This window comes from Episyrphus balteatus, chromosome 1 (genome assembly GCF_945859705.1).
Source record: "Episyrphus balteatus chromosome 1, idEpiBalt1.1, whole genome shotgun sequence".
Lineage (NCBI taxonomy): Eukaryota > Metazoa > Arthropoda > Insecta > Diptera > Syrphidae > Episyrphus > Episyrphus balteatus.
Genome location: NC_079134.1, coordinates 157,724,613 through 157,796,701, shown reverse-complemented (window position 1 = coordinate 157,796,701; position 72,089 = coordinate 157,724,613). Strand labels below are relative to the sequence as shown.

The 72,089-nt window shown below is 30.4% G+C and overlaps 2 protein-coding genes across 3 annotated transcripts; both read left to right on the top strand.

Moving 5' to 3' along the window:
- The first annotated feature begins 15,099 nt into the window (after window positions 1-15,099).
- Window positions 15,100-52,577, top strand: LOC129907040 (protein Atossa). 2 transcript variants are annotated; one of them, XM_055983083.1, is made up of 6 exons: window positions 15,100-16,335; window positions 39,987-41,076; window positions 41,146-41,282; window positions 43,077-45,384; window positions 45,444-45,781; window positions 52,356-52,577. In XM_055983083.1, the coding sequence occupies exons 1-6, from the start codon at window positions 16,328-16,330 to the stop codon at window positions 52,549-52,551; spliced, it is 4,077 nt and encodes a 1,358-aa protein (XP_055839058.1). In that variant the 5' UTR covers window positions 15,100-16,327; the 3' UTR covers window positions 52,552-52,577. The 2 variants fall into 2 exon arrangements, with proteins under 2 accessions (XP_055839058.1, XP_055839057.1); XM_055983082.1 differs by lacking the exon at window positions 15,100-16,335 and adding an exon at window positions 16,364-16,858.
- LOC129907041 (sodium/potassium-transporting ATPase subunit alpha-like) lies at window positions 47,758-51,442 on the top strand. Its single transcript, XM_055983084.1, has one exon. The coding sequence runs from the start codon at window positions 47,836-47,838 to the stop codon at window positions 50,830-50,832; it is 2,997 nt and encodes a 998-aa protein (XP_055839059.1). The 5' UTR covers window positions 47,758-47,835; the 3' UTR covers window positions 50,833-51,442.
- Window positions 52,578-72,089: the final 19,512 nt, after the last annotated feature.

Below are 72,089 nucleotides of genomic sequence, written 5' to 3'. Positions count from 1 at the left end.
AAAATAGAAATTTGCCTAAGAGTTATGCATATTTTAAATTATGTATATTTTACTAAAAGAATATGATTCCGAGTCAAATTTTCTCATGTGGGCCACCTAAAACCGACTTCTCGATTTTGATACTATTTTTTGCATATATTGCAAGATTTTTATGTTTAAATAAAAATTTCAATTTTGTTTATAGTAGAGTAACTAAAGCAAATTATTAGGGAACCCGGCCGAACAGCTCTGATTTTGACGATTTTTTTTCAAACGTAGGTAATTAAAAATTCTTTAAAGTCTATAGATTAAAAATTGCCGGTGTTGCCGTATTGTTTTTTAAAATTAAAATTAATTTTTTTTTTTAACAAAACCATTTTTTGCTTAAATTTCATTAAACAAATGATACACAGAGAAAAATATGACCCGCTAAAAACTAACAGATTGCCCTATTGTTTTACCTTCCATACATTTCATAAGGAAATCTTATTAAAATCAACGATTAATAAGGTTTTTTTAAGGAGATTTCTTATTATTTTTATAGAGAAAATCTTATTAAAATTTGACTGAAAAGTTGATTTTTTTTGCAACTTAGCACTAGAACAAAAATCGCGATCAATATTTTCATTGCAGGTTGGTTCAGGTGGTAAGGTGGGCGACTAATGATTTGAAGTCTCCAGTTCGATTCCCAGCCTGGTCATCGTTTTTTTTTATTTTTTTGCAGATTTTAAAACAATAAGGAAAACCCGATTGTTTTAATAAGGTTTCCTTCTTGGATAAAAACCATAGAGAAATCTTATTGTTTTTGTTCTATTTTATGTGGTCTATTTTTCTCTGTGTAGCAAAAGATTCTCTAGGTAATTTAAGGAAAATATATGAAAGGCAGTAAGGGACAATTTTCCATCGTTTAAGCGATAAATGCAATTTTCTAACATTCAGAACTCAAACACAAAAAAAATATTTTGAAAACAACGGCAACACCTACAATATTTTAAAATACATTTTTAAAAAGCCAGAAGCTCATTCTTATCTCTAAAATTTAAATCCACTAAATTTAATCAAGACTTTTTGAAAAAATGGTCCTCAAACTCAGAATTTAAAAAAAAATGTTATTAGAAAAATTTAAAATGACTTTTTTCCAAACTTTTTCTAGTAAAATATGAATTTATTTAAAAAAAATTTTTGGCCATAAATATTATCAGTTGAATTTCGAAGCAAAAAAGGTAAAATATATCACAATTTTGAAAAAAAAAATGAAAAATTTCTTCAATTTCAATGGTTTTTTTTTATTAAAACTGAATTTTTGCATTGAAATAATTAATTTTCTCAAAGACTGTGGTAAATAGGAACTTTAAATTTTTGCTATTTAACTTTCAACAGTAAGGGTTATTAAATGAATACAAAATAATTTTATGTTTAGACGTTGAACTTTAAAAAAAAAATAAGTTACATTTTTTTTCAAAACTTTTATTAAAAAAAGTTCTTCGAAAATGAAATACTTTTTAATTTTTTTTCATAAACCGTAATACATATTGACATTTCCTTTTATAATTTGAAATCATAATAAATGCGGCCAAAAAAATTTGAAAATAAATGCATTTTATATTACGACCAAGTTTAAAAAACGACATGTTAAAATTGTTTCAATAATTTTTTTTTTTCAAAAATCTGAGTTCAATTACCATTCTTTCAAAAGCCGTTCATTCAATTAACTTAATTTTAATTTTACATATATGACTAATCTTCTAGCTTTTAAAAAATGTATATTTGAATATTGTAGGTGTTGCCGTTGTGTTCAAATATTTTTTTTTGTGTTTGAAGTCAATTAATAATTAATAAATAATTAATAATCTATCGCTTGAACTATGGGAGATTGTCCCTCACTCCTATATATTTTTTTTCCTTGAATTTCCTAGACAATCTTTTGGCATCAATTAATTTATAAAATTTTAGAAAAGTTTTTGATAAAAATTTGTTTTTGTTCACAAAAATCTTCAATTAAATTTAAAAAATCAAAACGGCAACACCGGCAATTTTTAATCTATAGACTTTAAAGTATTTTTAATTACCGACGTTTGAAAAAAAAAATCATCAAAATCTAAGCTTTTCGGCCGGGTTCCCTAATATTGCCAATTTTTGAGCTTTAGTTACTCCACTATTAAAGTTATAAACAAATGAAATTTTTCAGGTCTTTTTGTTAAAATGGCTATATCTCAGTAATGAAATGATAAAAACAAATAAAACTTGGTACACATATTACCAATTGTACACACAACAATTAACTTAAAAAAATTAAAATTTTTTCATAAACAATTGCATTTTGTATATTGGTTTTTGATCATATATATTTAACTTTTGATAATTTATAATTGGGCTTGATGATCGATATGAAAAAATGCAATCAATTAAAAAACTAATTCATTCTTTTTCCCAACGTTTCTCCGGTTTTTTCCGGCTTCATCAGGGGGTTTGGATTTATTAGTTTTTTGTTGTTAATAAATTACATTGAAGAATAATTAATATAAAATAAAATTAAAAATAAACTTTTAAAACTTTACAGAAAATAAAACACTTCTTATTGGCAAATGCAAACTTAAAGAATAATTTTTTACTAACTTCTGGAGTATGTAGGAAAACCATTTTTCTTATATTAGATTTGAAATTTTATAAGCTTTCATTATTTGAAAGAAAATTTTAGTGCAATTCATAAGAAAAAAAGTTATGCATGTTTAAACTTTGCCGCATATTTTTTTTTAATAGCACTTGTCAACAAAATTGAACTTTTTTTTTTTGCCACAAGAACCAAAATATACTTTCTAGTAGTTTTTGGGGTGCTGAACTCGAATCCGAAGTCAGAAACATTTGATTGGTCTTCGTTTTTGAAATATTACCGTTATAAAAAGCAAAAAACGTAATTTTGGCTGTTTTCGAGGCTATTTACGGTGTCTATGAGAACATATTTTATTCTTCCAAATTTTTTTTAAATTTTTTTAAGTTAATTGTTGTGTGTACAATTGGTAATATGTGTACAACCAAGTTTTATTTGTTTTTATCATTTCATTACTGAGATATAGCCATTTTAACAAAAAGACCTGACAAATTTCATTTGTTTATAACTTTAAAAATAAAATTGAAATTTTTCAAAAATACTTTGGAATATTATTTTAAACATAGAAATCTTCCAATATATGCAAAAAAAAAGTATTAAAATCGAGAAGTCGGTTTTAGGTGGCCCACGCTGTCAGTAACTACTTCAAGTACGGCCGGAATACAACACTTATGACTTAGCTATTTATGACATGTATAAAACGGATATTTTTATAAAAAATTGGTCCTTCGAAAACGAAATAACGTCATGTTTGATTTATTTGAAAAGTGGCGATTCTGTCTATTCATTTATTTGAAGTTAAAATAAGATTTGGTTTTCTAAATTGTCACTAAAAAATATTCCATTCAAGTTTCATTGTATATTTATTATCCATGATAAAGATCAAACACATTATTTGTTACTTTTTTTTCAATTTAATTTATCAAATAAAAGAATAGAATCAATAAACTTTTTGTTTGATTATATTAAGCAGTATTTTCCAGTATACAGTGATAAAAACATGCTTAAATCATATAAATATCCCTACCCAATTTCAGACGTTATTTATAAAAAATAATTTACAATATTTTTAAGGAGTTATAAGAGGTTTTTTCAGTACTACCTAATTTCTAGGTAGTTTTTGTAATTTCATTGCTAGGCTTCTATAATGAATTTTCTTTAGTATTATTTCTGTAAAAAATTAATTTTATTTTGTAACACTCTTGCAGTACAAACAAAAAAAATGCATGTCAATCAGGTTCGTAAGGTGTAAACTTATCACTTCAATTTATTGATAAGTTACAAACTTCTGAAAAAAAAAAAATCACTCAGAAATCTAGTATACTTGTAAAGTATACTAGATAAAAAGAAAAGATTGTGATTAAATCCGAAGCTCATTTTTTGCTATACATATACTCTACCTTAATTTTATTTGTTATCATCACGCAACAAAAATAAAAATGGGTCATATCTACTTGTGCACGTATTGGGGTCAAAGAATTTGTACTTTTTAATGTTGAAAATGTAGGTTAAAGTTACACAAATTGATTTCTTTAAAAAATTACAGTAGCATTGTTGATTTTCTAGAGAAAAATGATGCCATCACAGATTGGGAAACTGTGATTCTTGAGTGGTTGTTGATAGTATTTGATGATTAAAAAAGTTCCTGACCTTGAGTCAATAAATGAGACTTGTTAATGTGGAGTGAAATGAACATTTTGAATTTCAGAAAAGTATTAAGTATCGCAAATTAAATCAGTTAAATATATTCTTACTACAATAAGCAAATGTATTTATCTTATCTTTCAAGAGAAAAAATAATTAAGTAAAAATGTAACAAAATATATGACACGTGCCATAAAATATAGTGAAATCTAGTTTACTTAACCACCCTTTCCCTTCAAACTCTACTTCAGGTAGCAATATAAATCGTTGTCACATTAAAATTATTATGTATCTATGACTTTTGTTCTATTTTATTGTTTATTGCAACTTTTGCTTTTAGGGCTTGTTTCACGATATCAAAATATCAGTTCGAAGCAACTTGAAAGAAAATCAGATATTTAAAAACTATCCCTTCTTTTAAAGAATAGTTTAATAAGAACATTTCTAAAAAAAAAGTATAAAAAAGGCTTTTTTATTCAAGATTTTAGGTTCAAAATGTTATGGATATGTGAAGTAATAATTCCTTACAATGACACAGTTCTTTGTCAAACTTAGAGTTAAAAGATTGGAATATACTCGTAAATTTAATATTAAAATGAGACAATGAGTAATAATTCTTTCTGTATTATTTTTTTATAGTTTTTCTTTGTTCAAAAAAATTTCTTTTATATGACTCCAGTTAATGATGAATTTTGCTTTTCTTAAATCATGAACATTGTTGATTCATAGATGAGTAATCAACCTTATTATTATTATTGCTTATACAGTCCGATTTGCATCAACTTAAATTGTCATGGATTATTTTTATTCAACTGAGATTCTTTCCTTAGGTTCGTTTGCTCTTGCATGTTCGTCCCATCGCACAGTGGGACGACCCATAGCAATAAATAAAAAAATCGAATATTATTGCGGTACTTTTGAGTGATTGGTATGTCATCCCAAATATATTTAGGTTCTAACTGCATCAAAATTATTTGCGTTGTCCAATTAGTGCAAAAGTTATAGAGTGCTAAACATTGTCTAGTTTAATTTTTTTTTGGTGGTGAAAAATCAGGTTGTAATTTGTCTTACTCCCAAAATTTTTTGTGCGGTAAAAAATTAATTTAATAATGGATAATAACACTCATCAAGGTATATAAATAAATTTTTAACTAAAAAAATTTTTTTGTTTTGTTGAGTTTTGTTTTTATTAGTGATTTTCCAAGTGTTGGTAAAAAAAAATTTTTTTTTGACTTTGAGTAAGATTTTCTTTTTTACACCTAAAAGGCTCTCTGGGGTTTTTATGGTTTTATACTTAGGAAAGTGTCCTCTAAAGGAATCAAGAAAAAAATCTTGCCCCAATTTGCCCCCAAGTACTTATAATCGCGTTTTTTAGGTTCGACCCCTTATATCAAAAATGGCCAAAAATTAAAAACTTGGCTGGATAGTTCAAAAACAGACGATTTGATGGGTTCTGTTTGAAAATTCAAAAACTTCTTGGCTTAGATGATTCAACAGGAGATGTAGAAGCTCAAATACAGGAAGTAACTAAATTTTATTGCCTCAAAGTAAAGTAGAAGAATATAACTAAAGCTATACATGACTGCGTAAGTGATAACATCAATTTAAAACAAAAAAATGCTCTTTAAACCAATATTATTTATAACATTTTACCATTTCAATCAAAAATGATGGGATCAAATTCTATAAAAATGCAAAAACTCTTAGCAGTTGTCAAAATGTTCACATATATCAAATTATGATCGAGATATATACCAATATTCATCAAAAAATTATATAGATCTAAGTTTTCCCCTAGAATTTAACCCGGACGACTTAAGTTTTACCTCCGAAATCGACAATGAATAAAAAGTTTTGTTTCTTCATTTTGTTATTTTCTTTTTTGTTTGAATATTCAAATTATAGTGTTTTATTATCTATACTATTATTAGTTTTATTTTAAATAAATTAAAATTATTTAAAAGAAAAGAAAAAATTATAATAATAAAAAGAAAATCCTAAAAAAAAAGTTCGCTGCTCAACTCTTTTAATTAAATAAAAATGAATTTCCTGGCTAAAACGTTTCCATTTATCTGTTTTTCATGTTTAATTAATAGATTTAGGTGCAAATAGACGTCTTAATGCAACTTTGCGTAGTTTCAGTCACTAAAACACAAGATATTAGAAATGCCGATTTTTCCATACATTCGTCCCACTGTGCATCGTGATCGTTTTAAAAAAGTGTAGGTATTTTATGTTTTCATCAAAAAAAAAAAAAAAAACGAAAATTGGATACAAAACTGACTGGAGTTCTAGACAAAACTTTATAAGAACTCAAAATTTAAATTTTCACTAACAATTTCAAAGTATAATTCATCTAGCTTTGGTATTTTATTGGGCTATCCCTAGTAAAAATGAAATTTAATTCAAATATCTATTCCCTGCTAGGAAAGCCGCATCAGCTTTGCAAACCGAATAGTTAAATAAAAAAAAGTTCACTGTTGCGGTTGGTTATCGGTGCTCTTTTTTAACTTAACTTCCGCTTAGTTTATTTTTGGTAAACGTAGACGAACAATGAAATTTGTATTTATGCATTTCACGAATTAGAATGAAAATTAATTTAAAAAAAACAAGATTATTATTCAGCTCAGCAACTGCGCCCAAACACAAAAGCAACGCTTAAAAAGCTGCTTTTCTCATCTTTAAATATATCTTTCCGCTTAAAGCTTAGCTACACCTCACATTTCATCCCTGTCTTAGAGCCAGTTTTTCAGTGCTGGGATAATTCTCGGAATGAATTTGACTCTATTTAACTCAAAAATGTTTATTTTTGAGGTGCCAATTTTAGAATGGGAAATTTGTCATGTAATTTGGTCAGAAAAAAAAAATGTTTAAAACGCCAAACAGTGAAAAAATTAAAAACAATATTTTAAGGAATGTAAGGTTACAAAAATGGTAACCCTAGTGAAATGAAAAAAAAAAAAAAACAAAACACATCAAAAAAATTTTTTTTTGACAAAAAAAAAGGATGATTACTTACACAATAATAGGCTAAACTGACACTATCTTCGAAAAAATATCGAGTGCAAGTATTGGTAGCCCTACTCAAACGTTTGCAAACCCTTAATACACATATTTTTCAGACATTTTGCCACTTTTAGATGGAAGAAAATCTGATGGAGGCTTAAGATTTTAACTCTATCAAACATATCTATCAGTGTTTTTTTTTTAGCATTTAAGTAGGGTTGCCAAGTACTTGTACTTGTTCCCAAACAGAAGAGCTTTTTTTTCATTTCCAAGTAACTTGAGTTCAATCATTCTAAAAATCTCGACGAAATCTCGAAATAGGATGACAAAAGGAAGGCCTAAATTCGGTCTCAACGAAAGTATTAAGTCCTTCACGGAGCTTAAAACGCGCTTTTCATAGTTATTACCGCTCATGCAACCCTGTAACTCCACTCAGTAGCCAAACAGACACCTATTATAGACTAATGGTCTTTCCCTTGCAAAACAATTCTTTGTACCTACATCTTTTTGTAGTTTCGCAAAAAAAAATCCATGAGGATTATTTCCTTACTTTATAACCACAGGGTCTAACTGACTCGAACAAAATGATATTTGATCTATACGTACATAGTTATAATTTAGTCATTTTAACTTTGTCATTTTTAAGTTATTAACATACAAAATTTAACAGACAATTTCTTTTAGTCCAAAATATTTTTTTTAGTTGTCATTATCTTGCTGAATGCATTTTTATGATAAACTGAACAAAATTTTTTAAAAAGTATTTCCTACCTACATTATCGCATTTATTTTCCTAGAAATATCTACGGAAATTTCTGAAACTACAGACACAAAAGCTGGTTAAATGTGTTATTAACTATCCATGAATATTTTTTTTTTCTAGATATAACCAAATCCGGGGAGGTACTTTTATCTACAAATTTATTTGTCAAGGGCATTTCAAGTATTCTTTGTAAGAAGAAAATAAAACTAAAAAAAAAAAATCATTGTTCATAGAGAAGTACCTATTCCCTTTGTTCTAAAAATTTACCCTTATACAATCAGCTGTTTGTTCAGTTATCACTCATTCTTTCTTTGTCCAGTCTGTCCGACGTTAAAACTTGTTTTTTAAATTATTATTATTATGGGTCTGCTTTATACATAGGTACCTACTTACATATCGCTGGCTGAGAATTATAAGGGTGTATTTCATACAAAATACAAAAAATGAGTTTTATACACCAAAATTTTCGTAATTTCAACGGCTTTTAGATAAAATTTAAAAAAAAATTAGAAAAAAATTAATGGCGACGGCATAGGTAAAAACGACATACAACTTTCATGATTTCACATACATGTGTTAATATAATAAGGTTCTATGTTATTCAAATTGCAACATAGAACCTTTTTACTGATTTTTTCAAACAAAAAAATACATTGATTTAAGTTACATAGAACTTTTTTACGCAAATTTTTCAAAATGAAATCTTATGGAAATGATCTTTTTTCTAACTAAAGTAAAAATTAAAGATCTTTTGATGTTTTTGCTGGTATTGAACAACAGGGATGGAGTCGGCTTACTTGATAGTCAATAAATGACAGTCAAAAACGACAATTTTGCTCCATAATTCGTCGTTTTTGACTATCAACTATCGACTATCAAGTTAGCGGACGGGCTTTTGCTTAACAGCAAAGAATTTTTGTATCTCGTTCTGTACTCTTTAAACCATAAAATTTGTACTATCCAACCTTAACTTTTGCAATAATTCATAACCTAGATATTCTTACATCATATGTAATTAAATTAAAATAATGTTTTTTGTGTGCCAAGAATTGGAAGTGATTTTTTGAAAACTTTTTTTTCATAATCGAGGTTGGGAATTTCATAGTTCGTATTAATAAACTAAAAGTTAAAGAAACACTTAGATTTATTAACTTTAAATAAAAGAAGTCACCTTAGTACCCAAAAAACAAAAAATTAACTAATTTTTAGTGGTATTTGGAAAATTGAGTATTTTTTTTTTTTTCAAAGGTCAAGATTTTACTTTTAACGGTAGTGAACTCTTCGTTATTCATCTTTACAATTATATTAGTTTATTTCTATTAATAGTTTCATCAAATAAAACTTTTTTTTAACTTGAAGCTAATTTACTTACGTTATACTACATGGAGACAAATAAGCAACTTAGAATCAAGATGATCTGACTCTAAAATCAAATCCTCTTAAATTAATAAGATTTCTAATAAAAATAAGTAAAATTTGTTTAAACATTTTTAAAATCAAAGTGAACTTCATTTTAATAAAAATTTTCTTCTTAAGAAAATTTAAGTGTAGATACCTGCTAAGATTGAAATGATTTTTCATTAATTTTATGTACTTATTAAAATAAAAAGATTAAACAAACTTTAAATTTTTTTGGCATACCGTAACATGGGGTTACTTTGCTCCGTTTTTTGCACTATTTTTAGAAAACCTCTTAAAAATGGTAGAGACATTTTTGTATCTATTTGTTTTTTTCTTTTAATTCATTGATAAGACATGAAATAATGCATTAATTCTAAAAAAAACATTCAAATAACAGTAAAAATATTTTGTTTTTTAAGTTGAAAAGTGGGGCAAAGTAGTCCAAGGGACGGGGTTACTTTGCTCCACCTGAAGTTTTTAACTATACTGCCTGTATTTAAAGAGCTTGAGCAAAGTTAGTATTGTATTTTAAAAGCCCTGGATCAAAGCTTCAAATCTGTCAGAAAAAAAATTTGTAGGTACACACACAACTCTTTTTTTACAAAAAAAACAAAACAGTCTCTTTTATTTCATCAATTGATTATAAATAAATACGAGTTTAAAGAAAAAAACAGAAAACTTCATTAATTTAACTAAAATAAGTTTAAAATAAACATGAATAACAATTTACAAACGAAAAAATAGTTCACTTTTAAAAACAATAAAAACATACATAGAATTAAAAACACATTTAATTATAAAAATAAATTGCTCCTGGGGCAAAGTAACCCCAAAACAAACAAAAAACTGCTTAGTCACATAAAAAAAATGCAATAATTATTATTTAATAATTAAACAAACAAATGACAAGCGCAGAGTAATAACAAAATAATATCATAACTAGAATATTTGTTCTTACTTTGTAAATTATCACACAACTGGTTTTACACACCAAATTTTTCACCACAAAAAAAACACGAATTTCCTACCTCAAATTCACAGGTCAACTGCTCCTTAAAAACTGCCGGCAGATGGTCCGTTGCAACACGTGGCAGATGTATATATGTGTGTGTGTATATTACAGTAGCTTCGATATAGAGAATCTAACATTTCTGAGCGTGAATCAAGAAACTAACTTTTTTCGTCAGTGGCGCAAAGTTACTCCCGCCGGGGCAAAGTAACCCCATGTTACGGTACATTTTGTACCGTAGATGATTGTTTTAAGACGACTGTCTTTCTGGCAAAAAAGCATGCAAAAATCCGATTGATTTAATACAAATTCTAAATGTTTTTAGCGTGTCTTTTTTCTGTGTACCTAATTCAACAAAAGTAGGAATTGTTGTTTTCTATAAATGCAACAACGTGATTTGTGGTATTTTGTTTTGTTATTTAAAATAGATTTTGACTGTTTTGTGCAAAACTTGAATTAAATTAAATTAAATCAAAGCCTATTTCACGATGAAGTCATTTTTTTCATATAAAATGCATTTATTACATGTAAGCTCTTTATAACTATAAGGTTCTATGTTACACATAGAACCTTTTTCAAATTTTTTTACAAATTTTTTCATAAAAAGGTTCTATGTCATTTTTTTAAAATGCTCATAGAATCCTTTTTTGTGGTGAAATTAATGTTTTTTTCATGGTTTTATGATTTTTTTAGGGTCCTTTATAAGATTGCATCATTACTTTACTGCTATGTAACTATTTTATCCAAAAACCAGCCTTAAAAAACTTTGAGATCGATTTTCTCAAAACTAAGGTGAGTTAACATACAACCCTATAACTCTCAGCCAGCGATATGTATTTCTGCTTTCACCAAAGTGTAAACTAAAGTAGGTATCAGAATATGGAAAATTGACATTACCAAAATGAAATTAACAAACAAGAACATCCACAGGGGTACCTGCTTACTCATTTACTAGTTTTATAATTATACAGAAACATATTTTGAACTTCGTACCAAGATAAATAGGTACTAACAAACTTTGATTCTTTTGTTCGATTTCTTTACAATCTTTCAACATATAATAAAAAACCATCTATTTTTAGGTCATTAACTCAAATATAGGTATATCAACTTCCTGAATCACAAAAAATTACGATACATTCTCCAATATCTGTTTTAAACACAACATTTTCGACTATTACATCATTTACATGACTTTTCTTTTAGGCATTTTTCATGTTCAACAAAAAATATAAATTTTATTTAAAAAAAAACCACATAAAAGCATCAATAAACAAATTAATCAGTTCATATACATTTATTTTTTGTATCTATACATAAAAATATTGCTTTCATCATAAATGTACCTATACCTACACAAAGTTACACACATTTTCTTTTTTTTTTTTGCGTCTATTTACAATTCTATTTTGGCGCATGCATATGATAAGAGGTAATATAGAAGAAGAAGAAACAAAAAAAGAGAAGCGGGGGGCATAACAAAAAACATATGATTTTGATATGGTTCAGGTTTTTTTTTTTTTTTATTTCCCCTTCTTCCTTTTCCTTTTCCTGGCAACATGTTTCTTGCTATCAGAAAACATATAAAAACTAAACTATACACATACAAATATACATTATTTCTAATCACCTTGTCGTCATATCGTCTTCGTCCGTTGTTGTCGCTCATTTATTATTATGTTGGTTCTCTGGTCTTTGCCTGTTTTTAGCTCTCACTCAGCTGTGGTTGTTTTGCTTTGTTGTTGTCTTTTACTCAATTCGGTATTGTTGTTGGTTTTGGTATCTGGTTTTGGTATGGTGTATGGGGAAAATGGAAAATTTCCACCAATACCATTAGCAAAACTGTTACACACGTGCCAGAGTGTTTGTGATGTAATGAGAAAAATGTCAATCTGTTTTTATTTTTATTACTTGTTATCAGGGATGGAGTGAAGTTTTGAAGAGCCCATTCAATTATTGATATAAATTAGCGACTCACAAAAGCTATATGTGATCCGTACTTTACGCACTATTGACGTTTTCTTGTCAATCTGGCGAAGACACATGAAATTTAAAAAAATTGCACTTCCAATTTCTGATGGCTTTCGAAATCTAAGGACCTTTCAAACATGCGTTTTCTGACGCATAACGCAGATATTTGAATCTACAGAAATCATACACAAGTGCGGTGACGCTGCGTCAATCTACTGATAAATTTATCCATTCGTATGTGTAACGCTGCGGGTAACAAAAACTAGCAGGTTCCCAAAACACCGCTGCGTTACCGCACTTGTATATGATTCCTGTAGAATCAAAAGGTTGCGTCATGTGTCACGCTGGTGACACTAGTACGGTGACGCTACAGGAAAAAGACTTGCAGGATCCCAAAACTCTGCTGCATCACCGCAAGAGAGGCTGCGTCCATAAAAATAATATCTCCTTAATTCGGAGAATACTTGCATTGTGACATATAAAAAAGCTACCAAGATTGCCAATTCTAAGAACCCTTGAAGTATTTACGGTTCTGAAAGTTGGAAAAGACTCTTGACCTAACTTCAATTTTTTTTAGTGATTCGTTCTAAATAACTACCTATGCTAGTTTGTTCTTAATAAATAAACGAACAGAACTGTGAACTCAATCAGTAATTTGATTTTAATGGTCCCATTTATTGGTACTAGTAATTTCGAGAATCCTCAAAACCACATCAACCTCACACTTTTTACTTGCGATATAGGTACTATATATCAAGTTATGCATTCGTAAAAAAAAAAAAAGTTGAGATAACATTTTTCCATGACATTACGATGGTAGACAATGCCAAAAAAGTGGGTCCCGGAAGTCCGTCTGTCTGTCTGTCTGTCTGTCTGTCAGTCTGTCTGTCTGTCTGTATAAGGAGCTACAGCCTAAACGGATGGACCGATTGATGTCAAACCTGGTATGCAGCGTTATTTGGCGACTCTTCAGAGGGGTTTTTGGAATTAATTTTTTTGGACCAAAAATAACGGTACTTGTCATATACCGATTTTAGTAAAATTGAAATATTTCAAAAACGGCTCTAACGATTTTGTTTAAAAAATTCAAATGTTAGTTTAAAGTTAAGGTCTATCTCCTAATGAAAAAAATTTTTTTTGAAAATCATTATTAACGGTACCTGCCATAGAACCGTTTTTTTCAAATCCGATTATCTCCAAAACTGCTTATTCGATTTCAACGAAACTTTTTGTGAAGAAGCATTTATATAATTTAAATATAAGCCAAATATAAAATTTTGAAAAAAATAATTTTTGGATTTTTAAAAAAATTTTGAAAATTTTTTTTTGAAAAATCAAATTTTCGAAAACGGGTCATTTAATTTTTTTGAAATTTTGTTTTTAGATGTTGATTAGTGATTTCTACAAAATGGCATACCCATTTTATTTTTAAACTTTTTTCCAAAAAATTATTTATAAAAAATTAGTTTTTTAAAAAACGGCTCTAACGATTTTGAAAAATTTTTTTCTAAAAATGCATGTTAATATATCAATCAAAACTGCATACTTGTTTTGGAGGGCTATTTAATTTCAGATATTATTTTATTTTTTTTAAAAAACGAATTTTATTTTTTTTTCCAAATTTCTATATAAAAAGTCTTAAAAATTTAAGCAACTTTAACCCTAAGAGCAAGTTCGTGCGACCCCAGTCGTGCATTTTATTTTTGTTATCTACGATGAAAACAGGGTCACTTTGACTTCAATAAGGTGTAACAATACTTAAATTGAAATTCATCAATCATGCTTGATAAGGAATTTGGACAGTGTGAACACGCCTTATACGAACATTTCCAAATTTAACTCAACCAATTTCAATACACCAAAATGGATATATGCAGTGTTTACTTTTATGAAATGTTTGTACCTTAAAATTTTGTTTTCTTAACTTGAACGCTTAAGAGTTTAACACAACGAATCCGTCGCGTCCGTTACGGGTTCGGCAACAGATTCGTTGAAACTAACGAATGTGACGAAAAGCACATTTTGGAACGTTTTGCACAGCACATTTTGGAATGTTTTGCGAGTCCAAAGATTTTAAATGAATTTGAAATTTCCTGTCTCTTTTGGCTTAGAAACCAACGCAGAAATGTCAAAATGAGTCTGCGTAGTATGTCCAATGTTAATACCGACACGGAGAAAAAAGACTACCTAAAAACAAGCGGATTCTTTATTAAACTTCCGTCTTAAATTAAGCGGGCAAAACTTCTTAATTTCTCAAATGTTCTAATTTCCACATAATTTAAGATGAAACTCTTATTGTTTTTATAAGGAGACATTACAAAAAAAAAAAAAAAAACAGTCTGGCAGCCACTGTCCTACAACTGTTGGGTCACTAGGTAAGTGCTTTACCATTGACGATACTGACGATAATTTCTATTTTTAGTCGGTTTTTAAAGACGAAAATTCATACTAAAATTAAAAAAAATTTAAATTAAAATGAATAGAATTTAAGCGGATTCCGCTAATTTCAAGCGGAAATCCTATTGTTTTAATAGGATGGGATTTAATCATCTTATTTTAAGAGAGACCAAATGAGTATAGATCTGAGCTCTAACATCGCATTTATAAAACGTACATCGAACAGAGCTACTATAAACAACTGATGTCAACGGATCTCCTGTGCTGGAAGCCATCTTTATTTTTATGACAGCAAAACATTTCCTTTAATTGGCATGTCATAAAAACTAAGATGGCTCCCATCTCCTCATGACAGTTGACAAATCAAATTAAAATTAAATCAAACTAAACTTCCAAGACATTAGATCTGTTTGCAATGAAATTTTGTTGCGCCCTTCACAAAAACTAAAATCCAGATCCAGCTCTGTTTGTGCCCTGTGTCTGCCTCGCGCTGATTTTCAATGCGCACCCACACCTTGACTCTGTTTATATCCAACACATGTACATTTTATGCTGCTTTTTTAAAGTAGAACTAGTATTAAATTGTTTATATTTTTTGTCATATTACGTATGTATTTGTGTAAGAGTGTGTAGTAGAGTCGATGAAATGAAAATAATTGACACATTTTCTGCTTTAGGATGTTGATGTTGGTTGGGTTGGTTGGTGGTGGTATTGGATTGCTATGGATAGTTAGGTAGTTTTTAATTCTTTATTTTTACTTCTCATTCGTATCTTTTTCTTATATTATCGTTGTTGTTGTTGTTGGGTTTCAAAAAATAATATACGAAATACGAGAGTTGAGAGAGATAAGTCGAGTTGAGGTTGAAGTTTTTTTTTTTGTTGTTGTTGTTGCATTTTTGTCTGGCCAGCCAGAGCAGAGCACAGCACAAGTAGTTCAGTTCAGTTCAATTTCAGTTCGTGTTATTCTGTCGTCGTGTTCAAATCAAACACACACACCACAAACAATTTCGCGCAAAAGAGGCAATGCTCGGGAAAAAACAAAAAGTGAAACATATGATTGTGAAGTTTTCTTATGAAAAACGAGGAAAAACTACAAAGCAATTCAATCGTCGCAAAATGTTTTTGTGCGCTTTAGTTTCTTCATCATCCAATGCCAATGATTATTTTAGTGCAAATTGTATTTTAATTTGAGATTTAGAATTTTCATTTTAAAACAACAACAATTACATAAGTAAAGTGAATTTACTACATTAATTTTCAATTTCAATGTGTTCTTAAATTAAGTTCTGTTCGATTTGACAGAAAAAAAAGTTCTTTTGAACGATCAACAAAGAGATCGAATGGAAAATTAAAGTTAATCCAAAAAAAGAAGAAAAGAAAATAAAGTTCCGTTTGTGTCAAGTGGAGTGAGGGGAATCTTTTATTTCTCTTTTTTTTTGTATGAATTGTGTCATACTCACTCGTGAGTGAAAGAAAATTGTATCTACCTCCTGTGGTGGGGGTAAGAAGCAAAAAAGCAACATCGTTGTCGTTTTCGTCATTGTCGTTATGGATTTGTGAGTTTTTTTTTATTACTACTTACTCGTAGAATCTTGATTTTTACATTAAATTCTATTTCATCAAAAAGTAATCGTTTTAATAATATTTAATTGAGAATAATTAAATGACAGTGCAAGTGTCAAACTTTGGCTGATCTCAGAGTGAATGACAGTTGTGGAATTACTGTTTTATTACTTTTTTTTTTTTAATTTGTATGCAAACCAGTATCTATACATATTTCTTGCTTTTTTGTTTTTGAAAAAAATTGAACTGATAAATTAATTTACCATCCCTGACATTTTGTTTTGTATTTATAAAAAAAGATGAGAGTTTCCTTTGTTTGTCAGCTGGCTCTGTGATGGCCATCAAGTTAATACCGTTATTTTGTGTATTTAACCTTTTATGAAAGATTATTTTTGTGAGGTGAAATAAATAAATACAAAAAGAAAGAAAGAGAAAAATAAAACACTCTGACTGACGTTTAAATATTTTTGAAATTTTATTTTCTGGAATAATGGATTGCGTCATACATACACAAAGGTATGTTGGCTTTAATAAATTTAAGGTTTTAAATGGAAAAAAAAGAGAAAATTTAAATATACAGGAAATGGTTTTCTTGCTATACCTACTTTCCAGAATAAGGTTACTAGGAAATACACATAATTTGACCTTGACATAGTTGTTAATTGATGAATAAACATTTGAGTAGACAGGTAGGTATAGCTACTTACTTCTAGGTAGCTGCACATTTCGAGTGATACAAATTAACTTAATCACTTTTCTAAGAAACTTGTCCGCGTGGAAAATTGAGTATTGAAATTAATTAAAATTTGTAACAAAGATTTTCCAGTGATGTTGGATTTGACATTAATGACATTTTGCATGGACTAAATGCCGTAAAAAGCAATATTAAATAAATAAGTTAACAAGTCCAAAACTTTACTGATTTTTATATAGAATTTGTATTATAAAACCAATCTTCTTCTTCATTCATTAACGACATGAAGATTAGAGAACTGTCAAAAAATGCAGAAATGTCACAAATATAAATATAATTCAACTCTTTTGATTGTCCGTCAGACCATCCGGCTTTGGACATCAAAAATGCGGTCGACCAGACCAGTCTGTCCATTAAAATCACCTTAAAAGATCTTTTAAGCAAATAGCATGTCATATCTTAATATCAAACGTCAAACTGTTAACATTGATGATTTTGACATTTGCTTATATCTGTTAAAGCAAATATTGGGAACTGTGTGAGTAATTTTTTTTTTATCAAACAAATGAGTTTACTACATTTCTTTTGCCAGCCATTATATTCATAATAAAGTTATTAAAAATCAGTATTTTATTAACTTTTTAATATCCGTAAATGTCAGGTTCATCAAAGTATATGTTGTCACATTTGACTTTGACAGATCCACAAACTACTATGTTTTTTTTTTTTGACAGCTTCAGTGTTGAGCAAAGCAGCTTTTTGTTCTGTTCGTTTACTTTATTAAAAAAAATACTGACCAATTTTTCATTATATGAATACTAGATTTACATGCACGATTATGAAAAGTTTTTCCAAAATATTAGCTCTGTTTAAAAAAAAAAAACAAAAACTATAATCATGTAAAGCAATGTGAATACGCTAGTGTTTATTTTTTGTGATTTCAAAACATAAAACTCTTTAAGAACTTTATTTTGAAACTTAAACTGTTCTGTTCTGTGAATCAAATCAAATTAAGCCCTGCACACAGGAAGCAACTTAGCAAAAATACCGTCCAACCTTTAAATAATAATAATTTAATTAATATCCTTCTTAGATTTAACATAATCTAATGATTCACATTTAATTTGTAACCTTAATATTGAAAATAAAAAAGAAAAGACCACTGCAACTCACAAGGCTATAATTTTTCATAGATTTTCTTCAAGATTTAATTTCTCGCGAGAGATAAAACAATTTTCTCAAGAAATTAATAAAATTATGTTGTGTCGTGTTAATCCATGTGACATTTTTATTACGTTGAAAATAAATCAATGTCATTTGGTGGTGATGTACCTACATTTTACACTATTACACGTGTCACAAAGTTGTTTTTAAGGTATACACATAGTTGTTTCTAGGAATTATAAACATGCACATAGGAAGGAAAAACAAAAAATTAAAAATTTTCACCCTGAACACAATGAACATTGATTTATTTTTCTAAATAAATTTCAAGCTAATTATAATTGCGTAAAATACTTTAAAACATTTATTAAATATTTTTAAAAATTTTAAATGACAACTTAAGTCATTTTATGTACACAAATATTTTTGTGTACATAAAATGTACTAGAATAAATTTTATAGAATTAATTCCTTATGTTGACCTTGTTTTTTGTTTGATATTTTGTTCGAGTGTTCGTGTGTACTTAACCTTGGTAAAGAATAAGAAAAAAAAAATGCAAAGTCACCAAGTGTATTTTAAACCTCTTAAATATAATTATAACCTGAATCAGTTTGATAGATATCAATTATATTCTTTCTTATCTCGCAGTTTCTGGTAGAGTGAGAAGAGTTGTAGTAGATGGCCGGATGTGTGGTTATACAAATTAATACTTAGTAGATACTTTGAAGTTGCACTCGTATTTTGTTTATGACTCACCACGTCATCACCCGAGAACTCAAACTCATCGTTTGTCATTCATAATGAAGCCACATTGTGCTTTTGCTTTTTTTGTAATGTGATCAACCCACATCTTAGCCAACAACATCTCATCTCACTGTTTGATTATATTGCTTACTGCTTCTTTTTATTTTGTCTATGTTCTTTGATGTCATTCGTTTAAGATTAATAAAATATGTGTATATATGGTCTGTTTGAATTTTAATACTTTCTCAACTACCCGTACATAAAAAAAGTCGAGTTCACAGTTTATTGAAGTGAGAGAACTTGATTTAACAACTTCAAAAGATATAATATACCCTCTGAATACAACACGGTTCATTAACGTGCATATAGATGGCGATAAATTTTACTTTATTTGTATGGATCATTTTAAGTTATACGAAAAGAAAACGTGATGTGACCAAAAAAAGAGAACGTGCAGAGGTTGCATTAGAGAAGTTGTATTTTAATTAAAATGTCGTAGTTCAGAAGAAAAATCATTCATATGACATTTGTTTGACTTTTGAAACGAATGTCATATTTTTTGAAATTGGTGGTTTATTGAATCTCAACTTAAGCATATGTATGTTTATTAGTGGACCTTAATATACAACATAATACCCGTATTTCCACTAATTTTTATTTAAATCAGATATCTATTCAACACTTTAATGTTTTCACAAACAGATAGACAATTTAACATTTTGTCAGGTTTAGATAATCTAAACAAACAGAACCAAAAGAATACTCAGCGCAGCATTTTAGCTGTCAAACAAACATATCGAAATTTCTGAGTCTGTCAGGATCATCAAACAACGGGCTGTCACATTTTTTGACTTTTATCGATAGGACTATCTTTGACAGCTTAAATACTGCGTTGAGAATCTGTTTGCTTCCTGTTTACAAAGTTAGGAAAAGATTTTATTTAATTTCTGTATGAATTTTCAAATTTAATAGGTTAAGGTAACTTCACAGTTCCCATAGTTGCTTTCACAGAAAAAAAAAAACAAATATCAGAGTGATCAAATAACCCAGTTTGACGTTTTATAGAGAGATATAGTGCTGTTTGCTTAAAAGCCCTATTAAAGTTTTCACGCAACTATCTCTGTCAATTTTAATGCTTAGTTAAAATAAAACAATCTTGCATTTTTATTTTTTCAATGTAAATCTAATTATTTTGGCTTCTATTTGTCAAATCAGCTTCAGAGTAGTTCTAAATCTGACAGCTAAAATTGGTGTCAGATTATAAGTGTCATTTCATATTTAAAAAAGTGGAATCAAGATTCAATGAATCTAATGTCGTTTTCGACTGGCTCTCCGGAAGCGTCCGGAATCATTCAGAAGCCTTCTGAAAGCGTTTTATTCGACGAATATGACAGGCAGAACGCTTCTCAGAAGAGAAATTCTCTTCTCGATTTAAAATCGGAATTCACTCGAGAAGCACTAATACACGAATATTTAAAAGTCAAATTAATCACTCAATCAATATTTTTTTATTTTTGAAATAAATTAATTTTTTTCCGAAACAAATTTTTTAATTCGTTTTCAAACTTACTTAAAATATTTTGGAAACCAATTTCCCTATTAATTTCTTGAACATTACCAATTTTTTAAAAATTTAAAACATTTTATTTGAAAGAAAAATAAATTAATGTCGTTTTCGATTGGCTCTCCGGAAGAGTCCGGAATCATTCAGAAACCTTCTGAAAGTGTTTTATTCGCACAAATATGACAGACAGAACGCTTTTCAGAATAAAAATTATCTTCTTGATTTCAAAACAGAATTCACTCAAAATCACTAATATTGAAATAATTAATGTCGTTTTCGATTGGTTTCACTCGAGGATTCACTCGTTCTGAAATCCAATAAAACGGTTTGAAACGCTTCCACTCAATTCTGTTATTTTGCGTTTGTGTAAAATTTTAAATGTCAAAAATTTGAATTAATTTTTTTTTCTGGCAAACTAGTGACAGGGTATTAAAGTTGTAAAACTATAATTATGAGGACGACGACGAAGGTGATGATGGTAATAAATTATTCCATCGCTTTAATGGATTCATTTCTATTTTTTAATGAATTTCAATTTCAGAAAACAATTAATTCTTGAATTAAAAAAAAACACACTGATTGAGTTTTTTTTTGGCATTTGAATATTTATGTATTAGTAGTTTTTGAGTGGATTCTGATTTGAAATCGAGAAGAGAATTTCTCTTCTCAGAATCGTTCTAGCTGTCATTTTTATGCCAATAAAATGGTTTCAGAAGCCTTCTGAATGCTTCCGGACGCTTCTGGACGTCCAATCGAAAACGACATAAATGTCAAACCAAATTTCCTAGTAGAAAAACAAATAATTTTATTTGACTATACACCAATACAGATATAAAATTTCAGGATTGAGTGGAAGCGATTCAAACTGTTTTATTGGATTTCAGAATGAGTGAATCCTTGAGTGAAACCAATCGAAAACGACATAATATAAATATTTGACATTTGAAATTTAAAAGAATAACACACAAACAATAAAATAAAACAGAATTGAATGGAAGCGATTTGACCTGTTCCATTCGATTTTAGAATGAGTGAATCTTTGAGTGAAACCAATCGAAAACGACATAACTGAATTTTCTTGGTTCTGTTTGTTTACTTTATTGTGAAAACTGGCATAATTTGTTATAAAATATTTAAACGGTAAATGTTTTCAGAAAATGGTTGAGTTTTTGTATTTTTAATTAGAGAAATTACGCGTTTTCAGAAGAGATTTCGAAAAATTTTTCAAACATTGTGTTATTATTAAAATTATTAAGTGGATGCCAAAAATTTTGTTAAATCACCTAGAAATAAGTTCAAAATATTCGTAAGTTTATATATGAAAACGAAAAACCTTAAAAAATCATCATGAACAAGAACATTCATATTTGCATTTGCAGTAGTCTCAATTTATTCAAACAAAAATGACACATAAATAAATTTTCAATATAATTATAGCTGTAAAAATACACACTATATAATTTTCATTTTTAATTTTCCACACAAAAGTACATGCTTTACATGCCGCTCCGCACACTAATAAATAATTATGCGCATCAATTTTGTATTTCTGTCCATCAATTTACAATATTTTTTGTAGTTTGCGTATTTAATGTGCTACATGTTCTTTATACATGTAACTTGTACGTACATAATTCTCGTTGACCATTATTTTGCTCTTTGAAACGCAAAAAAATGTGACAGCATTTTTAAAACAAAACGATAATTTTAATAATAATAATAACTATATTAGTGTAATACTCTATTCTATTTGTAAGTAGCACTCGTGTGGTATCAAAGTTCACTTTTGTATGTTTTATATTTTTACATTGGTTTCGTTTACAGGGGTGGCTGGTAGTATTTAAGAGCGCCTTACTTTAAGCTCAAGTTAGCGAAATATCAATTATATGTATCAAAACGATAAGCAAGTAACTAATCATTATTTAGCTGAGTTAAAAAAAAAAAACAAAAACAAAAAAATGCTAAAATAAAATTTCTCCCGGGCGCCATTTTTAGTATTAAAATTTTTGTAATTGTTTGATTGATAGGATTCGAAGCAATTTTAAATATCTACAAAGTTTGGTTTGATGAATAGATTTTACTTAAAAAAATCACTTACCAAAAAAAAAACTACACTGAGGGAAAAAATAAATTGCAGTTGAAACGTCGTTGTTTCAAAGTTGAACTACTTTGATTTATGTGACTTTAAGATACGAAACCACCAAAAATTAACCTATTTTTCACGTTGATTTTAAAATGTCCATCTTCAACGCAAAATCATTCCGAATAATAGTTAAATCAATGTGGTTTTCCTTGATTTTACGTTGTTTTATGGTGGCTTTTCCTTCAGTGTACCGGGCGCCATTTAGGTAGATTTAGATAATTAAACAACTTCTCAGCTTCTTACGTGAAACAATTCCTGAATTCATTTCAATCTGCAAAAATTTCGTTTAACATTGAAAAAAAAAAAATAGAAAAACTAAATAAAAAAAATATCTCCCGGGCGCCATTTAACCCGATGTTATTCATTGTATGAGAACTCAACAATTTGGCGCTTGAGCACAATTTTTTTTGGGTTGAAAGAATTCAGAGCATTATGTATTTTTAATGTTAAGTTGGATAAATCGATTATAACCTAAGAAAAAAAAAAATAGAAATTAAAATTAGCCCCCGGGCGCCATTTAACTTAGACCATGCATGCAGATTTTTTGTTATATTTTGAAATTAACAAATCAATTTACATCCTGAGAAAATTTCACTTAAATTGCAAAATATAGAAAACAAAAAAAATATCTCCCGGGCGCCATTTAATTTCCAAACCCACCCCCGAATTCGGCCGTCTTCATATTGCAACGCCTTTGTTCGCCTTAATTAGAAATTCACTAAATAGGTGCGGTATTATGCCGTGTGTCTTCTCCTCTTCTCCTTTCTTCTGTCATAATAATTCGGTCTTTCAACTTATTATCTCCCGACACATTACAAATCAAATGCCACACCGACTACGACTATTAACAAACTTGAAAAACTGCCACATCAGCTTGTAAAAATATTTACAATCTCTGATGTGTCGATTTATTTTATTGCAAACAGCTGATTTACAAAAGCAAAACAAGTATACACAATTCCAATACTCGTGTCAAATTAATTTTTTTTTTTTTTTTTGTAAATTTATTTATTTTTTTTTTATATTTTCAAGACAAGGGGGCCTGCTGCACTATGCTCCTCTTCTATTCAAGCTTAGTTGCTGTGTGAAGCGAGTGTGGCGTGTGGCTTTTGCTGTGTGACCTTGTATCTCTCTCTCAGCTGTGCATGCAACTATTTTTTTTTTCTTGTTGTATATGCATTTTTTTTGTATTTCTCTTTCCATTTTCTACTCATAGAAAATATAAAAACTAAAAAAAGTGGGACGTGAGGTGGTTGTGGATAGTACTAGATTTTATAAAAAGAGACGTAACCATCCGTCGAGTAGTAGATACTTGTTTTTTTTCTACTTTTTTTTGATTAACTTTATCGGTTGTGTGGTTATATAGACATAACAAACCATATACCCACTTAAAGTGTAAAAGATACAAAATTGTATTCACGTAATTTATTAATGTTTTTTTTTTTTTATTTTTTTACTTTCTGATTTTTTTCGTTTTTTTGTTGTGTAAATTGTAAGTTTTTCTGTGTCGCGGGGGGGAAAAAATTAGAGTTGAATTACTATTTTACATTATGTTGTTTTGAGTGGTTTGTGGTTGGATTGGTTTTTGTTGGGGAAGTGTGGTTTTTCGGTTAGAGAAACCGACGACCAACAACCACACCACACGGACTATACAACATACATAGTAATGACATTTTAAGGTCAAGAGATTATTTTTTTTATTTCACGTGTGTAAATATATATGTATTTTACCACACGTGGGTTGTGTGCTTTTTTTTGGGGGAATATTTTAGATCTTTTAGAAAAAATTCTTAAATTGAGCTTTGGTATACAAAAAAGAATTTAAGATAAGCTCTTATAACAAACATGATGAAGGTGTACACGTAGCAGGTAATTTTATAAAGTTTTCAAAGTTCAAACTTTGTGTGTTTTGATTGGATTTTTTTCCCTTGATGATAATATTACGTGGAGTCAGATGAGTTTCGTAGAGTCGATGAATTAAAAAGTTTTCAAACATGAAATAGAAATAGCCTTGATGTCTTTTGTTCGAATTTCTGATTGAACATAGAATTGAAAAGAATAAAACTCTAAATTGGTTTTACTTTGAGACTTTTAAATGTTTAGTGCTAGATTTTGTTTTATGTTTGCTTATTTGTTTCTCTGTGCTAGTAGGAAGCTATTAAATTAACTATAGGTTAGTTAGTTTGATAGTTTGCTTAAGTCTTGAAAGTTCAAACTTATCTGATACATAATTGGATGGCAATACAATTAGTTTTAAGTTGAAAGTTGCTTGCAATCGATTTAGAACAAACTTTTAAAGTAGTTGAAACTAATTTGCAATCGATTTAAAACTAATTTGCAACGGATTTAGAACTTTTTTAAAATCGATAAAATTAATTTTCAAACGATTTCATAGATACTGATTTCCAATCTTTGTATGAAGTTTTTTTCGTTTTTGCTTAAAATATTGGATGCAGAAAAAAATCATTCGATAAATTGAAGTTTCTCAACTTTCTCACTTAAATTCTTAAATTGACCTTAGCAACAAAACGGATTTTGTGTGTTAAATTTGTATAAGTCACATTTTGTGTTAAATTTCCAGAAAGGCAAAGATATTTAATTGCTCATTTATTTTGTTTCAGTTATTGGGGTACTTTGCTAAGTTTATTTAGAAAAAAAAAATATATCCGAAACCCAAAATGTAAACCTAGTTTCGCTAACTTAGCATGAACTCAGCGAAATTTTCCCGAAAACACAAGAAACATAAGGAAATATATAACATTTCAACAAATAGTATCTAAGAAAAATTTATCACACAAAATTCATAATTCGCTAATTTCCATGGTCATTAGGGTGGGTCAAAAAAATCGAAATTCTTTTTTTTTTATTTGGTACTCCGAAAAATCGATTTTTAGACATCTCTAGAATATACACACGAAATTTTCCATTTTTACATCAAGCTTCTACAAAAAATTTTTTAGCAAATTTCTTTACATATTCTTGTAGGAAATTGAACACTCTACAAAAAAGGCCTTGTACACTTTTTTTGTTAATATAACCGTTTAATAGATATTTGAGGTCCAAAAGCGAGAAAATCTTTAAAAGTTCGTTTTTTGTTCTTAATTTTGTAACAACTTGAAAAATTATAATAATCAAACGTGCAAGACATATTCTTGCAGGAAAAAGATTGTTCCACAAAAAATGTCTTATTAACTTTTTTCATTAATCAAACCATTCTAAAGATATTCGAGGTCAAAGTTAAAAAAAATTATAAAAACATTTTTTACTTTTCAAAATTTTCTAATTCACTGGAAATTCAGCTTTACCCACCCTAATGGTCATTGAAATTGTATAATCTCATGTCAAAATATGTCATATTGGAACCAAAAAGTAACTTTCGATTACAAAATAAACAATTGATAATAATAAAAAAATTCATGCACAAAAATACAATTTGTTATGTATAAACCATTCTACGATGTGGCATTGAACTTAAATGTTTTTTTTTATCAACTTTTTTTCTGTTTCTTCTTGTTCATTCTATTGTTTTTGAAGCCAAATAATAATTTAAAAAAAAAATACAAAACAAAAATTCTCTGAATATACAAGGTAAAAAGTTATATCGCTTTATGCTAAAGCTATTATGCTGAGGAACGATTACTTTAAATCGAAAAAAAGTCTCCCATAGTGCATCGATTGACGTCTATATAAAGAATATAGCCTTAGATAGAATTTGTCCCTCTTTAAACATTTGATGAAGGTACTAATGGGAAAATTAATGGATTTGCAAAAAAAAACAAGTTCGAAAAAGTGAATTTCGAGTTCGAATGTCATTTGTATTTCGAAAATAAGACAGTGCACATTTTTAACATGAGGAATGTCACTTACATAGGTGACTTTCATATTGAGTAATTGGCTTTAACGAAAATGGAACTCGATTCCTCTTTTTAAAGCAACTTCTTGCGACTTCTCATGGACTTCACAATTATTACACTGACTTCGAGCTATGTTTCGGAAAACAGATACTATAGAATCTACGAAATGGCGAATGCATCTTTTTTGTTTGTTTCGTTTCATTCAATTGCAATGCATATTTATAGAATTGAAAATGTATAAAAATAGGCACACATTGGCGTGTGTGCAGTATGCAATGCAAATATATGCAATGCAACCATTTTCAATTTCGAAAAAAAATAAAAAAAAAATAAAACAAAAACAAATAAAATACGATTCACCCAAAAGATAAGGAGCATTCGTTCTATAATATGTAGGTAATACTACAATGATCATTTATAGGAGTACTATACAAGTACTCCATACCTCGATAACTGGTATTTTCAAGAGTAGCTATATAAATTTAAATTATGAAAATTTTATACGATATCGATGAATTTTTTAGCAGACTTCTATAGAGAATATCCATTTGAGTACTATATGATTATCAGAATTATCTGTATAAGACCTGAACAATACCAATGTTTGTTTTGATTTTTAATTTAAATATAAAGCAATATAATCTGCATGTATGCGGGGAACATCATATTTGGTGGCCGATATATACGAGTAAAGATGGACAGAGGCCGAATTAGGTTATAGAAACACACCAAAAACCATTTGAAAATTTTTATTTATAACTTTTTCGAAATTTATAGTTTTAGATTTATAGTTTTGTTTATAGAAACGATGCATTGTGTTTATTATGAATATACGTAGAAATTGAGATAGAGGAAATGGAATTTTAAATATAGTAGTTGTTTGAAAGAGTAAAAATGCTTGAAGTGTTTTAATTTTTTTTTTTTGAGTTGATTGATGTTTGTGATAATTTGATTTTGTGAAACTACTCGTATATTTCTTACAAATTGTTCGATTTAGTTTTGAAATAAATACAAGAAGTCGAAAACCAGATTTTTGACAATGAGCAAAATACTATATTTTCAACAGAACTTTAAATTCATAATTATTATTTACTGTTCCCTTTCCAATCAGGATTTACAAAACATTATAGCTATGTTTTTATGATATTGTAGATCACATAAATTCTAATTCAAGTTCGAATTCTGCAGTTAAACTACTGTATTCCGATTTCGATTGGGCGTTTTGACATTAGAAGTGTAGGTACCACAAGGCTCGATACTTGGACCACTTTTATTCTCACTACATGTGAATGAAATTCTTGTAGAAGTATTTTCTCCTCTTCACCTTGTACGCTGACGATGTTCAAGTTTATAGAAGCTGTTCTCTGGGTCATATTAAACATATTGAAGACTGCAAATTTCTTAAATGCTGATCTTTTTGAAGTGAAAACTTCTTTAGTATCGTAGTGATTTGAAACAAGATGAAACGAAAAAGCGAGACGAAAAATCAATTGATCATAACTTTTGTGTTTTTATAGATAGATGAATGAAATTTATCTATCAATTAATTACATATTCAAAATTCTGAGATAACGGTGAAAAGATATTCTTTTTCTAAACACGTTATATCTTTTGATCTAGAACACATAACAAATTTATTTAACTTTAATACACATGCTGATAATATTACCTTTCATTTAATATATCACACATAACGGTACGTGCTCTACAAGTTATATAATCTTTAATTGAAAAACTTAAAAAATACCTCAAAACACCTGTGAAGACTTGTTGCCGATGACCAGCCAGCAGTAGAGCAGGTACCGTAATCTCAGTTTCAAATTTCGACATGGTTGGCTTTAAAAAATTCATACTTTTTTTGTAGGCATGGTAGAAATATGATTGAAGCGTCATATAAAAAGTGAAATAATAATGATATAAAATTTATTATAGGTTGTCTTTTAAAAAATGAATGTAATGGCGTTAGAAGAGAAAAGAGATTGATTGTTTTGCTTTTTTTATGAAAACTAATTTTTTTTTATATAATAAGCGCGCACTAAAGGCATTAGTCTACCCTTAATATGTTGAACACAGTACGAGCATTACGAAAAAAGAAAGGGGTTTGAAAGGAGATGCCGATGAACATGAACAGTTTTGAAGTACTGAGTTTTGAAATGCGATGGAAAAACAGAGGCGGGTAATGCGTTCCACATTCGTGTAGTGCGGCTGAAGAAAGAGTCTCTGTATTTAATGGTACGTCCGAAATTGGACTCTAGGGTAAACTGATGAGCATTCCTTGAAGCGCGAGTATTACGGTTGAATTGTTTCAGGGGAGAAATGCAACTAGCTATTTCTTCTGAAATAGTTAAAAAAAATTCTAGCTCTTTTTGTAGATGTTGTATAGATATGGTCGATATATGTAAATATTTTGAGCTGAAACAATAAGCTTTCAGATGGTATAAAATTTATAGTAGGTTGTTATATAAAAAAAGTGATGGAATAAAAAAAAGTTATATTTTATCGATTTTTTTAAAATGATTTTGAAGGTTTCACTTCAACCACGTGTGAATTGCACACATGATTTTTTTTTTTTTTTTAATTTACGTATATGAGATCTACGGTTGCTTTCGTTAGGAACTGAGATAAAACACTAGACTAAATTAATCAATAATTTGCTACATTTACTGACGAAAACTATCAAATTTTATTAATTGGACAATTTTAACAAAAGTAATTAACCATTACGTTAGTAAAACTTGATAGAAGCACAAAATTTATTATTATCCATTTCCATGACTATTACGTAACCGAAAAAAAAAAAAAAAAACATAATTCCTTGCAATAATTCCATATGTGTGCATAATCTCGTGGCAATAATTTATTATAATCATTATTGTTTAAACACAATGGTGTGATAAAATGCCACATTTTCACTTCAAACTTGCGTAGTTTAGTTAGGTACCTCCATAATATATTTTCTGTGAGTTGTGTGCAGCAATGGTAATGTTACCTGGCCGGCATGAATTAAAAACAAAAAAATTACCCACGTTACTTTCAATTTTGGTTTGGTTTCTCTCTTTTTTTGTTTGGTTTCTTACCAATTTCGAAACTTCCATATAATCTAGTTGTAAAATAAGGTCACTGCCGCCAACTGTTAACTTAAACAAAAAAAAAAAAAAGATAAATAAAGTGCCCACCAAAAAAAATGATATCAAGAATAAAATCCAATTGAAACTTTTACATCAAAAAGTAACGAAAAAATAACCTCAACCAAAAAACCACGATTCAAACAAGTTTTATTTTTTTTTTTTGTTTTTAATTTTGTTGATTAAAAAAAAAACACTAACAACAACAATAATACAACCAGAAATGGTGGAAAATTGTTAACGAATTAGCCTCGGGCAAACAAAATTGGTTTGGATGGAGCCAAACCTCTTATTTAATCAACCAAAACATGTTGCAACTTTACCTCCAATATAAGTTTTTTTTTTTTTTGTTGTTGTTTCTGTTTTTGTTGCAAGCGAGGAGCACAACGAGGACAATAATAATTACTGTGCCAAATGACCATATACACAATCAGCCAAACCGTCGTTCATTGCAGTCCAGTATACAATTTTAATTTAGCGATAGGTGACTGTGACTAGTGAATTTTTAAGTTGACCAGTTCAGCACAAATTTTGGCGAAATATTGCGAGCAACAAAAAAAAAACCAAGAAGGGAGCTTCTAATGTTCATTTAGGCCAGGGACTTTAACGTGTCTCTGTATATTCTTGCAAATTCTGCTAAAGGCGAATGAGTTCAGCAACAATTAAAAAAAAAAAAAAATGAAGACAACAAAACAATATCGTGATTAGTTGTTGTTGTTGTTGTTTTATTTGCATGCAACACAAAGTAACAGAGATGAAGGACACATAATACAAAAAAAAAAGGGGGCAGGTTACTGAAGCACACTTTACTCTTATTCTTGTTCTACATGTCTCTACTATAACTAAAAGCAAAAACAACAACAAAATAAAACTATGGTAAAGAAGGCAACCAGAAAGAACCAGAGGCCTCATTTGGGGGAAATTTTTTAGTTCAGCACAGTTTTCTTGTTTCGTATTCGTTGGCATGAATTTTTATTTTATTTTGAGTTCAAAGCAAATGAGAGAGGTCGAAAAAGAACGATGGCACAATAACAGTGGGAAACAATAGCATTAAAATTGGCCAACTTTGAAAAAAAATTCGGATCACTTTCTGAAGGGTGGGAGCATTCTTAGCCGTGGGCGTGTAAAATTGAGTCTGAAACAATTTTGAATTAGTAAAAAAAAAGCTTTTTGCTTGCACCAATTTGAAACCTAAGAATATTAACCCTCTGTAGACACACCTCTTTTTTGTGACGTGATAGGCGCACGGGTGCGAATTTGGCTTCTACTTTTTCATGTCGCTAGAACTTTTTTATGTCTCATATTTTATAGAGAAAACTCATATGAAATTGATGTAGAATTTTCGGAGGAATTCGAATATCGTTTTCACAATTTAAAAAAAATGTATTTACACCATAATAAAGAGACTTTTTTGCACCCACTTTTTTGAAAAATTGTAATTTTTTCATTTTTGTCGTGCCAAATTCGCACCCGTGTGCGGACAGAGGTATAATACAAAAAGAGTTTTTGGGAAAAGCTTTTGCTTTGCTTTCTTATCATTGTCATAAAAACACGTAAGGTTAAAGTTTTTTACGATAGGTAATAATTCGCAGACCTTTTCGCAACTCAAGTCTTGCTAAAAAAAATTTTTTCATCCTTTGTACTACTTGACAGATTCTTACTGACAACTTGAAATCTTTTCAAAACATTGCTACTTGTGATTTGGTTTTTGCTCATTTTTTTCTATCAATTTTGTCCCACTGTTTGATAATTTTGACTACACCAGCTATTGAAAGTTGTTGTGGGGATTTCTGAAACGGGTTGGGGTCAAAATTCTGCCGGGGTCAAAATTCTTTTGTCAAAATTCTGCTTTACAAAATTCTGCTTTTAAAATTCTGATTTTCAAAATTCTGTTTTTCAAAATTCTGTTTTTCAAAATTCTGCTTTTCATAATTCTGTTTTTCAAAATTCTGCAAAAAATTAAAAAAGGGTTTGGAAAATGTTCAAAAGCGCGCGCTTTTTAACATTTTCCAAACCCTTTTTTAATTTTTTGCAAAACTCTGTAAAATCATCTTCTTGAAAAATTATCTGTTTATTTGATTACTTAGGTACCTACATAATTTGCATTCTTTGAATGTATATTAATTTTTGTTTTATAAATGAATAGATTTGAAAATATTAAGAAAAGGTTTTGAATACTAAATATTTCCGAAAATATTTCAAAATTTTTAATTTGTCAAATAAAGATGAATATTCAAAAATTTGAATAAGAAAAGGAATATCTTGTATCAAACAACATCGGTTCCAATAAGTTATAGATTTTATTTGAAAGAAAGTCAGTCTATGCATTTAAAAAAATATTTGCGACACTTAAACAACAAAATTTAGGAAAGTGCCAATGTTGAATTACATTAATAAGGTGTATTTTTCTTTAGTCAGCGCATATGCTATAAAAAAAAAAAAACAGAATTGGCAGAATTTTTTTGTTCAAGTATAATGCTGGCAGAATTTTGAAAAGCAGAATTTTAAAAAGCAGAATTTTGAAAAGCAGAATAGAAAAAAAGCAGAATTTTGAAAAACAGAATTTTCTTTAAAAAAGCAGAATTTTGAAAAGCAGAATTTTGAAGCCAGAATTTTGACCCGATCCCTTCTGAAACTTTTACTGTTTTGCTTTTAGTTTAAAAATTTAAGTTTGGAGTTTTTCTTGTTTGACCATTAACAGAAGAAAAAAAAAAAAAAACAAAAATAAATCCTGTTTATGATAAAAAATGATAAAAGCTGCTTAAAATGTTGGCTTAAGTAAACGAGCATTTTTAAGAGAATCCAAAAAAGTGCATGATGTAGGTAGGTATTTTCCATAACATGAAGACTTATTTTTTTTTTTTTTAATTTGACAAAATGAATTTTTTGATTTTTAATTACATATTAAATTTTGAACTTACCGCTACAATTGCTTACGACCTTAATACAAAATGCATTTAATAGAAATATTGAAAACATATTTTAACAAAAAAAAAAAAAAATTTAGCAGTTTTCTTTAGAAAGTGATTTGAATAAGACGTGACTTATAAAATATTTTGTCATTAAGTTGGTAACTTCGTAAAAAATCTAAAATTAGATCAAAATAAAGTGGACCACGCCACCTGAATAGAAAATCTAAATTTTTAAAATGTGTTCACTGTTTAAATTACCAGCGCTACCGTTCTACTAAGTTACGAGACTCTAATTCTAATTCAGAGAAGTTTTTTTTTGGACAAAATTAAAACCAAAATAGGAAGTTCTAAAAATATTTCAGCATTTTTTTTTTTTATCAATCAACTATACTTAACTTAACATAATGCATCTATGTATTATTTTAAAGTGACAAATGATATAAATTGTTTTATTTTTTTTTTATATTTTTTTTATTTTTATCATGCCCATGTGAGGAAAAAAAAACCCATTATGGATGATTGGTCACAATCAGCTGTTACCAGTCCATGAGTCTTTACAAATTCATCACTAGGGGTGGTCTTGTAAAAAAATCTATTTATTTTTATCTTCTACCCTTTAACGTAAACGTACCTACTCAGGCATCAATGTTTGTATGTATTTGACTACAGTGGAATGTCAATGCATAATGTTTTGATAGGTACACTACCGATAAATTAAATAGATTCAGTTGTGTTTTGTGAATTAATTGATCTTACTCATTTAATTAAAAACATTTTCTATCAATGGTATACACGGCTGTTCTGATTTCCGTTCGAATTCTATTTTCTCCCGTTTTCAAATTTTAGCTGCTATAAATTCTGTATTCGAACACATTTTGCGAATTCATAGGTGTTTCAAAAAATGAACGGACCTACAATCCGACAAATTTTTGCCGTTTTCAATCCGGGTAATATTTTGCTCCCGGAAAACAATATTAGTCAACAAAAAAGTCGAATGGAAATCAGAACTCGTTTTCAATCCGTACGGATTTCATATTTCTAGGAACAAAACCCGGGACAGAAAAAAATTTTTTTTGGATCGTTCTGAAAATATTGATTTTTCAAAAAAAAAAAAACTAAATTTTTTAAAATGAGTTTTAATTTTTCCTTAATTTTGATATCATGATTTCTTAAACGATTTTATTTGAAAGTTTGTTGAAATCATTTAAGTCGTTTACGAGGAAAATCAAGAAAACTGTTTAAAAAAATATATCAAAATCGGGAGAGCTGCTTTTTTTTATTTTAAATGATTTTGAAACTGTCTAATGTTTAATTCAACATTTAACATGTCCTTAAAAGTTTTGAAATTTAGCTGAGTTCGTTACTCTTCTACATGTTGTTCATTATTCGAAGAACTTTCTCTGATGTAGCTTTTCAAGCTGGCTGAAACGAAATAACTGACGAAAAATTTTAAAAACTTATATTTTCATCCGTAAAATTAGAAAAACTTTTATTTCTCAACCACAGTTTTCTTGTTTTTCGTAAAAAGTGTTTAAAATTTTGATTAAAATCATCAGAAAATGTGCAAATACGGGGAAATCACGGGACAAATTACAAAATACGGGACACTTGTAGGTCCCGGGTTTCTTCAATAAAAACCCGGGACAAGCTATTGAAATACGGGACAGTCCCGGGTAAACCCGGACGGATGGTCACCGTTCTTAAAAGGGAGGAGGTGGGGTATTTAATTTACCATAAGTTAAACTCCCTCCAACAGCATAAATTTAGAGTGGCTTTTTTAAAAGGGTATAAATCACGTTTTGTCATTACTAACAAAATCGAAAGAATACCAAACCGAAATTTTCATATAATTTTGTATTTTCAGGTGTTTTTATAGTTCGACTTTAATGTATTGTTTTCACAACTGGAGCTTTTTACATTGCATTATGTATTAAATAATGTATGAACTAAATAGACTCTCAAAGTTCTTTAGATCCAAGATTATATCTCTTTTCGTTTAAAGTAAAATCTAAAGACGAAAATGACTTTTCCACTGTGATTTGAGTCGCTGGGGCGACAAGTACAACCAATGCAATTTCGAATATTTCAGGAGACCGAAGTTCTAATATCTAGGTCAAAGCGATCAGCTTCCAGAAGCGTTTTCGCCCGCCCAACTTCAAACGGCTATATCTCGGAATTTTGAAAAAAAAAGATACAAATTTTTTGATGCCAAAAGGTAGCGGGGACTCTAACCTACATTTGGGTACCACTCCCGTGCACGCGTTCTCAAACCGGGAGAACTTAAAGGTAAAAAAAAGTTAAGCCCGATTCTGAAAAAATAGGCATGATGTGGCGGTTTAACATGGAAGATGATTTTTTAAAAATCTGACAATGTGCAAAGCGTAGGCCCATGACACAAGCTATCATTTGGCATCTCTCCCAAAAATTGCTCTCAAGTGGTTTAGCTTCCAGGAGCGATCAAAGATTCGGGAATTTTTTGAAAAAAAAATTACCCCAACTTTCAAACACGATTTTCTCGGAATTTTGAAAAAAATCCAAAAACCCGATTATACCACTGTCGGGTAGCTGAGAATATAAGCTTTCATACGGCACCACTCCCCTGTCTCTAAGAATTGATACATTTGCAGATGAGATTTATTTTTTTCTCTCATCGATAAATCTCACTGGTTGACCGAAACATAAAAAAAATACAAAATAAAGGTTTCTCTCAGACCTTGACCGAAATTTTTCTTTTTTAAAAATAAAGGTTATTTTATGACCTTTATTGAAAATGGCGACAAATAAGAGTTATTAAGGAACCTTTCAAAAGGTTGAGATTTATTTCTGATCTCTGCTTCTGACATTTTTGTGCGAAAACTTGGGATGTTCATTGCGCCATAGCCATAAACGGTCCACAGAACCGCACTATTTAGCGTAATAAAGATTTCTGTCAATTGTTTACTTAAAAGACGATTAAAATTGAATTGTTTCTACCTTAAATTTCAGATGATTATGAATATTGACTTGTGTTTCATACCTTTAAGAGCTTGATGTTCAGAAGTTGAATTTGTTTACTTTATATTTTTTATTAACATTTTATTTAATCTATACCTTATTACGTGATAAAATATTTGTTGAAACGCAGTACATTTAAAATTTCTTGTCATATCTCATAGCTTATAACCTGCAGACAATCAAGACGCTTCCAACGATACCTTATTTGTCAAACTATGATGAGTAGTTTAGGAGTTTTGAGGGAATATGTGAACATATTGTTAAAATGGGTCTTTTTCGCACTGTATATACATATGTTTTGTTCATTAAATAAAACTAAACCTTTTCATTTGACACAGAGTGTATCTACATGCTTTCTCCCTTCATGCATAATGTACTTACATAGAACAAATCCACTCAACCAAAATGAATAGGCATGTATGTTTCTTTACCTATTCAACTGCTAGAAATGTCATTTTTAAACTGGACATGAAAATAACGATAAACTGTGTCAATTTAAACTTAAAATGGCCACGCCATATTGTTTGGTTTAAGAGTAAAAAAAATATATCAAAATCAAAACCAGATGTTTAAACCTTGGGATTAAATATTGTATGCACATTCTCGCTATAAACAACACTGTTACTTAATGTTTCTGATATGATAGTGCAAATGTATCTACCAGTATGTATGTAATAGGTACTATAAATGATTGTTTTGTAAAATGAATTAAATTTGTATCTATATTTATAAAACATACCTATCTACCTGCCTACAACATTCTTTATACGGGTTCGTTACCACACCTTTTAGAATAAACTACCGTTACGCAATAAATTTTTAAACAATAAAATCCCATATTTTTGCATAAATTTCGCTCAAGGCTCTTTAATAAAGAACAATGCCATATAAAAATATACAGCACAACAGCAACAAAACATAAAACAATCAATCCATTCTCCACCTCCAGCATTAAAATTAAAACAAATCCATTAGAAGAAGAAAAAGAAAACAATAGAAATGTTATTTCTCAACATTCATCTCTCACATCCTCATTTTTTTTTTTCATGTTCTTTTGAAAACCTTTTTTTTTTTCTTTCTTTTGCTTGCAAACAAAAATCAGCTGTTAAAAGATAACAGCAACGAAAAATAGTTCAAGTTTTTTTTTTGTCATGTCTTTACTTTCTTTCCACTTTGTAATTCTTATTTCTCACCTTATTTCTCAGAGAGAGAAAGAGAGAGAGAGAAAAATAATACTTTGAAAGCTTTCCCTTTTTACGTTTGTTACTTTTTTTTACAAAATATATTCCTTTCTTTTTCTTTCTCCAAGGAACTCATAACCACTTTGCATTTGTTTTGGTTTCTTTCTCTTTCTAACTTCAGCACTGTCTGTCAACAGAGAGTTGCTAGAGTCAGCTGGTCTAGCTGCTGATGATGATGGTTGTTGCCATTTTCACTTCCCTTTTTCGTCACCAATTCTTGTTGTATAATTATATTGTTGTTGAGGTTGTTGAGAGAGAGAGAGAGAGAGAGGAGAGAGAGAGAGAGAGAGAGAGAGAGAGAGAAAAAAGTTCATCTTCGAAAAAGTCGAACATATAATAATAATTTCGAAATAGCAAAGAGCACGTGCACTTGATGTTTATGTTGAGTTTGTTCGTATTGGTATAGTTGTATTGTATTGTGTGTATCTCGCGAACATATGATTTTTTTGAGGGTGTGTTATGTTATGGTGATTTTTTTTTTATTTTGGTTTATAATTTGTGTGTGTGGTGTGGGGATGTTGTTGCGTTTGGTAATATCTTTGTATATGAACTCTAGTGCATTGATACATACAAAGTTATGATGCAGGTCATGAATTATTTTATAATGCACACATGTTGCTGGGAATGTGTATCTTTGTTTGTATCTAGCAACATTTGGTATTTTTGTTTGCAATAAAGTAATGGAAATCATGTAATGGGGGTGAGATTTTTTTTCTTCTTGTTTTATGGAAATTTAATTGGGTAATTGAGCACTTCCTTGAGGTTTTGACATTTTAAAAAAATGCATACAAAAATTGCTGAGTAAAGTTATTAGTAAGCAGAATGTAATTTTCAGTTCTGGAAATATTTCAATGCAATAATAACCACCAGCATCATACTAACAAGGTGCTGAGTTAATTTGTATTTAAATATGCTGTAAACAGACTCATAATAAAAAAGATAAATCAAAACGTGTGAGCTATTTATTGCTAGATGAATCACAATATGCTGAATACAGCTAATTTGTTTAATTTCCAAAAAATACATATGAAAATGCCTTTGCTTACAAACTGCTGACTAAATTTTGATTGAAAGTTTGTAAAAGTGCTCAAGTCAAACAATCATAACAGAAACAATGATATAGACTTATTTTATCTACCTACTTTTATTTCATTACAGTTCAAAATTTTTGATAGCTTACAATACGCTGAATGTGACAATCCAAGAATTTTTTTTATCCAAGATACTTTTTATAGTTCATAAACTATAATTATAATTCGTATAAAATAGTTCCTTATAACCTGCTGAATGATATTTTTTTTATAACTCCTGAATTTCAGTTTTTGTTTCTATAACTCCTGAATTTCACTTATTTGCACTATCAAATCATTCTTATATACAAAATAAATCTATATAAACTTAGATGTTCTATATATGTAAGTGCTAAGAAAATGTTGAAAGAACATGTCATTATCCTTTTCTAAAATTCAGAAACAAAATGTTGAAGCGCATAAAAGTTTCCTATTTTTGACAATGATCGGATTGGTTCCAGTAAAATAGCTTTAGCATTTCAAATTTCAATCAATTTGTAACTGGCAGATCCTCAGCACATTTGAAAAATAACGTACAAAAATTCATATCAAGTTGATCTAGGACGTTAAATCAAATTGCTTATAATATGATCAATGGGGTAGTAAGGAATAAATTTTGTAAGCAAAAAGTAATTTACATTTCTTCTTAAACCTAGTTCAATTTAAAACCGAGAAATTTTCATACTTCCATAACACATTCTCAAGGGCTTAAATTTTTGTCATATATTTGTGGTTAAATGTGAATCAAATATACTTTATGGTCGTAAAAACAAACGATTAACCATTTCAACTTTACAAAAGATGTATATTGTAATTGCCAGCAAGCTGCTGAATAAAGTTATTTGAAAGAAAATATTGTTAGCCAACTATGATTCCAGTTTTTCGATAGCTTATATATGCACACAGTCAATTTAAAAGGGAAAAGAAATTGTTTGTGTTTCGAATAATAAATGAAATTGCTTAAAATCTGCTGAATTAAGTTCTGGTATTTAAATTTTCTGATACTTTGCATTCTAAGGAGCAAATATGAAAGAAATGCAACCTTGAGCTCTTGCAAAATAGAATCAAATATTTAAAATTAACTTTTAACGTTTAATCTAACAGCTTACACATTGCTGAATAAAAGCATTTAAAAGAATATATTGTAAGCACGTGAATATTCTCATTCCTTCGACAATCTGGGTCAATATTGTTTTATAGGTTTATTAAAATCCCCTTTTTTTTTAAACAATTTTTGCCTAAATTGACCAACAAAACACTTTTCTTTTTCATCTAACATTAATTGGTTTCTATTGTTCAACCCTTTTATGCTAACATAGAAGTACATAATACTTTTTTCTCTCTTCACTCTATTCCCAATTTAGTTTTTTTTTCCACACCGCACACTTTATTTAGACAGATAACCTTACCTCCAAAACCAACCAACAACAACAAAAAACATAACACAAAAACTAAACCCTACATAAAAATAAACTATAAATAGAAAACATTAAATATAGCTTTACTGCACATTCGCCTAAAATAACTCCCCATCACCCTTTTTTTCAATTCCAATAGTCGTCGGATAGTTGCCATGCAGAAAATTCAACTCTTTGCACCTATTTTTTCTTTCCACAATACATAACAACAGTGTGAAGCCAACATCGACCCAAAACCTCCTCCTCCTCTATCTCTTCTTCCGCTTGTGTTAGTTTTTTTTTTTTCAATTTGAATACTCTGACCTAGTTTCCGCCGCCGATAAGAGTGGCAAAGAAGAGAGCTTTTATGCTTGAAAAAAAAAAGTGTGAGATCTGCCTGGTGCATATACAAAATTTATTTTCATACTTTTTTACCCCACACACATTGGAATGGATTTTGGTCTTTGGTTTCATGATGCTCGTGTGTACCTCCTCCCTCCTTTTTAACTCTCCTCTCGCTATATGCAATGATGGCGGACCATGACCTAGATCCAATGAACAAAATTTTCCTTTCTCATATGCAATAGGCAAAAAGCAGCATCATTTCCTTGAAAACAGCCATCGAATACGCAACACATTTCTTCAAACATGTTGCTGCTCCGTATTTTTTTAACCAAATCAAATGTTACGTGATAACAACTGCAGTACTAAATCATTGTTCCTTTCCTGTTTCGCCCTCAGATCGTCGTGGTCAACGTGCAGCACCTCATTAACATCAACTGCAACTGCAACACCAACATCAACAACATCACCAACGCCATCTGCCAGAATGATTCCAACAACAGCTTCGAATACACCAACCAGCCAAACCACATCAGCCGTGGTAATTGGCATTGGTTCACTCGTCTTGGAAGGACGTGCATTGTCCGAAGATGAGTTTGCCATACCATTGGGCCTGGCCAAAACACTGGCGGCCAGACGACGATCACAAGTGGCTGCAATGACAACGGCAAGTCAGCATCAGGATACTCCACGCTCATCACACGTGGTGAATATTACAATGAATCCGAATGCCATGTCAATGCCGTTAATGTCGGCTAGAACAAATAGCATGCAGCCAGATACGATTCAGCAACGTTGGACACAAAAAATCTGCCAACTGCGACAATCATCGCCAACAGTTAGCCGCGAGATGGCATTGGAGGCGGCGGCGATTGCCGTTGGGGTCGATGATGACCAATCGTCGGATATGGATCGTAGGATGACACTTGTTTATCATCACCGTCCGGTGCCTTCGCCAATAGCTGAGAAGCTACACACCTTACAGTCACTTGCCACCACATGCTTGAGGGCATCACCAGACAATACACCCAATTATGGGTATACGATGTTGGCATCGTCGCCAACGTCGCCTCTAGTGCCAGCTGCCGCTACAACATCGCCCAAATATACGTCATATTTCACATCGCCTCCGCGCTTGGCCAATCCGTTTGCCTTGAACTCGTCCTCCTCGCCGGCATCATCGACATCGTCTTCGTCGGCAACAAGCAATAGTTGTTGCAGTGGCGATGGAAGTCCAAATGGATGCAATAGTAGCAATAATAGTGAATTGCCATCGTCGAGTTCAAGTACAAATAAGAAGCAACAATCTGGAGGAGGAGGAGGAGGATGTAGTGGAGGAAGCAATAGTAGCAGCAGTAATGGTTGTAGCAGTACGAGTCCAAAGCAGGGCCCACATTGTGATCAATTCCTCAGAAAACTGGGCTTGGCCAAGGGCGAAGCCGCCGATGCTGAGGATCATATCTGTGATATATCATATGGTATTAAAATTGTAAGTATTACATATTTGAATCTTTTTGTTGTTATTCTTTTTGTTTAAAAATAATTTTTATATTTTAAGTGCATACGTTGGCGCACATATTGTCAAGAAATGGAAGCAATAATGGCCCGCGGGGAACCAATTTGTATAGAAGTTTATCTAGGACCAGCTACACAAAAGATTTTGCTGGAACAATGGATTATCGCACAGAAAGAAAGGTATGTATAGTTTGGAAATTATAAAAGAACAAATATTTCAATGTTAAAATGAGCATCAGCACTATGCTTACAAGGTGCTGAATTCATTTTTGGTTTGAATAGGCTTGTAAGCACACTCATAGTAGAAAATATAAATAGAAACCTGAGAGCTATTTATTGCTTATATGGCTCACAATATGATAAATACAGCTAATTTGTTGAATTGACAACTTAGAATCTCGAAAACATTGATTAGGTTCACATTAAAATATACATACATATGTATAAAATTTACTTTGCTTACAAACTGCTGAATTCATCTGGATTGAAAACTTGTAAGAGCTCAATAAAAATAATCCTAACAGAAACAATAAACAGATCTGATGATAGAGGATAAAGTTATATTCACTTTCATTTAGTATCAGCTGAAAATGCTTGCTGGCTAACGCGACTATTTTAAGACTTTTATAATCCAAGATACTTTGTACACATTTGTTCATTCAATAATTCAATAATGCGTATAAAATAGTTGCTTACAAGCTGCTAAATTAATTTATTTGAAATATTTTTTTAAACACTCAAAAAAGTAGTCACCAAACAATAAATATAAGGTTCAATTAATACCTACTTAAATTTCATCTAACCTAATTCTGCTTTTGATGCTGTTAACGTTGCTTACAAGCTTACATGTTGCTAAATAAATTTCTATTGGTATTTTGGATAGCAATCGAAAAAAGTGTTTTGAATAGAAAACATACAAATCTCTTTATATTTAGAAATCATACAAAAATAGTGCTTAGCTAAATTTTACTTAAGCTGAATATGCTGAATGCGCTGAATATAAAATGTCATTCATCATCATTATTTAATTTCTTAGTTCAAACACTTTTCAAAACATGCTTACAAGCTGCTGAATTTATTTACTTGAGTATAAAGTTTTAGTAATCAATAAAAAAAATCTCCATAAAATGGATTGTAATCTTGAAGTAATCAAGTTATATTTGCTAACATTTTCATCTAACCAAAATCTGCTTACTTAATAAAATTGTATTAAAGTTAAACTGCTGAAATAATTTTATTTGAAATAATTGTTCCTATGGAAAAAAGTCCTGACTGAGTAAAATATTCTGTAAAAGAGCTTATAACAGCCAGCTTACAAGCGTCTGAATTAATTTTGACGAATTTTTTTGTAAGCATTCAATTGAGACAATCACGATAGATAAGTACATATAACAATAATGATCCTAGTTGTATTCTCTGCTGCTGTAGCTGAATATGTTTGTAAGATTACTACCATCCCAAGAAATTTTTTTAAATGTGAAAACATAGATTATGTTACATATAGTTAGCAATATACCAATAAATTTTATATAAAACCCTTCCGCTTACAAGCTGCTGAATACATACAAAAAGATAGAATCGTCTGAATTAATTTTGACAGAAATTGTTGTAAGAGTTCTTTTGAGACAGTCACAATAGCGAAGATAAGCTCATCTAACGATAGTGATCCTAGTTGTATTTTCTGATTTTTAAGCTAAATATACCTGTAAGCTTAAAATTAGCTGAATACAGCTGTTTACCATCCCAGGAACATTATTTAAAAGTAAAAACATAGTTAAAGTTATATACATATGTATAGTTAGCAATATATTAAAAAAAACCTTCCGTTTACAAGTAGCTGAATGCAGCAAATATAGATGCAAAATTGTAAGCGATGCCATATAACAAAAGCAAAACAACACTTTTTCTATTTTTTCCTATTAAACTTCATCTTTCATTCTTTTTAACCTCTCTCTTTTCTTTAATTTCCTTTAGAACACCCGGACCAACAATGACTCTTCCATCACTGTGCAGTGCCATCCGTAGTCAGCTGTATTTTTCACAAATCTATGCCTGGTGCGATCTAATTAAAAAATCCGATCAAGCCGTATTTGACACCGGACGTATACTCTTTCCATCTAAAGCAGGAATAAGTGCTGGTAATGGTAATGGTAATGGTAATGGCGGCTCTTCGTCATCGCCCTCGGGCGGCCAACGACCACGTCTAAATATATTCTACAGAATAAAAACATACGATTCAACTGCCAGCTTTAATTCCAAACCGAATGTGCATAATTTCCCAAATGTTGTCATCTCAGAGGGAACATGCTTATCGGTTTGTGTCAAAAGTCTTCCACGCATACACAGCGGCATCCCACGTGTTGGGGAGTGTTCAGCTGCTGCTGTAGCTGCTACCGCACCAGTAGCAGGTATTGGTGCCTTGTTTAGTGTTACACCCATTAACAGCAGTAACAATAGTAACGTTTGTGGTGGTGGTGGCGGCGAATGTAATAATGAAAAATCAACTAAAGTGGTGCGAAGGGCTTCAATGAGTCAACTTCCATCGACTTCAGTTACATCAACCAATAGTATAAGTAGCCATGATGAGTCTATGGACAAAAACAAACACAGCAATTGTAGTATGTATGATGAAGATGAAGGAAGCTCAGATGCCACATTGTCCCACCGCGAACGTCAACTAATGAAGTACAAGAAACGAATGCTCAAGCGCGATAAAAAGACTTGCAAACCATTTGGCTCAGAGAATGGTGGTTGCCAACCAATGAAGCAAGACTCTTCTCAAGAATCGACCAAATATCAACACATGCAGCTAGACGAAAAAATCCATGGTGTCCATGTGGACGAGTCGTTTGCTGCTGATGTGCCCAATAATGGCCAACAGCAAACGCTACCCGAATATGGTTCCATAAACTCAATCCGCCCACCGTTATATCGGCCATCGCCACCGAGCAGTTTAGCCGAAAGCGTTCAAACTCAAATTGTCGAAATGATCTCAACAGGCACCCAAACGGCAAATTTCTACCAATCGGCTGCCTACCCCAGCTGTGATTTGTGTGGCAATGAAATGTCCATTGTGTGTATGAACTGTGATGAAAATTTTGCAGAAATAACTCCAATGAATAAGGCCGATTTGTTGTTGCAAGCTATTCAGCGGACTCCGAAAGTGGCACGAAATCGAAATAATAACAATTCGCCGGCAATGGTACATCAGGCGGCACGAAGTAGTAACATAAGCGATTGTCAGGTTTGCAAGCGTCAGAAGACGCAACATCATTTTCGTGGTGGCAAAGATGTAGATATGGAGGCTCAACACCAAAACAATAATAACAATTGTAGTAATGGAAACAAAAATGGAATCTGTGCCAATGGAGATGGTCCTCCATGCGATTGTGGAATGACAGCTTTTCGAATGGAAGAAGACGGTGGTGAGAACCAACAACTGGGATGGAATCCAGTTAAAAACCACAACACTGCCATCAAGGAGGACACTTCGCCCCCACCACCGATTTTTATTTCAAATTTTGGTAATGGTGGTGGTGACCAGTCGATACCACATTTCAAAACCCCAACCTCACAAGCAACTACTACAAATGGTGTAGGAGCAAATTCAGCTCAATCCAGCGCAAAGCCAAATCTTCTACAGCTTCTCAATGGTGGTGGTGGTGATAGCAAGAAGATGCGTAACCTGCCAAAGGTTAATCTAACACAAATCTTTTGCTCCTCGGCGAATTCATCATCATCGCCAATACCTATTAGCTGCTGTCCATCATCGCCAGAAGTCTCAACATTTACATTTGATGTAAATGGTGGAGGTGCAATGACGACGACGACGACAATAAACCTTCCATCCCCGGAGGCGAGTATCCGGGTGCAGAAATCCTATTCGGCACCAACACTGCCAAATTCGCCTTCACTATCGCCGCGATTTGCTAAACAAGCTGCCTTTTACAAGAGACGATCGCGTCATTTGTCCGATCGTTCGGATCGATCGTCATTGGGTTCGGATGAACAATTCTCTGATGAGGAATTAGAGGCGGGTGTTTATAGCCCGGCATCGTCACCAATTAAATTTCGTTCGCGAATCTCAGCTTTTGGCCGCAGAGCATTGCTGGGTAATTTGGAAGAGAGTCTGTTGCAGAGACGTTTTGCGCCAAAGATGGAAGTTGCTGGATTCCGAGTGTTGTTGGGTGCATCGGGTGCATTTTGTCCCACACAATTGACAATACCAGCAGCAGCATATTTCTATGAGCTGCGTGGTGAGGCTTTAAGTACACCTTATGTGGTAATAAATCATTTTTTGTATATAGACCTTTTCTTTGTTAACACTTTCTATATTTTTAGTGCGAAATACGTTTGTCAAGAAAAGGCTATTTAATACCTAGCACTGGAACTGTACAAGCAACACTTTTGAATCCAATGGGCACGGTTGTGCGTATGTTTGTGATACCTTATGATTTTAGAGATATGCCACCGTGGCATCAGACTTTTATTCGTCAGCGTATATTAGCTGAGGAGTCATCATCAGTACAGCAGCAGCAGGATGGCGAAAGACCTAATGAAGTATCTGGATGTAGAGGTGCCGCTATGTCTATGATGTCTCGAATGCATGGAGGAAGCAGTTTGGGACACATGATTTCTAGCGAAAATATGAAACGATTGAGATATTCAATTCATTTGAGGTGAGATTTTTTTGATTTTTGTGTGTGGTGGTGAATTAATGAATGAAACCGTAGCCGGAGCTTGGTGAGATTGCTCATTCAGTTTGTCTTCCTCCATATTAGTTTCTTTGAAAAACGTTAGTATATGAATTATTTTCGCTGAAACTTCAGGGTAACCTCTCATAAGTCCAGAAGCAAACTTTTTTTCTAGTCTTTCATACGAAAAGTGACAATGGGTCACCCTACTACTGTCTAAATGAGTGACAGTGAACTCACATCGACAAAATCTTGTTGCGATGTTTTTCTGACCATTTTATTTTGCAGTTGCTTCTGCCATTTTTCTAATCCCTTTTGGCAATCTGGAGAGTCATTCCGTAGCTCGACTATCGAAAATTCGTATCGGTTCGAAGATTGTTTGATTTCCGTAACTTCAATAATCACTATTGTTGCAAACAAAAACCTTTTTTTTTGCTTTCCGTAACTCTAAATGTTTTCGGTTATCGTTTTTGCGAAAATAGTTTTGATAATTACGGAATGCCCTCCTGATTATAATAATAGGTAAACAATTCTCATGAAATTACTGACTGATAATGACCTTAAAAATTCATACCTATTCTATTCTCTATGGCGTAAGATATGGAAAATCCTTCGCTTCATTTAATTTGTGTGAGCACCTGGGCGTATACGTACTATTTTTTTCTCAAACAAAGATGAATTTTAATAAAAAGGTATGCTGAACTGCGACCTATAAGGTCAAGGTGCTCCTAATTTTGCTGCAAGCTTTTCTCTTAACTAATATCTCCAAATTTATAACTTTGAGGTATTTGTTAAATAATAAAGTTTATTCTAATATTTTAGTTAAAAGTGAGAAAGAATAAAAAAAAGCCATGTTTCTGCAATATTTATATTAGCTCAAAAAGAATTCTAACATTTGGTAATTAATATCATTGATATTTTCAACTTTCATCCATAAATGTTACTATATTATTAATGTTAACAAAGACTTCTTGACTTAAGTCCTTAGGATCAAGCTAATTTTTACAGGTTATTTGGCTCCATATAATCCGAAGGAGTTAAGTCAACAGAATTTTTTCAAGAACTTCCAATTTCTAGTCAAGAGTCTAGGGATAGTAAGAAAGACTTGATGATTGATGATGTTTTTACATCATATTTCTGAAATAAAAACAATTTCGCTTAGCTACCTTTTCTTACTTAACCCCTTAGTACCCGACACCAAAGAAATGTAAATCTTCATCTGATTACTAACTAAGCATGTATTTAGAATCATATTGTTATGGCTTGTGATTAAATTTATAAGACATACTTTATTTAATTAAATGTTGCATGTGCATCAGGGCGTATACGCAATATTTTTTTTTTTAACTCTTGACAATCTAATTCCAAGTAAAGCGGGGACAAATAATGTAAAATTGAGAATATTACAAATAAAAAAAACTGTTGCTTTAGCTTCATCTGAGATAAGCCGGATTTCATTTCTTAATATCCTTTATTTGTTCAATTCTTCTGCTGATCTGTGGAATTGAAGCTATTGAATATTATCTCCCAGGAGTATCTAAACGTTATTCGTTGTTGTACTCTAGAGTCATCTTTTTCTTCAGCAGCAAAATAGTGGAATTTAAATTCGCTATTCACGGACTCTCAAGATTTTTTTTCAATGATTGCAAATCCCAATCTTCTCTACTGATTCCTCAGATATTTCTTTTGTCCCTACTTTTTGGAAAGACAATTCAGATTTCACAGTTCCTCGACGTGATAGATTCCACGTTCTTGCTAGTTTCCCTTTCGTTTATCCAATTAAACAACAAAGAGGCTAAAATATGCATTTTGCACATAATTTTAATTTTCTAAGTGACTTGGTTGTGATTATTAAAATTATTATTAAAATTGAATCCAAAAGCTACTTTTGTAAATTTACCTGTACCTGTGCTCAAAAAAATAATCTGGATTTTCTGTCTCAAAAAAAGAATAATTTTAATTAAAGTTTTAAAATCATAGAAAAAAAACTATTTTCTCTGACTAAAAAATTTAACAAACAATAGATTTTTTAAAAAGCAATGGACGACCCAGATAATCTTGATAATCTTAAAAAAGAATTGGAAACTGATTTTCATAAAATTTCTCTCCACGAAATCTGTCAACGTTTTCAAACCGATCCAATCCAGGGTCTTTCCCAAGCTAGAGCACTAGAACTGCTTGAACGTGATGGCCCAAATGCCTTGACACCACCCAAACCTATTCCTGAATGGAAGAAATTCATAAAACATATGTGTGGTGGATTTGCTGTTGTCTTATGGATAGGTGCTACTTTATGTGTTTTAGCCTATTTCATCCAAGCTCATCAAACAAACGATCCAGATGAAGATAATCTTGTTCTAGCTGCGGCATTAGTAATAGTCGTTTCCGTCACTGGTATCTTCTCTTATATCCAAGAATCAAAAAGTTCAAAAATTATGGATTCCTTCAAAAAACTCATTCCACCAGCTGCTATTGTCATTCGTGAAGGTAAAAAATCTGTTGTTCATGTTTCAGATGTAGTTTTGGGCGATGTGGTTGAGGTGAAATTTGGCGATCGAATTCCAGCTGATATTCGAATAATCGAAGCTAGTAATTTCAAAGTCGATAACTCTTCGTTAACTGGTGAATCTGAACCAGTTACACGATCAGCTGAATTAACACATGAAAATCCCTTGGAAACAAAGAATTTGGCATTCTTTTCTACAAATGCTGTCGAAGGAACTGCCAAAGGTATTGTCATTAATCGTGGTAATCAGACTGTCGTTGGTCGGATTGCTGGATTGGCTTCTAAGTTGACTGTGGGAGCATCTCCTATTGCCAAAGAAATTGAACATTTTACATTTTTGATAACCATTGTCGCTATGACTTTGGGAATTTTATTTTTTGTCATAACAATTGCTATTGGCTATCGATTTTTGGAATCTGTTGTCGTCATGATGACCATTATTATTGCAAATGTTCCCGAAGGTCTTTTGGCCACCGTGACTGTTTGTCTAACTTTGACTGCAAAACGATTGGCTGCGAAGAATTGTTTGGTCAAGAATTTGGAAGCTGTTGAAACTCTAGGCTCCACTTCGACTATTTGTTCGGATAAAACCGGTACTCTGACTCAGAATCGAATGACAGTCTCTCACATGTGGTATGACAATGAGATTATCAATGCCGATACTACAGAAGATCAAACTGGAGATCAGTATGATAAGAAGCAGGCTTCATTTAAAGCTTTGTCAAGAGTGGCAGTTCTTTGTAATCGAGCTGAGTTTGCTATAAATCAAGATGATATCCCAGTTATGCGAAGAAAAGTCAATGGAGATGCTTCCGAGGCGGCTTTGTTGAAGTGTATGGAGTTGGAATTGGGTAATATCATGGATATCCGCAGGAGGAATCCAAAAGTTGGTGAGATTCCCTTTAATTCGACTAACAAATACCAAGTATCGATTCATGAAACTGAAGATCCTAATGATTTGAGGTTTTTATTGGTCATGAAGGGTGCCCCAGAGCAGATTTTGAAACGTTGTTCGACAATTTTGTTGCATGACGAAGAGCAACCACTTGACGAAGAAATAACGAAGGCTTTTAATGAAGCATATTTCGAATTGGGAAGCATGGGTGAACGTGTTTTGGGTTTTTGTGATTTAATGCTTCCATCTGGGGAGTATCCTCCTGAATATACCTTCAATACAGAAAATATAAATTTCCCAGTGGAGAATCTTCGATTTGTTGGTCTGATTTCGATGATTGATCCTCCTCGAGCTACTGTACCTTATGCCGTAGAACAATGTCGTTGTGCTGGAATCAAAGTTATCATGGTCACAGGTGATCACCCGATCACTGCTAAAGCTATTGCTCGAGATGTTGGGATAATCTCGAGAGATAGTGAAACAGTTGAAGATATAGCTCTTCGATTGAACATTGCTGTCCATGAAGTCAATCCATTGGATGCTAAAGCTGCTGTTGTACATGGTTCCGATTTGAAACATCTCTCTTCCCAGCAGATTGATGATATCTTGAGATATCACTCGGAAATAGTTTTTGCCAGAACCTCGCCTCAACAAAAACTTATCATTGTTGAAGGCTGCCAACGAATGGGTGCAATAGTGGCAGTAACTGGTGATGGGGTGAATGATTCTCCAGCTTTGAAAAAAGCCGATATAGGAATTGCTATGGGAATAACTGGTTCGGATGTCTCGAAAGATGCAGCTGATATGATTTTACTTGATGACAATTTTGCATCGATTGTCACCGGAGTCGAAGAGGGTCGATTGATATTTGATAATTTGAAAAAATCCATTGCCTACACTTTGACATCAAACATTCCTGAGATGTCTCCATTTTTGATTTATATTCTGGGAGGGATTCCCCTTCCATTGACAACAATTTCAATTCTTTGTATTGATTTGGGAACAGATTTACTCCCGGCAATTTCATTGGCTTATGAAAAAGCTGAAACTGATATTATGAATCGAAAGCCTAGAAATGCTTTAACTGATAAATTAGTCAACTCAAGGTTGATTCTTATGGCTTATGGTCAAGTTGGATCTATTCAAGCTGCTGCTGGATTTTGTTCTTACTTTATTGTCATGGCTGAGAATGGATTTCTACCATCCAGACTTTTTGGTATTCGTGCCAAATGGAATTCAAAAGCTATTAATGATTTGCCAGACTCTTATGGTCAAGAATGGACTTATTGTGAGAGGAAAATTCTTGAAAATAATTGTAATACTGCATTTTTTGTGGCAATTGTTGTTGTGCAATGGTTTGATTTGATTATTTGTAAAACACGTCGATTATCTATTGTTCAGCAGGGGATGAGAAATTGTGTTTTGAATTTTTCTCTTATCTTGGAAACTGCAATAACATTGTTTTTATGCTATGGTCCTGGAATGCAGGATAGTTTGAAAATGTATCCAATCAAGTTGAGATGGTGGCTGCCTGGAATTCCATTTAGTTTGTTGTTATTTTTCTATGACGAAGGAAGGAGGTATTTGTTGAGAAGAAATCCAGGTGGATGGGTTGAAAGGGAGACATATTATTAAAGACATTTTTAAATATTTATTGATTGTAACATAAAAGTTTATAATTTTTTGTTTGTTGCAATTTTGTTTTAAATTAAATTAAAAAATTAAATCGGAAAAGTTCTTTTTTTTATGCTATTTATTTCAGATCGCTTTTCAAACTTTCTTTGGTTAGACTTCTGGTGTCTGGGTTTTCTTCCGAATAAAAAGTTTGAATCATTTTGCTGTGCCAAACCATAGTGAGAGCAATTTCCTACGAAATTTATATATTTTCTTAATTAAATTAATGCTATCAACATTATTTTAGCTTATAGTTCTCTAAACAAGACCTTCTAGTTAGTTCAGTACGAGAACACTTATTCCTATTTGTCGTTCAGTTATCCCAGTAGGAGAAACTGACTGTTTGGGGGAACAGACCCTTTATTGACGTTTCGAAACTGCCAGCTTGAATATAAAACTCTATATAGAAACTTTTCTTTTCCTTCGCCATTCTGCAATTCACTTAAGGAAAACGACTGTACTCTACTATTGTACTCTTTCTTCGGGTTTCGATACCCCGATTTGAAACTGTTCTAATCGGTCGAATTTTTGGGAATTTCTAATCTGGATTATGTAGAACTAAAGGTTTTCATATTTAACTTTGAGATAAACTAATTTTGAAACTTATTTCGAAATCAGTACACCGAAATGAAGCTTAGGAGATATTACAAGGCAAGCCAGGGGGTACATTCTATAAAAAACGAAACGAAAACGATCGTTAGTTTTTGAAAAACGAAAGAAAATTTGTGACAGATACAGAACAAATTCTTTCGTTTTTCAAGTTGTATGAATCAAACCTTTCGCACACACGAAAACGTTTGTTCGTTTTCGCCATACAGAATCTCACCCCAGGCCTTGAACTTTGGCAGTAGCACGGAAGAAAGATCTTTTCTAAGAAGTAGTTTTGAAAATGTTTTGTCGACTGGAGACTCTTTTCATAGAATTAAAGGTGTTTTTCGGAAATCTAGTTTTTCAAATCCAAGTATTTTTGCTCCTATGGGAAGGATTTTGAATATCAGTGGCCTCGTTATATTCAACACTTTCGACTATTATTGACCAATAATGTCGATTTTCTTTTTACTTGCGATGTATGTAGCTATTAAAGAGCAATTTTAGGATTCGGTAAAAAAAATCGAACTCGAGAAAAGTGGTTCCCGCAGTTCTGTCGGTTTTCTTTTTAAAATTTCGCTTTTAAGTGTTTAAACTTTTTTTTAAATGGCATAGGTATAGGTACCTTCCAACTTTATTTTTTTTAAAGATTCGAAAGATTTTCAAAGTACAATTTTAAAAGTTCAAATGACCTTAACTCCAATTTTCAATATTTTGTTTCTTGTTGTTGATTTTCAAAGTTCTTTTCTAAAAATTCCTTTTTTTTTTGTAGTCAAAATCATTTAAAATGGTGTTTATGTAATTATAAAAGGATATTTTCATAGTTTTACCCCATTTATATTTGCATTTTATTTGAAAATCATATGTAATGTAATTTTTTGTTTTTACCTTTCCAGATTTCAAACATCACGCTCTGGCCGATTAACCCTTCATACAGATATACGTCTATTGATCTCACGTCGCACCGATTGCGATACGGCAGCGGCCCACGCCAAAGGGGTACTTGAAGCACCCAACGATCTGACCACCGACACAGTGATGCCCAATCACCCGAAATACAGCGCCCGTCAGGAGAATCCAAATAAAATTTAGTAGTTGCTAAATTTAATTAAAATGCATTCGCAGCATTATTTATTTATTATTTATAACAGTCTTAAAGTGCGTATGAATCACTTGCGTAGGTTTAGTTAGTGCAAATTTTTTGTTTGTTTTTTTTTTATAATTATTATTATTATTTTTTTCAATTTCTCTATACTCATTTTTTTTTTAATTTTAATTTTTTTTTAAATTTTAAAAATCTTTGCTAAACAAAAATTAATTTTGTTTAGATTTCTAAATTTATTTTATTTAATTATTCTTTTTTTTTATTTTCATCCATTTGACAAGAAATAATCAAAAAATATTTTATTACGTTGAAGAGTCTACTCTCCAACTTACATTTTTGGATTTAATGTTTTTCTTTTTTTTTTGATTATTTTGATTTTTACATTTTTTTTATATATTTTAATATTATAATTTATTTTATTTGTTTAAACAAAATTTGGTATATTAATATTTTATATCAGTCAAAAAATTAGCCACACTTTTGTATGAAAAAGAAACAACTTGTGGTGGTAACAAAAAATATCTAAGCTCACATCTCGGTGTAATCATTTTTTTGTTTTGTTTGAAAATTAGCACATTATCAAGAAGAAGGAGAAGGAATTGTTAGAAAGTGATAGTAGGCGAGCTCATATCGATCATTTTTTTTTTATTTTGAATTTGTTTGAGTGATGTTGTATTTTTTTAGCCAACTTATATTTAGTTTGAAAGAAAAAACAAAAAAATTATGTATTTTTGTTTATCATTTTTTTGTTAAATAATTTTCAAATTCGAATAGATCTTAATTTGTTTGTTGGCTATATAAATAATAATTGATTAAATTGAAAAAAAAAATCGAGAAGTGTGTTCAAATGAGCAAAGTATGTGTGATAATATTTAGAAAGCTTTTATTGTAATATTTTTTTTTTTATTTAAGTAATATTTTAGAATTAAAAAAAATCATATACCTATATAATATATATATTTTTAAGAAGAGAAATTATTATTATTGAAAAAAAAAACAAAAATAAGATTACAAACAAATTATTGTGATTAAATTTCCACATTATAGAAAAAAAAGCAAATATTTAAGTTAGTTTTATTTAAAAAAAAAAAATAATAATCATTATAAGACATTATTTCTTTTTAAACAACATTAGAATCTATTTTTTTTTTTTCATTTGTTAATTTTTGGGCAATGCAAATATTATAGAATTTTTTTTCTTCCATTTGTCTCCCTAATTCTAAAATATATGTATAAAATTTTAACAGAAAATTCTTAGTATCGAATAGAATCATCGATTACTGTGACAAAAATAATAAATTTGTTGATAGAAAACAAACACTATTTTTTTGTGGAAATAAATATTTGCTAATATATTCAAAACCTATACATATTTGTTTTGTAATTTGTAGAGAAACTCTAATTCAAGAAAGTAAATTTAAAAAAAAATTGCATAATAGGATCTTTTTAATTTAAAAAAACAAAGAAGTTGTTCTTGGTAGTCCATACTGTAAAAGTTTAAAAGAATGAGAGTAGAATGAATAAGTGTATTATAGCTGTAGCAAAAGAAAACCACTTATAGTTTTTTTTTGGATGATGCCTTTAACAAAAATCCCATATTAGTGTACCCTAGCAATTTTTAAAACACTTATTTAGAATAGGGGTTAAAGTTTAGGATTTTTTTTCTGCAAAGTATAAATCACAAAAATGGTCCAAAAAATATTCATTATTAATGAATAAACTGAAGAAGAAAACTGAAAGGACTTACTTAAATCAGAAAAGTTCAGTTTGGACAGGGTTGGCAGTAATTTTATATCGGTCCAATTTTACTTCATTAAGCATTACTGAATTTTCTGTATCCATAAGAAATTTCAATTAAGGTATTATAAGGGTTCTTTAAACATACCTGAAGTCAGACAATTTTTGAATGAAATCAAAAAATTAATTTCAGCTACTGTTTTAGTTAAATGACGAAAACTTATGGTTTTGTGTACAAGTACATACAACTCTTTGACGACTCAAGTTTTTACAACGTAGTTTTTATACGATTTTAACTTCGTTATAAAAAAAACATTGACATTTTTCTTTAGGAGTATATTAAAAATGGGAAAAGTAAACATAAAGAATTATTCTTAAATAGCGTGTACAATTGATGTGGTTCACCTTTTACAAAATAACAGGAAAATTGATTGCTGGGTCTATTTTGTTAAAAAAAAAAATGAGAACGAGACAAAAAAAAATCCCAAAACTTGACGATAAAAATCACTTTTGTCAGTAGTTTGTTTCCGTTCAAAGATTTAATCGCTAAGGTGAATTCCTTATATTTTGGAAAATTGCATTAAATAAATTTTTATGGGTCAACAAATGGCCGTATATAATCAACCGTGAAATAATTTGTCTGTCCTGAACTTTTCACAGTTAGAGACAACAAAATGAAACCGCTGATCGATTGGAAATAAAAAAAAATAAATTTCAAAATTTAATTGCCTGATAAAAAAATTGATATGTCAATCATATCTAAAAATCAATTGTAGAAAATTATTGAGAATTGAAAAATTTGATAAATTGAAAAAGTGGATTGGACATCAAATTGAAAGTAGTTTGTTCTATTCATTTTGAATTTTCAAATCCAAAACATAAGCTCTCATTGAACAGCATAATTAATTTTGCTAAAACTTCACTTTTCGATTGGTCTCAAAGTTACATTACATATGTATGTATATTAAAAATACAAAATAAACCACTTAAGGTTTCAGAAAAATTTTTGGAATTTCTAAACAAACTGTATAGCTTTGTACATTTATTTAGGCCTTTATGCAAAATTTAATGCAGCTTGAAAATATATCTAAAAATTAAGTGAAAACTATCTATTAGGGAACAGAAGAGATCAAATTAGAATGATTACATTTTATTGATTTCAAATAAATTTTTAATTGAAATATAAAAAAATTACATTATCAACACTAGCTGCAATTAATTTGCTACAGTAATATGTCTAGTTAAGTTAAAAATACATAACAATTGAAAAAATGAACCCAACTGGAGTTCATAAAAATTGTACACAAATAACCTTTATTCCCTTCTAATGACTTTTTTAATACAATTGACATCGGATCTTATTCGTTAAATGGGATTTTATTAAATAATAGAGTTTAATGTAAAAAATGATTTTCTGTCCCTAATTTGACGTCGAATGGCAATGCATCCTTAAAGATTTCTGATTTGAAATTAATTTGAAAAATACAACTACATTTGTTTTATAGATTTTTAATTATTTTGATTTTATTTTACCCACTTTACCCTCGTTAGGCTACCAAAAAGTATGAAAAAATAATAAAATTAATTATGTATCTCTACAAAAACTAAATAAAAAACAAATTAACATTAAAAAATAAGCAATAAAATGTAGTATGATTCTAAGAGTATAATGGCAAAATGATAATGATGTGGAGCATGTCTGTGATACGATATGAGCGTCGCTTGCTAGTGATTATAATTTTATTTAATTTTTTTCTTTTCATATATCCAAACTGATTATAACAAATAATAAAAAAAAAAAACTATTCTCTATACTATTGATTCAAAACAAAAAGAAATAGAAAAAATTTTCTGTTAACCCACACCAAAATATTTCTCTCTGTAAGAAAAACAATATAAAATAAAATAATTAAAATATACAACAAATTCAACTTAAACATAAATAAATTCCTCGTTGTCTTTTCTTTAAAACAAAAAATAAAAAATCAAGTAAACTTTAGATTTAAGGTTTCAGTTTTGTTTCGGATTTTAAACAAACACACAAAAAAGAAGAACAAAATAAAAATATATAAACACACTATTTTGTGCAAATAAAGAAGAAAAAATAATAATAATAATAATAATAAAAATAAAGAAAAACGAAATAAAACAATCAATGTATCTTGTGATTAAACGAAAATGAAAAACATTTTCAGAAAACAAAAATAAAAAACATATTAATTATAATTAAAATTAAAAAAAAAAAAAATAAAATACAAAACAAAATATCTCTTAAAATATTAACAAAAAACAAAATAGCTATAATTATTAAGAATAATATTATATAAAAATATATATATTTTATCACAAAACAAAATGTGAAAAGAAAAAAATTACAAACCACAAAAAAAAAAACAAAAAATTAAAAAATGTAATGTACTCAATTTTTTTTTTTGTCATGGTTTTTGTAGATTTAATGATTTTAATTTGTGAAAAAAATTAAACAAAACAAAAATTAAAACATACTAATCAAGAAAATACGATTGCGAACGAATCAATTATTTTTAAACAAAAATATTGAAACAGAAACAAAATTGAGAAAAAATAACATCAAAACTATATACAAATACACGTTACAGATTTTATTTTATTTCAAAAAAAAATTACAATTTGGAGTTTTTATTTATTTTGGTTGAATTTATTTTTCAGTTTTTGCTTTTCAGTTTGTAGTAAAATTTATGTTGACTTGTTGACGGAAGAACATTCTTCTCTGCAGTGTTGCCAGAGCCGGCTATTTATCGCCAAACAGGCTCATTGAACTTTTAACTCGCTCCTTAAAATTTTGATTTTCGATTTATCGGATTTTGGCTATTTTAATTTTGAACTTGGCGACATAAGGCTCCTTTAAAATCAAAGCATTTTACAGCAAAAATCCACCAAAAAGTGGACAGACAACCAAACATTTTTCATTTGATTTTCATTCAATTTAATTTTACGCCCGTAAATGAGCATGAAAACCAGAATACCTATATAAAAAAAAAATGAAAAAATAAATTATACTTGAAGTCTGACAAACAAAAGTTATTTGAAAATTTAAAAAAAAAAAAATATTTTAAATCTCATGCCACAAAATTTGTTTTGGGTTTTTTTGGACCATTTTTGAAAGCGGCTATTTTTGGGTCCAAGATTTTTCAAAATCGGCTCCTTGCCTCGAAAATATTCTGGCAACACTGCTTCTCTGCTCAAAAACTAAAAAAAAATTTCAAATAATTGGAATTACCGATAAAATTTTGCTATTGTATTGGTCGGAAATTACTACATCAACAGTATGTGTGAAAATTATGTATAGGCGAAAAAAGGCCTCAACGAATATTGAAAGATCTCAATATATGAAATGAAAAAGTCTTGCACAATGAAAAAAAAAAATAGAAGGAAGTTAAGTATTTTTAATATGGCTTATTGTTTTTGATAACCAGTGCAAGAGTTTTGTTGTTAGAGTCAAGAAGATCGAAGAAATTTTTACACAGTTCTGAAGGATTGTGTGAAATTTTTTTATTTCTTTTTAAGGATTCGTAAAAAAATATGAGTAAACGAAGTGTTATCATCCGGCAGTTCTTAGCTCAAACCTAAGTAAAAAAAATACACAAAAATTTGGAAAACGTATTTCGCCGTGTAGACTTTGCTTTACGATGAGTATTACTCCCATATTGCATTATCATCAAATGAGTTTTGATACAATATAATTTCAGGAACAGAGTTTACTCGATTATATCAAAGCAATTTTTTCTGGATCCCAGTTATACTATTTAGAACTCTTACTGGTCAGTAAGTTGCCCAAAAACAAATCTTAACCAACAGAAAAAAAAGCTTGGAAAAAATATTACGCATTCGCCACAGTGACCGTTTATAATATAACTAAAGATTGATACCACTGTAAGACAAATAAAGTGTTATGAGATGATTACTAGTTTACGTTTAAATGTTTCTGTTTTTATTCATACCTGCCTCATTTCATATTACTTGTAAGAAGAGGTTAGGAAGAAAAAATCAAATGAACTAGACATTTGTTTTAATGGATTTAATGAAAGGGTTAAATAATGAAAAATAAATTAATAATGTAAGGCTTAAGGGGTAATAATACCTCAATTGAATTTTATTTGACATTTTTTTTTTTTTGTTGAGTAAATCTAAGAAAAGCCAGTTTTAAGGTTCATTTTTATGATCAAAACTTTAAACGCGTTTTTTATCAAAACTATTTTTTTTTATTGAGCGAACAACTCCTACGTTTTGATGCCGATCGGGCTGAAATTTTGTGTGAAGTTTATTTAACAATATTATTCTCGACATTTTTTCGATATATTATTAGATTTTAAGATTTTATGGCACTTTTTCAACGACTTTTTCAAACAATGAAAAAAAGGAGTTTAAGATCAAACAAAATCATGCCATCATATTATCATTAAACATTTCAGGGAGGGGTTCAGGTTTTGCGGCAATATATTAAATATTTCTCGGTTTAAGTGTTCACTTAATTAGGATGTTTGTATGTAGGTATCTATATAGGAGAACAAATAGTATCTTGGTATGAAGAAGGGGGGCTGGTAACTATTTATTTATCTGACGGTTTTAAGTTTTAATCGCGGAGTTTTATTGCGGACGTTTCTTTTGAGATGAGCTTAAGTTCTAAAAATCAGTGTTTCCTCAAGCTCATTGAATCTGCTATGAATAATTCACTTCATTCTTCTTTATTGAAATTAAAAATAAACACAAATTCAATATTCAAATTGACTTCAAATGTATTAAATAACCATATCATTTTTTATGTAATTCCTGCAACAGAGTTTAATATTTCACTACGGTATTCTGTAACCGATTTCTAAACTTAGTTTGGTTATTTATTTATGAATAAATCTATTCGTCACGCGTTTAATTTCGGTTTTGTAGGTACAAGGAAAATTTGAAAACTCAAAGCAACTTTCACCAACAAATTGCTTCTTTTCAACAAAAAAAAAAGATAGGGACTGTTCTATGATTTCTTTAAATCATGCATTTTAGAGATTTCATCATCAAAACTTAAGTTTTTGACTTAAAACAAAGACAGTAAGATCTTACAAAAAAGATATATCTCATGTACTAGTTTCCTGCTGTACAAAAAATACATAAAATTGATGTATAACATTAAAAAAACATATTTGTTTAAAAAAAAATAATTGCGAGTATTAACAAACTCGTTGCAACGAACCAAAACAAACTAAACTTATACTAAAATTAAAATAAAAATTAATATAAAAAAAACTATAAGTGATACTGAACATTTAAAAACAAAAAATTAATTTCATTATTATATAACAACAAAATAAAATAAGTAAATTTAAGTAATAACATACAGTTTATTGTTAAATTTTAATTAGTTACTGTATAGTTATCACTGCCATCGAATAAATAACAAATAATACATTTAAATTTTAAAAAAATCCATTTAATATACATATTTAATAATAATTATACATCCCAATTCTAATATTTAAATTAATTGTTGTTGGTAAATATGTAAAATCAGTTTAGTTTTTATTTTTTTTTTCTTTATTGACTTTAATTTAAAATATAAGTAAAAAATATTATGTAGTTACTCTTAATTCATTACATCCAAAATAAATCAAATCATGTACATTTTTGTGTAAAAGGAAAACATAATTTATTTTCTTAAAATAAAACTCATAAACAACAAAAAACACACACAAAAACTGGATATTTGTGCGTAAATTTAAAATTGAATGTGATATTAAAAAAGAAAAAAAAAATATAAAACTAATTTAAATACTTTAAGAATAACAAGTAAAAAACAACAAAAAAAAGATATATAAAACAAATTTTAAAATACACCAAATCAATTAATATTTGATCAAAACAAACATTTTAAAAAACAACAAAATTAAAAACAAAATAAGAAATAAATGTTAACTGAAAAGAAAATCCACAAGAGAAATACTATTACTAAAATACGAGTATAACCAAAACTTCATATCTAAAAATGGGAATGCATAAAATCCTTGAAATAAAATTTTGAAAAACAAAAAAAAAAAAACATGAATTAATCTAATATTTATCTACTAAATTCAAAAATTAAAAAAAAAAATATGGTTTAAAAACAAAATTTCATTCGTAGTTCTTAGAGTCAAACTTATATATTTGAATGTGTGATATATTTTAGATGAAAAGCAATTTGTAAATAGGCTTTTTGAATTGTTGTTAAGTATAAATACAAAAAAAAAAGTATCGATAGTAGAATGAACAATGGATAAATCAGGTTAAACTGAAATAAATACAATTATTTTAAAAATATACATTTTGTTAAGTTTTATTTCAAAGATCAAACAAGTTACTTATGGACTTCCATGTTTATGGAATTTAGCTGTTAATAATACTTTTTGAACGTTGAAATGTTTATAAGTTTCAAAAATATCGTACATTTCTACTCCAAAATTGTTTCTACTTTCTCTTTTTGAAAACTAAAAAAAAATATACTTCTTCATTGATTTTTAAGTTTTTGTGTTTTTTTATTTTCATTGAGAAAACTAATACATGTCATATCGGCAAAATTAATTTTGAAAACTCTTCTTAAAAAAATATTATTATGGACAAAAATAATTTATCGACATCTTCGGACGAATTGAAAATGATGAAGAATTCTATTAAATTCAACGATGAAGTAGAAATATTTCATGTATCGGATACATGGAAAGTTAGTACGGTGCGGGGAAAGTTGAAAAGTGAAAATGAAAAGGTAATTTTTACTATCTTTATTTTTTAATGTAAAGTACATAATTCCTTATTTATTTTTGTTTTGGTTTTAGACAAATCAATTCAATTTAAGTTTATTGAGACTTTCTTTTTTTTTTAACATTTGATTTATAAAAGTAGTAAAACTTATACTAGGTTTTGTTGCTGACTTTGAATTGGTCTAGCTCATACATACAAATTTTTATAAAAAGATTTACATTATCTTTTGAAAAAATAGTAAATAACTTGACTAGTTACATATGTGTTTAAGTGTTGCTCAGGGCACTTTTCAGAATGTACATATTGTGATTGAGTACTTAAAACTAGATAAAAAAAAATTAACAAATTAACAAGAGGCAGATATCGACTCGTGCCAAAAAGGACACAAAAGTCCCCTCATTGACACGAGTCGATAAATGCATCATACCACAAAAGGTATTACATAAGTTTTTCATTATACATGGTATAGAGTTTAGTTTCATAAAATTTGTACATTGTTCATTTAGTTAAATAAAGCAAATAATTTAGAATTTTCATAAAGTTTAAAATTTGTACATTATTTAGAAAAAATTTTTGAGATCTGGAATTGTTCAAGTGTGTTAACATTTTAATTTAAAAAAAAAGCCACAAAAAGTGTTTGAATGAGTTGAGTTCCATCTATTAGCCTCTATATACATTTGGATTGCCCCTCCCATAGAAGTCAGAGAGGAATTCGTTGTCATGAAGTTGAAATAATTGGGAAGACGAGGGGTTCGCCAAGCTAATTGGAGATGCATAATACCTATCTTCAATGGCAAATTCAATATTAGCTGTATATACATTTCTAATCAGGGGGTTGTCATGATAACTAAAAGAACGAATTCTTTTCGTAACCAGGTCGAAAAGGTATGAGAGTAAAGGTATCGTATTTGACTCGCCATATATGATAGCATTTTTATACCATTTTCCACCTGGTCGTCTATGTTTGTTTATACAGAATCTTAAGACATATCTTTCGAATATTTGAAGTTCTTTAGCTACAGTTGGAGAAATTTTAAACCATGAAATGAAGCCGTATGAGAGGATAGGTCTGATAAGTGTTTTATATAGGAGGAGTTTGGTGCTTTTGTCCACAAAGGAAGATCTGAAGAGAAATTTAAGCTGGGCTGCTGCAGCTTTACTTTTATTAAGAGCAATACGAGCGTGGGGGTTCATTCTTAGTCTCTCATGGAAGTTAATTCCAAGATATTTTATCTGTTTTTTAAGTGGGATCAGATTTCCATTAATAAAAAGTTTGATTTGCTTGCTTTCTCTCACTGCTAAGTGATGACCACGAGGGGAAGCGTTTCTAAAACAAATCAACTCGCTTTTTTGATAATTGATGGATATGCCCCAGTGGTTAAAGTAGTCGACAAGTCTTTCGACATGACTTTTAATAAAATTCAGGGCATCGTGAGGTCTTTCAGAAGAGGCAAAAATAACCGTATCGTCTGCGTATTGTATGCTTTGTGAATGTCCGAGTGAAGAGGGTAAATCATGAATGAAGATATTGTATAAAAAGGGGCCCAAGAAGGAACCTTGAGGGATCCCGGCGAAAATTTGAATAGCTTCTGAAAAGGCCGAACCAATTTTGACTTTAAAAGATCTGTTTGATAGGAAATTAGAAATGATTTTTATTGAGTTAGTTGGAAAATTCAGGGAAATCATTTTGGAAATAAGGCCATCATGCCACACTGAATCGAATGCTTTTTTTAAGTCCAATGAGCAAGTGACAGTGCACTCTCTTTTTCGAAGGTTTTCAAGTATTATATTTTCGAGGTACATGATGGCGTGTTCCGTAGAGTGAAATTTCTTAAACCCAAATTGGGTGTTTGGAATGATGTTATTATCTTGGCAAAAGGTTTCGATTTGTCTGTATATAGCCCTCTCAAGAATTTTCCCTAAGTTGGAAAGAAGTGAAATTGGTCTAAAATTTTCAATATCATTGGAAGAACCTTTTTTCTTGATTGGCAGAAGGATAGCCTCTTTCCACATATTTGGGAAGTAGAAATTATTTAGGCAATTGTTAATGATAATAGTCAAAAATTTTAAAATTGAATTACAACATTTTTTTAAAAAGAAATTTGAAATTTTGTCAGGACCAGAAGATTTTTTATTGTTTAAACTCATGATTGTTGATTTGATAAAGTCAGTAGAAACAAATTCACTGGAAGATTGAAGATCAGACTTGTTAGTTATTGAAAAGAAAGAGATGGTTGGATTATTATTCCAAGCTAAAAATGCATTTTTTGAAGTAGCTATTTCAACAGCAGTGACCGGATTGATACGAAGATTTTGATTTGAATACAGATCAGTGAAAAAATTTTGAAAAGCGATTACTTTTTCGGAATCAGTGGAAAGAGTGCTGTTTCTGAATACAATTGGAATTTCAGATGGATTAGATTTATTTTTACGGCCAGTTATTTGATTTATTTCTTTAAAAACCATAGGTGAGGGTTTAAGGTTTCGAAGTCTGGTTTTAAGGTTTTCGTTGAGATCAATTCGAATTTTATCTTTAATGATTTTACTTAAGCATGAAATACGAGCAGAGAGTTCTAGGTAGTTAGAGTTTAAACGGTTTCCATTGCTATGGAAAATGCGTTTCAACTGCCTTTTCCAAATCTTTCTAGTTTTCATAAAGTTTAAGGTGTCTGAACTAATGTTTTTGTAAGAGCTTCTGATTTTTTGAATAGAAGAGTGGTTAATCATACAGGTGTTAAGGGCGTTTTTGAGAAATTCAATTTGATTATCTATTTCAAAATTTGAGAGATTAACGTCATTTGGGATGGAATGACTATTGGTAATAGTTACTAATTCTCTATTACAGTGGTTCCAATTAGTGTTTTTAAATGAAATAGGGTGCTCTTGTATATCAGGAATGGGGTTGAAATTGATGATGTTTAAAGCTAAAAGAACCGAAAAATGATCAGAGATGGCGTCTAGAGTGACGCAAGAATAATTTTGTTGCTGGACAGAGCTAGAAGTAAGACTTGGAGAGGTTAAAAAAAAATCAATATGTGATGATGACCTTGGAAAAGTTGGTTCGCCCGGCGAAGTGATGTCTGTGCGAAAGAGGTTATTCTGATACCAATCAAAGAGGTTGTGGCCGTTTACGTTGGTGACATTATCTCCCCAAAAAGGGTGACGGGAATTAAAGTCACCACCAATAATAAAGTGACTGTAACCTGTTAACGCATCAAACAGATCATCCAGGGCTTGTTGTAAACATTGCCCAGAATTACCTGGAATATAAATCGAAACTAAAGCAATTTTATCTAACTGACCATGGGAATCATAAGATTGAATGCTAATAATTGTGGCTGAAATAACATTATTGTTAAAGGGTATGATTGAGTGTTGAATAGAGTCTTTAATTAAAACTCCAGTCCCAACACCTGAATCATTTCTAATGAATTTATAGTTATCAAAATATCTTCTATGAAAAGTTTTTAAATGAGTTTCTTGTATAAGAACCACAGTGGGTCTAATGTCTTCAATTAGAAGGCGCAGGTCGGAACATTTTTCTGTAGAGATTAGCGAGTTAATGTTGATAGAGAGGGCTTTCATGTTCATGGTGAAAGAGAGGCAATGAAACCGAGATACGCCCCCGGTTTGTCTTGTTCATTGAGTTGTTTATACTCTGGCCAAAAGGATTTAACCTTACCAATCAGAATGTTAATAGGGACACCGAAAAGTTTGATTGATTCGTTTAAGAAGTCCCCAAAAATAGAGGATTCTCCAACACCAGCAGAAGATTTACGAGGCAAAGATATTCTAGGCTGAAGAACTTTTTTTGCTGTAGCAGCATATGAGTTGTTTGATGTAATAAAAGGTGTTGCTGAAGAGTTAACTTCAGCGAAACGTGTAATTTTTATAGTATTACTAGATTCAGCTTTAATTTCTTGATTTTTAATGTGTAGTAATCTTTTCGGACACTGGCTAAAGCTAGCTGGGTGACCTGCTTGCTCACAGTTAATACAGAAGACTTGTGAGGGAGAACCCTCATCATTTGCTTTATTTGTGCAATCCTCGGTTTGATTAGCTTCGTGATTTTTCCCACATTTAACGCAACGAGACTCGTAGGCACAGTATCTGCTACCATGTCCGAATCTTTGACAATTAAAGCATTGAATCGGGCCCTCCCTTTTAATAGAGTCCCACCAAATTCTGTGGTGTAAAACAATTTTGATTTTTCTGAGTTTAACGATGTCTTCATTGCTGTTAACTGTACATAGGAAAATATCTAAGTCATATTTATTATCTTTCGACCACTTGGTGGTGAAGGGTTTAATTTGAATAATATTTAGTGAATTGTCTATTCTAAGTAATTCCTCTCTGACATCTGAAGGAGGGAAACAACCTGCAAGGCCTTTGAGAAGAATGGATGGATTACGTAAGGATTTGGGAGTGAAGGAGTGGCCTTCCACATTTTTTGACTTTTTAAAATTGTTAAAAAGGACGGAATGTAAATCAGGGTTTTTGACACGGACTTGAACTCTACCATACCCGTCAGTTCTTAATACTACTTTATTATTATTAATTTCACTAGCAAAATCGGATAAAATAAAGTTACGTATAACACTAGATTTTAAACCTGTGATGTAGATGTAGGGGCACCATTTTTGATTTTCAACTACGGCTGCGGGTTGGGCATCTTGACTGCTGGTCTGCTCTTCAGTCTCCATGTTACTATCGTCTTTGTCTTGATCTTGAAGAATCTTATATCTGTTGCTGTTGTTTATAATGTTGTCTCGTTCTTGATTCAAGTTCAATCGGTTATTCATCATGTTGTCTTTTGCGTTCATTGGTTTTTTAGAAGAGGATGGCGAGTTGTTTGCACCAGCTCTCTTTCTCCTTTCTAATACTTTGATGAAACAGTTGCTGTCATTTTGTAATATTTGTTGAAGTTTGCTTGATGACGCTGCTAAATTTGAGTCGGTTGAAATGGCTTTAGGGACGCCATTTGTAAAATCTCCAGAGACGCCATTTGTATTGTCTCCGTGGACGCCATTGTTATTATTGCTATTCAGAAATTCATCTGAGACTCCATTATTTTGCGACATCTCTGCACACATTTTATCAACATTTTCGTAAATCTTGGAATAGTCGCTATTGTTTAATAGCTTTGAAGGCACATTTATTTGTTGATTATTGTCAATATTATGAATAGGATGATTAGGTTCAGGTTTTAGACATCTTATCAGAAATTTGACAAATTCAAGACTCGCCTACAAAAACAATGTTGAGTGTAAAACAAAATTGTGTTCGATTTAATAATGTATTAAATACATAAAACTGTGATAAATTACGAAAGTGTGTTTTTAATTACTATAGATTTTCTATGTCTTATATTGGCTTATAAAAAAATCGGGGTAAAAGAAGGAAAACAACATAATTCCCATGGGTATTTTTGTTTTGGATTTTCGAATAAAATTTTAGGTTAACCCCTTGCAGAAAAATTGATTTAAAAAAATTCATCTAAATCCAAAAATTAATTTTTTATTTTTGAAGGTAATCCTTGTGTAAAAAATACGTTTTAAAAAAATTTCCTCAAAATTCTTCGAGTGGAACAGCAAAAGTAAGTTCGATGTAAACTCTATTCAAGAATGAAACCCAAAAGTTTCTTTGAGATTTAATGGTTGCTGACAGGGGTGGATCCAGGATTTTTTTTCTGGGGGGGGGGGGGGGGGGGGGGGCACAAGGGACGGATCGGTAAAAAAAAATCAGCAATAACAGTTAGAAATAAAGTGAAGTATCATACGACAGACTGACAAGCAGCGAATTTTAACGACGCACAGTGCGGTATTTTGGTCTAAAACCTGGCCAAAAATATTTTTGCACATTTTCCACATCAAATAGGTAACAAATGACAAAAAAAGATATTCGGAAGGAAAAATTTTCATTTTCTTGCAACAGTAAAAGCCACTTAAGTGCTTACCCACTTACCTCCCGATTAGGCGGGAGAAAAAAAAATATAAAAATCATAAAATGCATGTACAATCCTGTGCTATATTAAAGTTAGTACCTAATCTAATCCTTGTTTTATTTTTTGACCTAAGTTGTTTCATTAAATAGTTTTTGAGAAATTGAGTTTTAAAGATGAAATGTAGAAAAAAAATGTTTACGTTTTTTAATTGATTTTGTATAAAATTTTGCAATATTATGGACATATTTATACCATAATTTAATGACCTAGTAGTTTTTAGTCAAATACTTAAGTTCTAAAATACACTGATCTGCAAGGAAATCCTCCTTTAAATAAAACTATACTTTTCTAAAGGATTTTTGTATGCTGATTCCGAATTCGAAGTCAGAATTGACCTAGTATGTCACGTTTTTAAAATATTCTCGTTAGAAAATCTCAAAAACCCATTTTTTGTATGTTTTCGAAGAAATATTTTGGCATAATGTAATAGACCGAGAGCCGGGAGCAGATTTCTTGCGTGAGAGGTAACCGATTCATATGAATATCAGAGGTAGCGTGGGTCATGGTGATGACGAATACTTTAGTCTGCCTGCATTTCTTTGGGGCGTTGTCGAGAAAAAGCGCATCAAAAGTACCATTTTTCAGAAAATCGATTTAGTGAGGGTAACCACTTAAAATTTATTGATAACCAACGCCACATACTCACTGATAACAAATATAACAATGGCAGACATTTTAAGTGCGGCCAAACCCCCGGCAGACTGTCCCGAAAATGCGTTTTTTTTTTGGGGTTTTTAGACTTTGGGGTAACCACCTAAAATTAATCGCATCCTGTAGCGGTGGACTCCCTGATAACAAAAATACCCATGGCAGACATTTTGAGTGCGGCCAAACCCTCGGCAGACGGTTTTGAAAATGCAGTTTTTCTGAAAATTGATTCATTTAGGGTAACCACTTGAAATTAGTCGCATCCTGTAGCGGTGGACTCCCTGATAACAAAAACACCCATGGCAGACATTGTAAGTGCGGCCAAACCCCCGGCAGACGGTCCCGAAAATGCAGTTTTTCTGGAAACTGATTTATTTAGGGTAACCACTTAAAACTAGTCGCATCCTGTAGCGGTGGACTCCCTGATGACAAAAATACCCATGGCAGACATTTTAAGTGCGGCCAAACCCCCGGCAGACGCTCCCGAAAATGCAGTTTTTCTGAAAATTTATTTATTTTACTTTTTCACATAACTCGCGTATTATTGGACCTAGCAGAAAAAATTGTATAGCAATCTTAAAGATAATTGAATTTCCTACAGAATATGTTAAATAAGTTTTTTCGATTAAACCTTCGGTTTAAGAGTTAGGGTGGTTTTTTTGAAGCAAGTCAAAGGGTGATTATCTTATTTTAGTCATATCTCTTTTATTTGAGCTTTTTTAAAAATTAATTTGAAGTAAAAGTTGTAGATCTTTTTATTACCTTTATTTATTACATTAACGGTTTTTCGATTTGACAGACCGTTTTCGATCTGTAGGAAAAAAACTTCAAAAAGTTTGCAATTTTTTATATAGCTTTTTCCTATATAAAAAATTGCAATCTTTTTGCCCCTCCCCGCCTAAAACTATACGATTTTTTTCTTGCATGAGTGCAACCTACACGCCTAAGTTTTTTGTTACATCTATTGCAAATTACCCTGTACTATGTAGAACCTTTTTCCTATATAAAAATTTGCAAACTTTTTGAAGTTTTTTTCCTACAGATCGAAAACGGTGTCAATCGGTAGGTCATATTATGAAGAATAAGTCCTCCAAATTTGAGCTCAATGTGACAAATAGTTTTAATTATATACAAGTTCAAATGAATCTAAAAGAGGGATTTTTTAGAAACTACTCACATTTTTCAAAAATCATTTTTACAAAAATGGTACCTGATAGAATTTTTCTGATACCAGATTTAGATTCAGGAAAGTCTAATCTTTCATAATATCAAAAAATTATTTGAAGAAGAAAAAAAAAGTTAAATTTTGCAGACCAGTGATATTAAAGTTCTAAAAGAATAACAAAAAAAAAAACTGAAATATACTTTTTCCCCGGGAAACCCAGTTTTTTTTTTTAATTTGCATTAAATTTTTTAATATCTCAAGAATATTGTGTTCAAATTGTAGGTCTATTGGAGCCAAATTGACCAAGTTATGGGTATTTTAATACTTCGCTTACGAACGTTTTAGTCAAGAGTTCAAAACTTTAAATCGTTCTGCCCACAACTAATGTTTTCAAAGCCGGTGCCCCTCATAACTTCAAAACTACTGCACCGATTCTTTTGAAATTTGGAAAACTATTTTTTTTACATATTTAAAGGTATCCCTGGAGAAATTTTCTCAATAAAATAATATTTATAATATAATAATTTATACATAAGTAAGGGTCGCTTTTGAGGAGTTTTTTTTCAAGGGGTCTTTATTTCGGGGTGCAATTTTGGGCAAACTTCTGAAATGCAAATTTGTTCTACATATCCAGAAGTTCAATAATATTTAGGCAATGTTGTTGAGTGTTGCGCTATTTTAAAAACACTAATGTTAAAAAAAAAAACAACGAAAAAAGTGCAAATTTTTTAAGTGTGTATCTACTTCAACCCTTCCGTATGAAAAAATAGAGTTGCATATACATTTAACTTTTTTTTTAGAATACCATTCATACCTTGATTGTCAATGTCCATATTAAAATTTTTCACCAAAATCACTTTGAATTAAAAAAAAAAAACTTCGAAAAAAACATTCGTTTTTACCTAACAAATAGTCGTTTATTTATTTGTGAGGTGGAGCTTTTCATGGGAAAGGGATGCAACAAACAACAAAATTCGCATTTTCAGCCAGAAATAGACAAGAGTTTCAATCAAGTTCTTTCTGTTATTATTCATATATTTTAACAACTCTTATACCTAATTTGATTTGCTTTAAGTATGAACCAGTTCTGGGAGGGGGGGCACGTGCCCCCGTGCCCCCCCCTGGATCCGCCGTTGGTTGCTGAGTTATTTCCAATCAATTTTTCTACCCGACATCCACCCGGTGAGAAAAATCTGCTGAAAATTTGCAAAAATGAATAATTCCTAGTTACTATAAAAAAACCTTTATAAAGTCTTATATGATTACTACTGAAAACAAGAAAAAAAAAACAGCGTATCACGTATGCGTACTATTTAAAAATGTATCCCCAAAATGTTTTATCTCTACTCCATAAAAAATCATAACCTATTTCTCTGAAACATAATCTGTTTGTTTTAATTATTATCCAAAATACAAAACATAAAGTTCAATGAGTTAACCATCTCAAAAACGTTTTGGGCGTTTTTCTCACGATTTTGACATTAATACCTTTCAATCACGAATTTAATTATGTATGAACTATATAAAAAGAGACAAAATCTGACTTCTTTGTCGTCACTTTATTCTTCGCATATAAATGATTCTTTGACACGCCTCTGAGTCTAATTAACTGCTGCTTTATATATAAGCCTGGTACGCTGCTCGCGCTAAATTTTAGCTCCCATACAAATTATCGAAAATTTTTAGCCGAGATAAAATGGATCCCATACATATTATCGATAACTTGTATGGGAATTTTATCTCAGCTAAAATTTAGCGCGAGCAGCGTACCAGGCTATATACGTCAATTGAATAATAAAACCCTTGGTAACCATATATTACAGTGGAAAAGGGAGGTAATAGTTTATATAAGGCGAAGAAAATCAGTTATTTATAAACACAACCAGCTGGTTGAATCGATCTGTTGTGTTACAGTTACTATAATAACAATTATTGCGTGACTATAGGTAAATTAATGTACCTATAGTGCCATGTATTTTATTTATGGTTTTTAATCAGGGGTGGATTTGGGTATTTACATTATATGTTGTTAAGAGATTTGCTATCATGAATCTAGCCGATTTTGAGTTCGGAACCGCAAAGCAGAATGACTTATTAAGTCAGCAAAAAGTTTCTCTATCTGCCAAGATATATTGTGGATGATGCAACTGGTTTAAGATGTTTTCGTTTAACCTTTTGCTTAAAAAAAAAAAAACAAGAAAAGTTAACTATTAAAAATATAACGTTTTCAACTTATTTAGGGCTCTTGACTTTGAAAAATAGAATTTCTTTTTCTAGATTGAATCCGTCCCTGATTGTAATCGATTTTATTTTTGATTCTATAATAATTTTAATTTGTTATTGCATCAATATAAAACTGCATTGTTTTATGTAATTTGAACACACTGTAATGCTCCACTTGACTCAAATCTAAAAGTAATATTTTTATTTTTTCTGACTAATGAGAGAGATCAAGTCATAGACATTCTAGTGCAAGTTTCTTTCAAATCTTATCTCTTAAAAATTGCTGTATCATGGATTTTATTTATAAGCAATTAGCCATCAGATCTGTTTTTGAGCTAGTTTTCTTAGGCTTTACCCGTAAAACATAAACAAAAGTTTTCATTTGAAGATGATGAAATAAAGCAAACAAAAGTAATTTCTTTGGTTTTTACCTTTATGATTTTGTTTAATTCAAGAGTACAAATTATATCAATTCACTCAAAACTAAGTTCAAATTGTCAATTGATTGTTGTACAGACAAACACCGTTAATTTATTATGAAATGAAAAATGATAAAAATCCATAAACTCCCAGCTAAGAAGAAAATTTCGATTGTCACTAGCCGGAACAATCAAAATATTTTCTTTCATAGATTTCATCAGGCATTTTTCATTCAGCAAGTTTTAAGATAAAACTCTCAAAACATTGTTACACATTTTGCTTCTAAAAATTATACTTGCTCAAAATTACATCTTCTTAAAATTTTTTTCAAAATAGATTTTTTTGCTCCAAGAAAAAAATAAACGAAATTTTTGAGGTTATGTAAGAAAATGTTTGCTACATAAGTTTTTCGTTAGGAAATCTACTTTTGCCAGATATCGTAAAATACCCTTTTCAATCATGTACCACATTTCCGGTTATTTGTTGCATTCGATCATAATTTGGTCAGTTTTAAAAAAAATTGTATTCAATAAAACAAATAAGTTAAAAAAAAAAAATATTGCGTATAC

Coding starts and splice junctions, on each gene's coding strand:
- LOC129907040 (XM_055983082.1), top strand. CDS start 16,833: ATGGATTGCGTCATACATACACAAAG. Junction 41,077..41,145: donor TATCATATGGTATTAAAATT/GTAAGTATTACA, acceptor TTATATTTTAAG/TGCATACGTTGGCGCACATA. Junction 45,782..52,355: donor AGATATTCAATTCATTTGAG/GTGAGATTTTTT, acceptor TTACCTTTCCAG/ATTTCAAACATCACGCTCTG.
- LOC129907041 (XM_055983084.1), top strand. CDS start 47,836: ATGGACGACCCAGATAATCTTGATAATCTTAAAAAAGAATTGGAAACT.